A 72,089-nucleotide genomic window follows, 5' to 3' on the forward strand; every position below is an offset into this window, starting at 1 on the left:
GTTCCCTTTAGTACCACTTTACTAAGGACATATATGTACATTAAATGTGCCAATTGGATGTAAGCCAATTTGACTGTGTTTAAAGAAGAGAGCACAACCACATTAGCACTGGTTAGCAGTGGTAAAGTGTGCAGAGTCCTAAAGGCAACACAAATGAGTTCATCAAAACAGGAGGGGTGAAGGCAAAAAGTCTGAAAAGTTTGGGGGTGACCCCTCAGAGAGGGCCAGGCCCAAAATCTGGTCACAGTCTTGTCTCTGGTAGATGGGCCCTCGGCTATGGGTTCAGCCACTCTGGTCCAATCTGGGAGTCAGCTCCTCCTACAGGGTTGGTTTGCTTCTTCCCACTTCTCTCAGGTGAGCCACTTCCTGGTGCACCAGGACAGGGAAAAAGTGTTCCCTTCAGAACAGACACCATGTGGTGTCCCCTCACCTTTGAGAAGCTGACTGTCAGCAGACTGCAGCTCAATTTGCATTGCAGTACTCTGGGTATTCTGTGGAGCACCCACCCCTTGGTCAGTGAAAACTTGGTAATGGAATAATAAATGGATCAACAGCTTCCTCTTGTATACAGGTCTGGGAAAGTGACCTCTCATTCATCTTGTGCACATGAACAGGCCATGAGTGCCCAAAATAGAACTCACGGGCCTCTTTCCTCCGGTTCACTCAGATACGCGCACTGAAAGTATCACATCAACTATACGTACATATGTAGTCATGCATGAACTGGGAGGTTAGTGCAAGGATCTGGGAGCAGCTTATAGCAGCAGACCTTTACATCAGTGGGGCAGGAGGCCTCCACAACTGTGACACAGATAAACACTCTTTTAACAACTGTATGATAACTTAAACATGGCATGCTAACACCACTGCTCTACAGGCCTAAAACATGTGTCAGGGGGAGTAGTGCCTCTCCATGTCCAGAACAGGTCCAGGACCACTTTAATGTCAAGGGGCATTCCTAGCCATTTGTGCACATGCACAATTAGTGTGAGACTGGCACCAAAAATCCAAATAATAGTTCACCAGATACTCACAGCTGGGAATTCCTGGCAGAGAACACAACTGTGCACCAAGCAGAGAATATTCTAATCCCAATAGCCATCAAATAGAAAAACATTTGTCATATCACTATCATGTTTTAGGTAGTTGGCTTACATCCAGCTAGCAACCCCTGACTTGCAAGATCTAAAGCACCCTTGTGTCAGGCCAGGTTATCAGAAAAAGACACTACAATTTGTGTATCATATATCTAGGATGTAACCTCGAATCCGAAAGACTTATGGGCATATTTACTAATCTTTCACACAGCGTAGAGCAGCAAGCATATTTGCTGTGATGCGTTGCATGCAAGGGAGAGAGCAGAAATGCTCTATATTTAAAATATGAAGCATATTTGCTTTCTCCTAGCCCTGGCACACTGTATGCTACCTAGTATCAATGCAGGCACCCTGCAAAGGTGCCTTTCATACGGGTAGAATTGTTTTTGTACAGGAAGGGACAACATTCTGCTCAAAAAATTCTTAGACAGTTTCCTCTTTCTATGTGTGATGGGTAATGCATCACACATATAAAGAGGAAGTAAAAAGGAGAAATAAAGATATTTCTCCTTATTACCTCTCACTAGCGAAGGCATAGCATTTTGACACATCCCAGGTATACTAGCTCTAAGAAATCTGGGAGTGCTTCAGAATCTGAAATAAATGCTTGGGAATGCCCATGCTCTATCATTGTACGCCTCCCAGCTTGAGATGTAACGTAACGCAAGCCACTGCACTGTGTTACATTTCTTTACAAAGACTAGCAAGGTGGCAGAACTTGGCCCTTGTGTGGCTTTGTAACTGTTACTGAAGCCTTTGCGTTGTCCATACATCGCCTTGCACAATGCAAAGACAGTGCAAAGGCTTTATAAATCTAGGCCCTAATCAGGGCAGAATGGGACAATGTATATAATGAATAATATGGGGCTTAATGAGGATTCTTGCAGTTGGCTGTTGCAGGAGAGCAAAGGGGTTGAACAGAACAGATTGTTTATGATTGGATAGAAAAGAGCCTAGCCTTGCCTGAAGATAAATGTAGAGGGATTGAGGGGTTTCCACTAGAGCTAAGGTAACATTTTGCCTATAAGCCCTGAACCAGGTGCATTAAGTAGTTTGGATCAACAAGGTAATTCGACACAGAACTAAATGAAATAAAAAAGGGACCACATGGTCATAAGTCCATAAAAGCAAAATAGGACTGTCAATGTAAACTGATTTATAACTGGAAAAGATAGGGTCCATTAGATGCTCAGGAGTGTGTAGGAAATGTGACTAGCTGTGCCAGGCCTAACACTTTGCGATAGTCGAGCAATGATAAAATTGGCAGCCATCAGAATGTATGGCAGGAAAAACTCTGAAAGCTGTGTGTAAAATGCTGGTCTCAGGCCAGGTGGCCGGAAGATAAGAGCTCCTTAAAAGGAGGCAGAATAGCTTATTTTAGAGTGAAAGAAAAGACATTGACCACTACTGAAAGTGCTAGCCTCCAAGAGTTGTATTGTGACCTATAAGTGATGTCATCTACCATACTTGGGTGGTCAGGTGGTCCTGCTTCAGACTAGAGTAGCCCACTGAGATGGATGTGGCTAATCTGGTTGCAGAGTGTCACAGAGCCAAGTCTCAGATAAACATTAAGGCCCAAATTTAAGAAGTGACTAGCGCCACCTACCATCACATAAGCATAATTTCTTTCTGCTAATGTAGTGTTAGGTTAGCAAAGTTTCTGCACCAAATTTATGAAGTGGTGTGATGCATGCATTGTGCCACTTTGTAAACCTTATGCCACATTATGCCTGCTACAGGCATAATGTATGCAAGGGGGGCATTCCCTGTTAGGAGGCCTGGAAAACTGGCACAGTAGAATCTATGAGATTCCATTTTGCCATTTTTCTTTTCATTTTTAACGGGCCTCTCTGTATTTTGCAGGATTACCACCAAACTTTTTGGTGCTAATCCTGCAAAGTAACACAACAGCGTCAGAAATTATGATGCTATTGATCCTAACACGCACCATGGTGTGTCATATAATTAATTCACCGCACATATGGTGGCGTTAGAGGGGCGCAGTGGGGCGTAAGAAAATTGGCACTTAATATAATGAAGCACTAATTTTCTTAAATCTGGCCCTAAATATCCAGCTAATGGTGCTTTGGGAGAGATCCCATAATAATAATAAAGTTTTGTAAGGTGTGCATAGGTGAGAAGTAGCCCTCAGTATATTGTATTGTGGTGGTGAAGAGGCCCACTTTAATCATTGAAAATCCGTATGCAGTTTAAGAAAACTCTCTTTGTAAAGTGTGAGGTGGAAGGGGGTTATTGTTACAACATTGTTTGTTGTTGAGAGACGTAATTTTAAGTACCCAGCACATCAACAGTGAGAAAACAAGGATTCCTGGTGCTAGATGGGTACAAACTGACTTGGTTTGATGTTTTTCTACTATTGCTAACCAGAGCCATTCAAGGTCTTTATTATGAACTGTGCTGTTAGTCTGCAATTGATATATCCATTTTGCCAGATGACCCTCATATAGTCCATCCTCACAGATCCCTACCACCATATTGTCCTCAACCAATCTTAAACATTTCATAGCCACAAAGGATCTCTACTCCTTTCACTCCAACCTAAAAGCTCACAAAATTTGACAGAGTGGTCAACCAAACTGTTGCAGTCAGCATTAGAAATTAATTTAAATTATAAAGAAACCATGAACATGGCATAGGACCTTCTGAGTACATTACAATCCTCCAACAAATCTCAATTATGATCTGCTTGCTTATCGCTGACACTTCCTACATCGCACTGCTAGCCACTGAGTCGCAAGATGTGTTAAGAGCCCTCTCTGGTCACTTGCGCAAAACAATTCCCACACAGAAACACAAAAACCAGGATTCACCAAACAATGCACTCTTCTCACAGTGTAGCATGCTACTCATCCCATATTGCACTGCAGCGCCACGCAACGGGGTATGAATCACAGTAAAAATACTATGATTCAATAACATACAATATCTTGTAAGTAAATTCTCAGCTGACTTGGTTACATCACAGTGGCATCTTTTTAAAGTCCTGCTGGAAATACTGGCAATGGAGTTCAGCACCAGGTAAGAAAAGTCTAAAAACAGCCATGTTTCACTCTAATCTCCTGTGCACATTTATCAAGAAGTGCTGGTTTAACTTAAATTTTTCCTCTGTGATTTCCATGCTGAGTTGTTTTCGCCATGTTTTGGGTAAGACCACTTTAATGGGCTTTGAATACATCCCCATAATAATGTTTCAGGGCTCCCTATCACGGACTCCTGAAATTTAACAAAATTCATCCTTGCCTCAGGGGAGCAATCTTTAAACACAATAAAGCATTACAAGTTGCTAGATTAAACAAATGAATAGCCAACTTTTTATACCACACGTAAGACTTTTTTTTTTTTTTATATATTTATTTCTGCGTTTTGAAAGTACAACAATAATAACAGTCCCCTCTTCTATAACATCATTATCACCCAAGGACCCCGACTCTAGTGTGACAAAAGTCGGCAATGTTACAATGTTAACTCATAATAATACTAAAACTGTACTCCTTATTAAATTATACTAATCCATCACTAATTCTTGTTGGGTACCGGAGTAGCGTGCTACTCATCGAAAAGCGCTTTGACGCCTCGTCAGGGGTAGTAAGCGCTATATAAATACGATTACAATACAATTACAATACAATACAATACAAACAAATAAACCGCAATGAGCAAATTTTAGGGGTCATGAACAATAACTGTCGGCATTCGGGGAGCAAAGAACAAGTACAATCAACTTAAATATAGCAAGGCGGCCGGAACGGGCAAGTCGGCACTGGCAAACATCCCACAGCTCGCATCTTCTTACAGGCAGGGCGACACAAAGCATTCCATAAATGTGTGTCAATTGAATTTAGCGCATGTCACTCAATAAGCAATCTCTAGATAGGCACGCAAAGGTGCCCAAATATCTCGCAGCCTAGAACCCTCAGGTGCCAACTCCCAGAAGGTCTCCAACTGTTCTTGACAAAAAGCAGCATCACGCAGCCAATCAGTGACCCGAGGAGGCCAACCGCGTCCCCAACAAATCGCAACTCTGCACTTCGCCAAAAGCAGCAACATGCCCACCAGTTTCCGCTGAGCCAGCAGAACTGTATCCACACTACCCAGCAGCGCCAGCACAGGAGAGGGAGCCAGCTCGAGCCCAGTAATCTCCCCAATCACATGCGTAACCTCCAGCCAGAAATCATGCACTTCTCCACATTGCCATGCCAAGTGGAAAAAGTCGGCATCCGGAGCGTGGCATCGTTCATAAGAAGCATCCGCCCGCAACCACATGACACACAGGCCGCGAGGAGTGTAATAAAGATGCTGCAGAAACTTAAAGTGAATTAGCCGCAGCCGATAGTTTGCCGATAGTGCCCTCATATGCGCACAACACTTCTTCCATGTCTCATCACAGATTGCCACTCCCATATCCGCCTCCCATTTTACCTTAGCAGACATTGCAAGCCCATCCCTTTGATCCTACATGCATCCATATAACTTGGTGACTAGCTTCCTTGGCGCCTGTGCACTCCATACTACCTCCAGTGCTCGACACGTCTCCGGAGATGCCGGAAGACCAGAGTATCGCACTTGGAGCATCGCACACACACGCAGCACATATAGCAGGTGCAGCGCACCATCAGAACCATCTCTCAGCGCCACCTGCGGGGAGATCAGCCGCCCATCCACAAACCAGTCCCCCAAAAGGGACAAGTCCGAATCACGAAGATAGGTCCGCAGCTGACAGTCGTGAAACAGCCGCTCATCAGCCACAGCAGCCACCGCCATTGACGGCGCAAAAGGCTCACACACACCAGATCACTTCAAAAGTGCTTGCCATGCTCCAACAATGCACGCCACCGTATCCACCCCCGAGGTCGAGGCCGAGAAAGGCCCCCGAACACTCGCATCCGGTCGTCCGGCCCAGACCAGACGAATCATGGCAGAGCGGAGACTCCTCAAAAAGCACCTTGTGAGGACCAGGGGGAGATTTACAAACAAGTACAAGATTTTGGGTAGCACTATCATTTTGGCAATGGCAATTCGTCCTATCAGCGTCAGTGGCAAGGAGCGCCACATCTCGATCCTATCTTCCAGCCAGGACATAACTGTACCATAATTAGCCATCCAAAGTGTTTCAACGTCACAGTTCAGCCAGACTCCCAAGTACCTCACCAGGTCATCAGCCCAGGCAATAGGATATTGTGACAAGAAGCCTGCCGTCCCCGGCGACAGAGGCAGCACCACAGATTTAGACCAGTTAATCGCTATACCCGAAAATTCACCGAACCGTACAATTTCATCCAGCAAAACATCCAAATTTTTCCCGGGCTCTCGCACATACAATGCAATGTCATCAGCATACATGGAGATCAAGATGGGCTGCTGCCGGAACTGCAGCCCCCTGTCACTATAGCGCTGACGCAAACAGGCAGCAAGCGGCTCCATCGCTATTGCGAAGAGCAGATGGGACAAAGGGCACCCCGGCCTGGTCCCCCGAGCCACTCGAAGGGGGGCGGATATGCCTCCATTCAGACAGAATCGAGCAACAGGCTCTGTGTACAACAAGCAAATCCAGCCCACAAAACGCAAGCTCAAACCCACCCTTCCCAAGAGTGCAAACAGATATTCCCACGCCAACAAATCAAAGGCCTTTGTGGAGTCTAAAAACACAGCCGCAGCATCATCATCAGCAGTAATCGAGCCAGCAGCCGCAAAAAACGTCTGCAAATTGTGTGCCGTGGACGGCCCCGGAACAAACCCAGACTGATCAGGAAGCACCAGCTTCATCATCAGCGTCTGCAACCGCGCCGCAATCATCTTGGCCAAGATCTTGTTATCGACATTAATCATAGAGAGTGGGCGATAGGAGTCCCAGCTTAGGGGGTCCTTACCTGGCTTAAGGATCGTAACGATCATTGCCTCTCAAAGAAAGGCAGGAAGAATCCCATTCTCCATTGCCTCTGCATATACCTCCATCAGATGAGGTGCAAGTATATCAGAGTATTCCTTATAAAACGCTGGGGTCAAGCCATCAAGGCCAGAGGACTTATCTCCAGGCAGGGCTCGAATTGCAGTCTTAACCTCCTACAGTGAGAAAGGTGCATCAAAATATGCCCTATGGGCAAACTCAAAACAGAGTAAGCTAATCTCCGAGAAATAGGCCTGTACAATCTCAGCTTGCAGCAATTCGGGCGCAGAATACAAGTCTGAAAAAAACTTGGTAAACATTTCCATGACTCCATCCGTCCCTATCACACGCTCACCCTCTGAATTGTCTATTTCAGTAACATAACTACTCAGCCAACTCCTGGCACAACCTTCGCAGCATGCCGTGTTGCTTCGAAATACAGCTCCCACGAATGACCACCTTAAAGGCCTCCCACAGCATTCCCGCCAAGCTCACAGAGCCACCATTCACCTCGAAATAGAGGTCAATATCCCGACAAATCTCCTCTTGGAACGCCTCATCCCTTGAACGCACGTCCCGGTCCGCCCGGCACCGCCAGCTCCAACTTAACCGGAGAGTAGTCCGACAACGTGCGCGCCATGTGCTCCACCGATCGCGTCCACATCGCCACGTCCCGCGAGCCAAGCCAGAGATCAATGCGAAACCAACTGTTATGCACATAGTTGACACACGTACCCTCTCTCGCGTCTTCATGCTTCATCCGCCAGATATCTACCAATACGCCATCATCCATGACTGAGGTCAGAGCTTGAGCCGCTGCCACATGCTATATCCTGGCCAAACTCTCCCTGGATCTAGGATTACGTTAAAGTCACCCCCCCAAATCACAGCACCTCCTCCCAATGACTCAACCAGCCGCCAGACCTCGCCAAAGAAATCCGGGTCGTCCGTGTTAGGACCGTAAACAGCCACTATTCTACAAGGCTTGTCCAGCAACACACCACTCATCAGCACATATCGTCCGTTAGGATCGACTATAGTTCGCTGAGTGCGCCATTGCAGTCCCTTGCGCAGCAGAATTGCCACTCCTCTGGCACATCTCGAATATACCGCACGTGACATTCCCCAATCCATCCAGCCTTCAAGCGATGCATCAAATCCGCCACCAAGTGAGTTTCTTGCAACATACAGATATCTACATTCTGACGCTTAACAAACGCAGACATGAGCCGCACCTTGCGTCCATCATTCAGGCCACGCACATTCCAAGTAAGGCAACGGACCAATGTCACCCCGTCCTGCTTCATCCGAACACTCCTACCAGAACACCAGAGCGCGCCGCCACCCCAACCAGCCAGCCCAGCAAACACAGACACAACGGGAAAGAAGAAAACATCAGATATACAAGAACCAACGGAGTACATAAACCCACCCTCCTCCCACGCAGACCCCCTAATCGGGTCGAGGCAAATAGCTCCCCCCTTAACCCAAAAAATAAAGGCAGTGCACCATGTCATTTTAATGAGACTCATCCAAGGGGCAAACAGCTAGCCACCCAACCCAAACCCAACAATGGACCGGGAAGGGGAGGCGTGGGGCCAAAAGGTGAATGAGCATCAGGACGGCGAACAGTTCTATATCGCTGTAACTGTGCGGTCAGTTTATGCACCAGCAGCAGGACCATCAGTCATTATCGCTGAGCGTCTCACGCTCCGCACCCGGCCAACCCAAATCCACAGCCGCAGATCGTCGAGGGAGAGCCTTAACAAACTTTGCCGCCAGCTTCGGATCCGTAAAGAAGTGAAGTTTCCCTCCATGCAGCACCTTTAATTTTGCAGGGTAGATAAGGGAAAACCCGGCGTCCGTCTGTCTGAGCGAGCGTTAGATCAGTAGGAAGGCCTCACATGCGGCCTGCACTCCTGGGGTATAGTCCGGAAAAAAGTGCAGCTCAGTATTTTTATACAGCACCGGGCGCCACTCCAGAGCCAGCCGGAGGATCGAGTCTCGATCACAATAATTCAATAGCCGAATAATGATGGGGCGAGGCGTGGTGCCAGGCGGAGGCCGAGGGCCCAGAGACCGGTGCGCCCTCTCCACCACCAGCAAACGGGAGAGCTGACCAGGAAAGAGTTCAGAGAGCATACTTTCAATAAAATCTTCCTTTCTGCCCATGTCAGTGGATTCAGGAAGGCCAATCAGTCTAACATTGTTGCAACGTGAGCAAGCTTCCAAATCTTCATTTTTCTTACATAATACCTCTAACACCTTCTCCATTTGCAACAATTGTGCTCGCTCGCCCTGACATTGGTCCTCCATATCAGAAGTATGCGCCTCCAACCAATCCACTCTGGAGTCATGGTCATCCACCCTTGTCTTGATGTGATCAAGCTGCTCCGTTAAATGGTCGAGCTTGGCGTCGATGCCTGTCAGACTGGACTTCAAATTCAGAAACATGGCCTTGACCGACACAGCCTCCAATGCTTCTTCTCCCATCTGTCCCCCCCCCTCCTCCGTCCCCCATCAAAGGAGATCTTCGCCTACTGCTGCTCGGCCTTTCCCATCCTGCAGCAGCAGAGCATCCCGGCCAGAGTCTCAAGCCCGGGCAGCAAAGGCCGCAATCAAACCTCCAAGGTCAGCCAGCTATGTCTCCTCCGATGCAGGCCTCCTCCGGCCTGCGGGGCTCCTCCAGCCTCGGCCCGACAGTCCCCGACCCCAGCCCAGCACCAACCGGGAGGTGGGAGGCCGGGCCCAGCGATGTCACAGATCTTCTCAGACCAACCCGCCAGGCCGGCAACGTCCACAGCCAGATCCCAGACTACACCTCCAGGGGGCCTCCAGGCCCGACCCAGCCAGCACAGCTCCTCGCAATAAGGCCGCTGGGGTCTCCGCTAGCACTGGGTGAAAGGAGCTGCCAAACAATCAGCAGATCCACCAGCCCTGCTCCAAAAGCGGCGCCGCCCCAGCTCACCGCAGGGTCCAATCGGCAACGTCCGCAAAGGGCTGCCAAATCCAGCAGGCCGCGTCAGGTCTGCTGTCGGGGAGGGCCCCTGGCGCCCAGCGCCGCAACCGGTTCGCCTCGGCCCCAGGAGCCACTCGGCCGCAGGCAACCAAAGATCGCGGGGGCCGCGGTACGATTTTACTGCCGATCTGGCCCCCACAGTCAGCCGCCAGATGCCTGCCGGCATATCTCCACCTCAAGCAGTGCCTCTCCTCACCCCCGGCCCCCCAACCAGGCGAGGAGGGCCCACGGACGAGCGCCGCGCGTCTCTCGGCCCCGTCCGGCCAGGCCTTTCACCTCCGCCGCTAGTTCTTCACGGCAAAGGCAGGGGCACAATCTTCACTGCCGCAGCCGGCAGCACCTGCGTCTCCGCAGTGCCGCCAGCACCTGCGTCTCCGCAGTGCCGCCCGGCCAGAAAGACAAAAAAATTCCCCGTCCTGCCAGGAGAAATGCTGAAACTGGGCCCCAGGCCGAGCAGAGCCTCACTTGGTGCTGGCCATCTTGCTGGCAGGCTAGCTCCGCCCCCGAATACCACATGTAAGACTTACGAACAGCAGTGTAGGGTTCCAACCTCAGATCTACTCTATCAACACCACCCATGTGCTTATTGTAATCTAAAATGCACACAAGTTTGCGCACTTCAGCAACTTGACCCCAAACAGCCACAGGTGAAGTACCCTTATCATGGATGATAGCTAGCATGTATACATCCCTCTTGTCCACAAATTTCACAGCTAGCAGGTCATCATTCCACAAGGCACTGCACTGTTTCCTCTCAAGTTTTTTTACAGACAAGCTCCCTTAGATAGCCTTTCTGGTTAGAGCGGATCGTGCCACAAGCAACAGTGTCCACCCTGAACAATTCCTTGAACAACTGAACTCCAGTGTAGAAGATATCTACATACAAATGGTGACCATTGTTGAACAGTCGTCTACCAAGTTGCCACACAATTTTCTCACTAACTCCAAAAGTGGGCGGACAACCAGAGAGTTCAATACTGGAATCCCTACCAGTGTAGACCCAGAAATTATAATCATATACTGTACTACTTTCAGCATATACAATTTAGTTCCATATTGTGCCTTCTTGCTAGAAATTTACTGCCCAAAAACTAAATGACCCATGAACAGGACCAAAGACTCGTCCACACTTATTTCGTTGCCTGGAACATAGACCTCTGAAAACCGATCTACAAAATGATCAAGGACAGGCCTAATCTTAAAAAGACAGCCACAATCAGAATGATCTTGTGGCAAGGTTAAAGCGTTGTCAACAAAATGCAGCACCTGAAGAAGAAGCAAATACTGATTACAAGTCATGGTTGCAGGAAATATAGCCTTTGCCGTCAAGGGACTAGTAGACCAATAAGAAGTCTGTGACGGCTTCCTTATCAACTCCATCAAAAAAGTCAAACCCAATAACTTTTTCATCTCTTCCAGATTTGTGGGAATCCATTGGGTAGCTCTAGACTGGGGCCTAAGTCTGGCAGTGTATTTGGGGCAACCCAGGTGTCAGGTCTTCCAATGGGAAGCCTTTCAGCCGCTGGCTGCTGCACCATTCGCACATCAGTGTCCTCCTCTAAAACAGGCCCTTCATCTGCATTGAGAGTAGCTTCCTCATCAGAAGACTCCTTTCAGACAGAAAACTTACTGCCAGAATCTCTCTCTTCCTCCTCTGCCTCAGATGCAGAGTCCGTCTCATAATCATGGTCAGAAGATGGCTCAAAAAGCATGCCAACAACCTGTTGAGCAGTCACACTGCGGCTAGCCATGATCCTTTCTAAGAAGTGTAGCTTGACAAATGTGCCAACAACAACCAGAACTGTCTAAAATAAATAATAAAGAAAGTGTGGCTTTATCAAAAGAGTTATGTACTCAAAAACTTAACCACTTACTTGCCTGAAAAATCTAGACTCAACAGCAACTACTCTGCACAGACACAGCAATCACCAATGATATCCCACTAAAAAGAAAACAGAAAAGCAAATTAGACATAAGATGACACAAATATCATTGTGCACAAATCTAAGGACAATTTAACACACAATACTGCATTTAGTGCACCACCTACAAACATGTCATTCATGCATGGCAACATTACTCCTTTGGAGTAAATTGTTTTTACTTACCTAAAACATGCAACTACGTAAACTGCAGGTCAACCACTGCCAAACCCCCAAAGAGCCACAGCAAAGGAAGCAAACGCTTTGAACTAGAACAAAAAAGAGAAAACAACTGTTATAATCACAAATGCAAAACAGTTGACACACAACTCACCACCAAACATTTAGAAATTTTCCCTGGTGTCTAGTGGTCTCCGGGGACAGATGGGCCTAAAAAAACTAGGCCAATCTGCCCCCAAGGTGGCAGGTATGGCCACCAGTACTGTGCTGAATCCCTTGCCCACGGGGCCACCCCCCTACTCAAGGCACACACACAAGATCCCTGGTGCAAAGTGGATTCTACCCCCCCATGGGAGCAGATGGGCCAAAAAAAAACAAAAAAAAGCCGATCTGCCCCCAAGGGGGAGGGAGGGGAGACCTGCCCAACAGTGTTTTTTCCCCCATTGGGGAGGGCAACCCTTGCCCAAGGGGCCACTACCCCACACAAAAAAACAAAGCACATAACATCCCTGGCGTCATTGTGGCTTCTGCCCCTCCCGGGGGGGGGCAGATTGGCTTAAAAATAATCCAACAATCTGCCCCCAAGGGGGGCAGCAATGGCGAAAAACATTATACTGCTTTAGGGAGGCGACTCTTGCCCAAGGGCCCTCCTCCACAAAAAACACACACGCAAACAAAATCACTGGTGCCTGTTGGATTCTACCCCCGTTTGGGGGCAGATGGGCCAAAAAACAAAAATAGGTAGATCTGCCCCCAAAGGGGGCAGAACTGCCCAACAGTGTTATCCCCCCTTTAGGGGGTGACCCTTGCCCAAGAGGCCTACAACATCCCTGGCATCATTGTGGCTTCTACCCCCCTTGGGGGCAGAACGGCTTTAAAATAATGAGCAGCGTAAAACATTATGCCCCCTTGGGGGGGTGACGCTTGCCCAAGGGGCCGCCCCACACAAAAAACACACATACACACACAAATAAAGTCCCGGGTGCCTAGTGGATTCTGCCCCCCTTAGGGGCAGATGAGCCTAAAACAAATAAGCCATGCCCAACAGTGTTTTTTCCCCTTTGGGGTGCGACCCTTGGCCAACGGGCCGCCCCCCAACACAACTAAAACAAACCGCACAACATCCCTGGCATTGTCGTAGCTTCTTCCCCACCCAGGGTCCATCTCGGCTTAAAAACAATGAGCCGATCTGCCCCCAAGGGGAGCAGAAATGGTGTAAAACATTATGCCCCCTTGGGTTAGCGGCCCTTGCCCAAGGGGTCACGTCCCCACACAAAAAACACACAGACGCACACAAACAAAATCCCTGGTGCCTAGTGGGCAAAACTGCTGCCCGATCATGATCGGGCAGCAGGAATGCTAAAAGAGGCATTGATAGAAAGAAAAACCCTCTCTTTTCCTCCGATGCCTCTTTTGAAGCAATCCCCTCCCCCCCTCCGGCCAGAAGAGAAACTCATCTCTTCCTCCTGAGATGCGCTGGAAGGCAATGGCCCCTTTTAATGATCATGTGCAGATGTCATTAGATGGGGCTGAGGGGGCGGGGGTGGAAGGGGAAGCAATTCCCCTTCCAGCCCTAACCTGGGGGGTAAGGTGAGGCCCTCAGGGGTAGTACTAACGCTTCCCCCGTGGGCTGGATGCAGTACGTAAGGGTTACGGCATTGGCACCCGAGCGGTGCTGCCGAGGATGTGCCCGTTACGTCCAAGGCACCCAACGGGTTCATCATTCCTCAAAGTCCAAGTCATACATCACTGTTACATCAGATATTGATAAGGCTTGCTCATTAGGTTGTTGCAGCTGCCTGTATTTCAAAAGTTATGAGGCACCCATATGGAACGTGTTTTTATTTCATAAAAGGTGAACATGAAAAACTGTATTCCTTTGTTCTCTGACCCCTGCCAGAACACAAGTTAGCTTTCAAATATATATATATATATATATATATATATATATATATATATATTTATTTTTGCGTCGGGCCTGATTTGCAAATTCATGTTTTTGGTGTACCATGTATTCAATAAATAATACTGAATTATCTTTTGCTGGCATTCCTTTTCCAGTTCAATATAAAGAACCATACCAGATTTTCCTACTGCTGCTTGTTCTCCAAGCATGATAGACCTTACTCCTTCAGCAGTGATGTTAGTCTACAGCTTTGTTGCTTGTGTTTTTATGTCCTCATTTAGTAAGAAATGGTGCAGCGTGGTGCTGCCAGCAATATTGTTGCACTGAGCTGCATCACTCCCAAAACACAGGTATGCTCCATATTTACAAGAATAGGGCCCATCCCTGTCTATTCCCCTGCACTGGCGCAAAAACAGCTGCCTAGCACCAACGCAGCTACCCTTGTGCCATAGTGCAAGGATTCCTGAGTTGCGGGGGTGATTGTTAATGTGTAGGAAGGGACACCTTCCTGCACATAAACAATCATTAATAGTTATTTGCTCCTTCTATGTGTGCTGTCGAATGCTGCACACATAGAAAGAGCAAAAAACAAGAAGAAATAAAAGTATTTCTCCTTGTTGAGCCACTCTAATGCCACCCCTGGGGTGGTGTTAGTTTTTGGTGCCGCCTAAGGTTTACAATTTCTTCTAAATCTGTGCAGCATCAAAAAGCAATGGGTGTTGTGTGGGTACGCCCACATCAACACCCTTTGCACACCCTTTTGCTGCTGAAAACTACATCAGAGCGGCCCACATTTACAAGGTCACGTTTAGCCAGGCAAAGTCCAATGCCTCCTTGTAGATATGCAGCAGGGCACAATGTCACCGGAGTGTCGCTAGAAGCGACGCTCTGGTGATGCAAAGGCCTTGTAAATGAAGCCCTTAGTTTCCTCAATAAAGACTTTGGCCCTCATTACAACTTTGGCAGGTGGCAACCGCCGCCTGCCAAGTTGTAACCGCTGTGCGGCCGCCAATGCGGTCACACTCCCGCTGTGGCCATTATGACATCCCCGCTGGGCCGGCGGCCGGAAACCGAGTTTGCACCCGCCGGCCCAGCGGGGATGTTGGTGCAACATGGGAGCCGGCTCTAAATGGAGCCGGCGGTGTTGCAGCCGTGCAGTTGCACCCATCGCGCTTTTCACTGTCTGCTGTGCAGACAGTGAAAAGCTTTATGGGGCTGTTCCAGGGGGCCACTGCACTGCCCATGCCAAAGGCGACTCTCCTTTCCACCAGCCTTTCCATGGCGGTTCCTACCACCATGAAAAGGCTGGCGGGAAGGGGACTCGTAACCCCCTGGGTAGCGTTGCAAGCAGCGCTGCCCTGGAGGATTGAATCCACCGGGACCAACATGGCGGAAAACCGCCGGTCCCGGCAGTGCGACAGCGGCGCTTCCGCCGCTGTCGTAATATGCGAGTTTGCATCGCCAGCCTGTTGGCGGTGCAACCTCCAAAACAGCCCTGACGGTCTTTGACCGCCAGGGATGTAATGAGGGCCTTTATTCTTGCAACCAAACAATATTATTGTTCATAACAGAAGAAGTAACATCCTGAAAATATAATTCAGTCTGAGTGCTTGTGCCAGACATTTATACTCTGATCTCACAGTGGTACCTGCAATTGAGCATCCATTAGGACATCACAGTAATTGTCTTGTCCAGTAGTGCTTTCAGGTTGTCTAGGGCAACAATTTCCACTCTCTTGGTCATAGGGAAGTTTGTATGTTTGAGACTTTTTTTGTTACCCATAAAGATTACATGGTAGCCCTCGAAATTTGTAAAACCATGCTCTTGTTCCACTTTGTTTTGTGTCCCAAGAGCTTCAAGCTGAGCATGAACTGTCTTTTGTGACAGATGAATCAGATTATGGATCACAGGTCTGAATCAATCTGCTAACTGCTTTCCGAGAATTATCACTTGTGTTTCATAACTGAAATGATTGCTATTTCTTCCACCACAGGTAGCCTCTTTCATATTTGGGAATCTACCATTGGAATGGACCCGGTCTACCCTTGCTCCCTGATCCCATTAGACCATTCAGCCGTCTTTCATACCATTGACCACCAGGTGCTAAATGATAGATTGTCTTCTTTATCAACGGCATCTAATGGATCTTCCCTACCATTGACTTTATTCAAAACTTACATAGCTGGCTGGCTGACATCTATACCTCCAGTAAGCTTGAAAAATAACATGTATGAAAATTATACACCTTTCAACCTTAAACCTGAACACAAAACAATTAACCTGCTCAACCCATTCTCAGGTTCATAAAAGAATGCAAAATTATTGCCTTTGGATAAACAGCAGTAAAACTGAAATCATCCTCATGGTCCCTCTCAATTGACCGTTGGATGTCATAAATAGCTTTTTATCATGCACCACTGTATTCTCATTTGCAGACTTCAAGTTTCTTCCTCTTTTATATTCTTAGAAGGTGCCACTGGTGGTTGATCGGAATTCGTTTTCAACAAATTCTGCCTCTGATTGGCCAGATGTTTACCTGTACTCAGCGTGACATTAAACCACTGAAGATACAGTGCACATATGTCAAAGTGTCTGATGAAGGTCCTCATGCCCCATTGCTTCCAGGCCTCACTACTTCACTCCAACTGCTGCTGTTCTCCAGTCTTCTCTTGCCGAGTCTATGAGTGCTTCAGTTATGTTTAATTACTTCTGATGCTGCTTCTGTGTACAATTGACTATTGGCCTTTACTGTGCTGGCATTTTGCTTGCAAGACTGAGTGGAGGTGAAGTCCTGGAACTGGTGGTATCAATTAAGACCTCTATTTAGTTAGGCTGGCTTGCCATTGCCTATTTCTGCATATTGGGCTAGTGGGCCAGGCCTTTATTTTTCCAGATTAGTCTATTTCCAATCGATCTTAGGCAATAGGCGACCTATTCACAAACTGCATTTTATAGTACATTTAATAGTACTACAGTATTATTATTATTGTACTAAAAATGCTATTCAAATATTTAAAAGATTTATAACTATAAAAAACTTTAATTTATTGTTTAAAAAAAACTAAAAAATAAAACACTATTATTATATTTTAACATATTTTAGTAACTTTTTTTAACCCTTTAGCTGCTGGACCTTTGAATAGTTTTAACTACCTCAAGACTGGCTTTAAGCAGAAGCGGTATCCCAAGTTGTTTTGCAAATGCATTATTCATTAAATGTCCGGTGGCCCCTGAATCCACTAGGACGTTGAATAGAACTGGGCGGTCTGAAGATAGCCATTCCATCTGTGCAGATATATGTATGTGGTGGAATTCTTTCTAGGAGCTAATTTGAGCCAAAAAATTGAAGACTTCTGGTCTTTTCAAACTTGAATAACGTCCCCACAGTAGTCGGGTGTTCTAGTTTCCCTCTAACTTTTCACTTTCAGAACTTTCGGCCCCTATCGACCGTTTCTTAGGCTTACCAGTACAATCCTTTAAAAAGTTACCCTTTTTTCCTCAATACAGGCACAACTTTTGTTTGCGTCTGTGCTGTCGCTCTTCTTTAGTAAGTGGGCCCCTAACGGTACCGACTTGCATCAGTTCACCTTCATTAGTGCCTTTGTTGGTGTCTTGTTTCTTATCTTATCACCAACAGTCTGGGTCAGTGCGACCCTCAAACCAGCAAGTATCAAGTTTTAGCAATAAATGTTCTTAAATTGTGCGCAGCGTGTTACCCCCTTTTTAAGTGTTAATTCCCTCGGTCTCTTCTTCTAGAAGCGGCTTCCAAGATGCTGGACAGACCATATCATGAAGGTCAAAAGCGGAGGAGCAGAGATTCCTTCTCTGCAGTCGGTGCCCTTTACAGCAAGCAATTCACTCAGTCTGGATGTGGTTTTTAAATACCTGCTGCCTTCAGCCACACCCGGTCTGAGTCATAGGGAGCCACACCCAGTCAGAGTCATAGGGATGCTGGAGGCTTGTGCAACACAGGTTCCCAAACAAGCATGTCTCTAAGAAACATTAGTTTCAACAAGCATTGGTCTCTGCAAACAAGCATTGGTCCCTGCAAAGGCAAATGATCAACTCAGAAGTTTTTTACTGGGGCATATCCGGGTTTGCAGGCCCGACACAAAGTGAAAGAAAGCCTTTCATTGTTGTTATAAAAGTTAAGAATATATATTTTTTCCTAATCACAAATTATCATGTCCTCCATATAGCAGTTTGTTTAGCTCACTGCCAGGTTACACTTCCATTTTCTTTCACAGCAGTACATAAGGAAGATAGCATGCAAAGAAAAATGATGTAGATTAAGATGTATTCTATGTATTTGTTTATAGGTTTCCATTAGCATGTGACCACAAATGAGCCTTTCATTTGTTCATGTAGTAAATCTGAAACTTTACATATGCCTTCTCGTTAATTTTTTTGCTACTTTGAGTAGTATTGTGCTACAAGATATTACTAAGATGAAAAACCTTATAACTTAACATTAGCTTACTCTCTTTACCTGTAGTGCACAACTGAATCATCAGTGCCCCCTACTATGTCATGCTACCAAATTTCATAGAAATCCAGCTAACATTTTTTGCACAATGCGAAATACAAAAGTCTATGGAAAATGCATTGAATGTGAAACCCGTTTTGGTACCCCCCTTTTTGTTTTCCACCGCTTGACCAAACACCACAAAACTTTCAGTCCTCTCAAAATGAAACAGGGGCAATAGGTCTGCAAAGTTTCACGCATATTCTTCAAATGGGTGAAGAGTTATAAAGGGAAAAAAATCTGAAGAATCCCTATCTCTGCTACCCCAGCCAACACTAGAGAGTGGCTACTACAATTCTCTGAAATACATAGTTGAAGGCGTAAGCTGAAAAGCGTTGGTATCCTGTTGTTGTTTGATGATCGCACATGCCTGAATAAAGAAGATGTTCACACCATACTGTGTCTTGCATATATATATATTACAGTGACGTTAGAGTTAGGAAATAGAATAGAATTTAAATTCACTTTTAAAAAATCAACGGTTACAGGGACGTTATAGTTAGGTTCTAAATGTAGTCGCATAAAACTATAGAAATTCAGCAGTTAGAGTTATGGTTATGTCAAGTAATTATAACTCATGCCCTTGCACAGTAATTTGACTGCTAATGTTACATCAGTATTTTTAATGAAGTTATAAAAGATGTCATGAGTGCTGTACTATTTGGGGTAATTAGCAGTGCATGGCGAGGGCACAACTTATAGTTACCTTAGGGCCCTGCGGTCAACCCCCTATAACCACTCAAACCCACGCCATGCATTGCCTTTGGCTGTGTGAGTTGGAGACTGTCCACAGAGCCTGCCCTTTGGGCAAGCCCTGCAGCCTACCCCTATAACTACCCAACCCCATGCCACGCACGACCTTCAGTAGTGCGCAGCAGGGATTGGCCGCAGAGCATGGCCTGTGGTCAGGCCCTGTATGGCCTACCACCTAAGCCCAGTCAACCCCACACCACTCATGAAGTATTTCTTGATGGATATGTAAATATATTCCTGTGCATCGAGAATGTGTCTCCAAAATCAGTGGGAAATGTGCTTGGGGGTCTTTTTAGTAAGCTGTCCATAATCCTGGGAAAATGGCAGGAAGATGTTGCATACCACTAATGTATATGGGGGTGGGTCCAAAAGAGCAGGGCTTCTTGACCATTTTTCATATTTGTAGTTTTTAAAAGGGAGAACATGATCTCTGGTCCCAGCAGTAGGTGACAAGAAAGAACCCACTTGTCAAAGTCACTACATGAGATATTGCGCTTGAAAAAAGCAGGGATGCAAACACCTCCATCAAGGTTTACAGATAACATTTTAAGGTGAAAAGGCAGAGAAAAAAACATTTTGCCTTGACCATGCACTAGAAATGTGAATGATTAGTACTTTACAGAAGTGAAGCTTCAACTTGAGCACCTGCTTTGTTTATGTCTGTGAGTTCTTCCTGTTGCGGTTTAATTTCTGTGAAATGAGCATCATATATATTCACTGAAAAAACAAAAGTTAGAAGGACTTTATAGTTTGGAAATAGAACTGGAAAAAGCATAGAAATTCACTTTAAAAAAACAAAGGTTACAGAGACGCTAGAGTTAGGCTCACATTTTAAACCTACAAAACCATAGAAATTCAGCAGCTATAGTTAGAGTTATTTCAAGTAACTATAACTTGTGCCCTAAGGTAACTATAATTCGCACCACCCGCAATTTCCCCATCAGGGAAAGAGATGAAAACTCCACTTTCGGCAAGTGGAAGCATTTTGAAAGCTCTTCTTGCTGAAAGCTGACTGTTTGCTTTTGCTTGGTGTGAGCTGCCAGCTCCCACCAAGCAAATGCAAACAGCTACATTGTGAAGGTAGGCACCTTGGGAGGTAGCAGGAGCTGGCCCTGGTGGTTGGCAGTATAGCTGCAAGAGGGCGACTGTGCAGCCCCCCTACACGTTTGAATTTTGCCCTGGGGAGGTGGTGGTCCCCGGAGCCGGAAGTCTGCAATGGATTCCCTCTCTAATTCATTATGTAGCCCTGGGGAGGTGGCAGTCCCTGGGGCATGGGGGGGTCCATATGATCCCCCTTATATTTGCTTAGCATGTTGCCCCAGGGAGGTGGTGGTCCCCAGGACATCCCTAATCATGTTAGTTTCTAGCCCTCGGGAGATGGTGGTCTCTGGAGCCTAGGGGTGTGGGGTGTGAGGCCCCACACATTTCTGTTTATTCTTGCCTTAGGGTGGTAGCGATCCACAGGGTGTGAGGGGGTTGCACACCTCCGCATATTTATGAGATAAAGCCCAGTGAGGTGGTGGTCTCCAGGACTCCCTTAATCATTTTATTTTCTAGCCCTGAGGAGGTGGCGCTCCCCAGGGCCTGGAGGGGTCAGCGCAGCCTTTCCACATTTTTCTGTAAGCCCACATGCCCTGGGACCTAGGCCGACCAGGAAACCGTGCTGGCATTTTGTTTAGAAAGAATTCACAGCACAATTCACAAATATTCGCAAATATCGCCATGAATTTGTTTTTTTTATCTTTGCCCAGGTGGGGTCGCAGGGGCCCCCCTGTACCAAGGCTAGGGTCTTATATTAAGCTTTTCTTTCTTTTTTACATTTGTTTTTGAGACTCGACTGAAGCAAAGCCTCAAAATGGCTTCCAACACTTCCTAGTTGAATCCATTCAGACCTCTGCACGAGATCAAGAGTATTTTCAATTTGGATTTTCTTTAATTTCTCTTAAACTACTGAACGGATTTACCGCAAGTAAGAAAAAAGGGTGATCTGTTGACCAAAAGCTACCTTTCTGCCAAAGTTGGTGTAATTATATCCAGCAGTTTGGGCTGCAGCGTGTCTAAAGAGTCTATAGGAATTTACATGGGAAAATAACTTTTTTTACCCCTCCTCCTTTTTCTCAGCACCTGCACAATACGACACACCATGACACTTGTTTTATAAACTTTCATGAAGATTCGTCAAACAGCGGCAAAAATATAGACAAGTCAAAAAACTATTTTCCTATGGAAACTATGTCCTAACATTATTTAAATAAGAGGGTATCCCTCTGCAAGTTTTCTTGTCTGCTTTGCTCATCTTCCCAAAAGTTGCCATTTATTCTGTGCATCTGCCATACAATAAAGGGGGGAGCTCCTTCTCTTAACTGGCTTTATATAACCGGAACCCCTTTCCTTTGCCACTTCTTCTGACTACCAACTTTCAGGTAATCAAAAAGAAGTCGAAAAACTGGCTTGTCTAACTGCTTGCCATCACCTTGCAACCCACATTCGTCAGCACAGTGAAGTAATTCTTTATTGCAAGGACATCATCTTCAGGGTGGGAGGGTGTCCTACAAATTAACCTAATATTACAATGTCTATGCAAAAGGAGCAGAGCCGACACTAGAGTGTTGACATGGCCAGTCCTCCACACTCTAGTGCTGACTCCCTTTGCATTCCTTCTGCAGGGTGCTGATCCTCACCAAAGTTCTTGCAGAGATCACATCACTTGAGATATTCACCATTCTCATGACACCTGTTGGTAGGAGACTTGTATGATGAATGTCCCAATAATTATTCCCCTTTGAGAGTTTTGGAAAAGAGCTCTCTCCCAACATTTGGTTGGGGTTCTACAGTCACTCTCTTATGTTTGGCCTGCTTAATATGGTATATTATATGTAGTTGTTTTAGCTGTTGAAAGTTTAAAGTCCTTTTCTATCTTTCAGCAATTAGGTCTTGAAGTTGGTGAACTAGATTGAGATGCTTTCTGAACACTTGTCCTCACAGTCAGAAGAAGGCAAACTAGAAACAGGATGAACCCCCACACAAATGCTTGCAGTCAACACCCTTGCAATAACTATGGTGCAGCCCTGAGAAATACATCCAAGATCCACAGGGAAACCAAGAAGCCTTCTCAGTTCCAGTAGAAAAAAAGAACTCAGGGCTGCCCATCAATGGCGAGCAGTCCTCCAGAAAAGAAGTACAGAATTGTGACAGGACCACCTCTAGAATACCCTCCAGAGAAAAATAATTACTACCTCAACTGATCATTTGCTACTTCCCTTGCTGATTCCAGACAATATAGGTTTTCTTTGGTCAGATAAAGTTGTTCCTGTACAGGATGAGCTCAAAAGAGAAGGCAACCTCTCGAAACACTACTTTTATGGATAACAATTCTAAATACATAAGTTGTTTTTCTAGGTTGTGCTAAATTGAAAGAAAAGCATTTAACATGTTGAATCTGTCTCAATAGCTTCAGACCTTGAGATAAAAAGGACCCAAGAATCTGTATGGAAGAGAAAAGTAGCAGAGTTAAACGTGTTTTTCTCAAATGTAAAGTTATTGTTGCACTTGCAGTCAATTCAAGTATTGCTCCTTTTCCTAGGTGAGTAATTTGGGTCACTTTCTGTAAAAGGGCTCCGATGGACCGTCAGTGAAAAGTAGGTACTGTCTAGTCCAGTAGTGCTTGTAACTTTCATGAAACATGTCTTACCCCATCATGCTCTGTGGGCACGTAGGTCTTTGAGTGCTCTTGTGTAAGCTCAAGTCAAAGGAAGGAAAGGCTGGAGATGGACAAGGAACATTGAAGCCATTTGGTGAAGGCTTCACATCTTTGAATGACGCACTACATCAGTACTTAGCATGAACTACATTTCCCATGATTCCAGGACTCTCACGTCATTTAGGAATAGCAGTGGCAATCTTTGGTGTTGAATATAATTTTCTTCATGGTCCACTGTGTCTTTGATAGATGAGCATGATGTTTAGTTGCTGCAGCCAGGATCTTGCCATCTAAAACCACATCAACTTGAGGTAAGTTGTTTCCACAGATGCTTTTCATCCTGAAATTTGTCACCATGCTACGAAAAACATGCAGTCACATTACAAAAGTGACTTTGAACATTTATATTCAGAGACTTCCATTTGATAAGTCATAAATTAGAAACAAATCATTGACTATAATTTGAAAGAATGTCTGAATTTGTTTCTCTTTGTACTTTTGGATCTGCATTACATAAAGTTAAGGGATAGGATCCCTATGGCTCCAGACATTCATAATGATTGTGATGTTCATACTGTGTAATCAACATTATAACCACAATATTGATTCATGTGGTATCCTTCAGTTCAGAGAAGCCCTAAGATGGAATTTATATAACATACATTCACACTTGGAAGAGTAACTACAGTTAATATAGTCATTGTTACAGTAGAAGTGCTAAAGGAACAGTATGCAGCATACGTAGGGCATTAGAATCTTATCTATGTTTTCAGTTTTCAAAAATATAAAATATACCAAATAATCTGAAGGTATGTTGTTCCCTATAAATATATCTGGAATTAGATGCAGTTTAACTCATGGGCATCAATAATGTTATCTATTTTAGATAGCATCAAAGAAAACTGGAAATACATTTAGGGAGCTTATAGCTTGGAGATTTGTACTACTCAAAATTGTCAGGAGAATAGACATTTTAGGCAGCCTTATGCCACTGGCCCAGATGAGCCTAAACATTAGAAAGGCTTAATGCCGGCTTCACTCAAGACTGCCAAAAGTAACAGTACTGTTAGTACACCTATTGAGGTGGAATTTACTATCATAAGAAAAAAGTCAGATAATCCTCCCCACACCCAAGCACTGACACTGACCCAGTTAATTTAAGCCAAGCCGAAACTGGACACCAGTTCTTTATATTTTTTAATGCTGTATTAGTAACTGGTGTTACCCCAGACATATCATATCGCTCAACTATGATTGTTCTGCTATTCAAGAAAGGTACTCGAACTAAACATTCCTGCTACCAACCTATATTACTGGTGGATGGGACAGGTAAGCTCTATTCCTGAGTCCTTCTGGATCAGATGCAGGATTAGTCTGATTTAGAATCCATCCTCTCTGAAAAATCATGTGAGGTTTAGGCAGGGAATCACAATGATAGACCATGAGATGCATATATGCCTGATTACTATGATGTATGTTCAATTTAAAATAGCCAAGAGTATATAAAGTTTATGGATTTAAAACAAAACTGGCCTTTGATTGGGTTAACAGAAGTCAATTATGGCTTGCATTGAATTCCAGGGTCTATGTAGAATGCTGATATCAGCCTTACCGAGTCTCCACTTATATACTACATACTCTGGGCCATGTGGGGAACCTTAGTATGGGCCAAGTGTGGAGTGCAGTGAAAGCTTCTCAATTGTGACAGGCTTTCAGTAGGAAAAGTGTTTAATTTTGGAGGGGGTAGATTGCTATTTTCCACTCCAGTCTAAGCAACTGTAAGGAAAGTGTTGTACCTTGGATTGCTTTGATGTACTAATTCCACTCCAGTCTAAGCAATAATAGAGAAAGCATTGAACTTCAGAGGGGTAAGATTTACTATTTCCACTCCAATCTAAACAACAGGTCCGGTCTAATTCACCATTTGTCAGGCCAAGTTCCTCGGACGTGATGCTCTCAAGATGCCCTCATACTGGCAGCACTGACTATGAGTTTTATATTCCACCAAAGTATCAATGTAGCCAAACAGGGGAAGGGAAGTTAGAGTGGTTACCTCAGGGAGGAGACCTGGAAGGGAAAAGGTTAGTCAACAATTCTTAGGTCCTGATTTATACTTTTTTGCACTGCATTACCATCATTTTTTTACGTAAAAGTGGCGCAGACTTACAAAATACAATTGTAAATACACCTTTCACAAATAATTTTCTTAACATTTCACATAAGAAAACATTGGTTGCTTCCAATAAGAGAGCCAACTCACCATTTACAGTTACTTATGTTAAATAACGCATAGTTCTTGATATTCCTAAATCAAGAGCTGTAACAGTTTTTTACAAGTTCCATTGCAAGTTCACAAAGCAAGCCTATATATTCATAGACAAATCTTTACTAAGTGAAAACTAGGAGTTGGTCCCCAAAGTGTCTCTTATGTTATGGTGGATTGATCTTCCTTCACAAACTACTAGTGCAGACTTAAATATGCTCCCAACTTGCCACCTTACTGGAGTGCTGTTTTTTTCCCAATTCGCCAGAAGAATTTCTGCTCGAGCGCCAAAGGGCAGTACTTCATTCGAACATCTGAAGAAGGTGAGCAGGGACTGAAAGCATGCAATTAAAGAGCCCGGTGTCGGGAAATACGTGCAATCTTGATCTACCGCTCTCAGAAATTGGGAAAACCTCTTTGATGTTTGGCTCCTTGATGCAGCAGCTACTTTCAAAACCAAACAAAATAGCAGGCACACGTGAAAGTACATAACCTTTTTGAATAGAGGTGCATAGTCAGAACGCAGTGCCCTAAAGTATGTTCCAGAACTTACACCTGCTGCCAAAAGGCAACAACAATGAAGTCGTGAGTGTTGCTCGAATTAGATTTTTACCTTAAAAAACAAGAGACAAGGGGCGTTTGGCAAGACAGGAAATGATTTGTTTAATTAAACATTACAGTCAGGAGAGCAATTGCAGCACTGGGGTGTGAGTACTGTCTCTCATAGCACACTGAAATTATCCACACTTTATATATTTCTCTGGAAGCAATAAACATATAAAACATTATTTCCCTGGTGAATTATGCAAACAGTTGAAAAGGAGTCATAGATAAAATTTCCAGATAAGCAATGCTGGTGGGCTTCAACCTTTGTGGACACTACGCGGGCCAGTGAGTATGTGTCCAGATGTCCAGCCTGGGGGGTGTGTGGTCACTGCGTGTGCTGGTCCTGATTGGATAAGTGTACCTAATTACATGCTGCATCTAACTTTATGGTGTTTTGAGAATGCATGCACCCCTCTGGCCATTTGTGCTTTATTGGGGCCAATCTCCGGGGACCATTGTAGTGTTGCTGCCTATCTGTGGAATCTGATCTAAGCTTGTGTGTTTGGCTGCTAGCTAAATGTTACCTCACCTGTGAACTGTCAGACATTCACCTTCAGGCTTGGGCTGCAGAGCCTGCCTGACCATGTTACTACGTGCTGTGTTTGACGGAGAGTTCATGATCGGTGTTAGAAATGGGGACTTTGGTTGGCAGTCAGGTTACCCCCTGTCCAAGCAAGACCCTCAGTCTAGTCAGGGTAAAAGAGAATCACCCTGAGATAACCCCTGCTTACCCGCTTGGTAGCTTAGCACGAGCAGGTAGGCTTAACCTCAGAGTTCTAGGTATAAAGTATTTCTACCAACAGACATAGTAATTCAATGAAAACATTACGAAATGATACAACACAGGTTTAGAAAAATAGAACATATTTATCCAAACAAAACAAGACCAAAACAACAAAAATCCACAATACACAAGTCAAGTTATCAACTAAAAACCAAAAAGAGTTTTCATGTAATTTTTAACACAACGCTAAAGCTGTTAGTGTGAAATGTACCTGGGTGCGTCCAAAATAACCTGGCAAGGATGCGTCAAAAAGGGCTTGCAATTCGTCGATATCACTCACGAGTGAGACCGTGCGTCGTTTCTCCTTCAGTCGAGTCGGCGTGCGTCATTTATTCTATTCTCAGGAGAGTGATGTGTTGATTTGAACCGCACTCTAGGGTCCGGGCAGGCATTGCATAGTTTTTACATGCCCAGCGATGTTTGCATTGGAAATCCTGCTGCACAATGATCTGAAAACCACGCAGCCTGGGTTGCGATCTCACCAGCCTCCATCAGCGATGCTTCATGCCATTTCTCCAGCCACATGTGTCGATCTTTCAATTACGCTGCAGGTGAGTGTCGATTTTCAGCCGCGAAGCCAGCAGCTCGTTGATTTTTTCAGCCGCAGATCAGAGTTCCGTCAATCTATTCCCCACACGGCAGTCGGTGCGTGGACTTCCCACTCTTGGTCTGTCAGGTTCTCCTTTCAGGGTCCCAGGAATTGGATGGGCACCACTGGACAGAGTAGGAGTCTCAGCAGAGGCTCCAGGTGCTGGCAGAGAGAAGTCTTTGCTGTCCCTGAGACTTCAAACAACACACGGCAAGCTCTAATTTAAGCGCTTGGAGAGTTCTTCACAAGAAGGAAAGCACACAAAGTCCAGTGTTTGTCCCCTACCACAGGCAGAAGCAGCAACTGCAGGATAGCTCCACAAAGCACAGTCACAGGCAGGGCAGCTCTTCTTCTTCAGCTCTTCTCCAGGCAAAGGTTCCTCTCGGTTTCCAGAAGTGTTCTGAAGTCTGTGGTTTTGGATGCCCTTCTTATACCCATTTTGTCCATTGAAGTAGGCTTACTTCAAAGAAAAGTCTCTCTTGTTTGTGAAATCCAGGCTTGCCCTGGCCAGGCCCCAGAAACACACCAGGGGGTTGGAGACTGCATTGTGTGAGGGCAGGCACAGCCCTTTCAGGTGTGAGTGACCACTCCTCCCCTCCCTCCTAGCACAGATGGCTCATTAGGAAATGCAGACTCCACCTGAGCTCCCTATGTGTCACTGTCTAGTGAGAGGTGCAACCAGCCCAACTGTCAAACTGACCCAGACAGGGAATCCACAAACAGGCAGAGTCACAGAAATGGTTAAAGTGAGAAAATGCCCACTTTCTAAAAGTGGCATTTTCAAACACACAATCTCAAAATCACCTTTACTAAAAGATGTATTTTTAAATTGTGAGCTCAGAGACCCCAAACTCCAGATGTCTATCCGCTCCCAAAGGGTATCTACACTTTAATCAGATTTAAAGGTAGCCCCCATGTTAACCTATGAGAGTGAAAAAATGTATCAGTATTTCGATGTCAGGACATATAAAACACATTACTATGGGGGTCATTGCGACCCTGGCGGTCGGTGGTAAAGAGACGGTAAGACCGCAAACATGCCGGCGGGAAAAAAAATTGAATTATGACCCCGGCGATTCCGACCGCCATGGCGGTGAAGACCGCTGGGCTGGAGATTGCAGTCTCCAGCCCGGCGGTCGTCACTAGACCGCTGACGGTATCAGGACCCTGCATACCGTCATGGATCTCGGGTGGTTGGGAACCACCAGGAGATCCATGGCAGTAGGCACTATAAGTGCCAGGGAATTCCTTCCCTGGCACTGAAAGGGGTCTCCCCCACCTCCCGCTACCCACCACGAATCCTCCCCCCACCCCCCCACCCCCATGCCACCCCCCAAAGGTGGCACAACCCCCCTCCCCACCCGGACCCCGAACGTGCACATATACACACCCCTACACGCACACACCCCCAACATGCACATATACACACCTCTACATTCACACATACACCCCGACAACACATACCTGCACACATACAAACAGACATGCACACCGTCCAACCCGCACACATTTCACATACAGCACCCCGCACACATACACTCACTCACTCACCCCCTCTACACTCTCACACGCACACCCCCATGCACGCACACAACACCCCCCCATCCCCTTCCCTAACGGACGATCAACTTACCTTGTCCGTTGATCCTCCGGGAGGGGACAGGATCCATGGGGGCAGCTCTGCCACCAGAACACCGTCACCAGAACACCGCCACACCGAATCATGGGACGTGATTCAGTGGGGGGTGTTCTGTTGACGTGGCGGTGGAGATTGAGCAACCTCCACTTTCCCGCTGTCCGCTAGTGTGGCTGCTGGCGGCTTTCTGTACGAAAAAGGACGGCGGCCTGCCAGCGGTCATAATACGTGGCGCGGAAGACCACCACCACTGGTGGTCTTCAGCACGGCGGTACCTCGGCAGTCTTGCGAAAAGACCACTGAGGTCGTAATGATCCCCATAATGTCCTACCTTAACAACACATTGCACCCTGCCCTTGGGGCTACCTAGGGCCTACCTTAGAGGTGTTTTCCATGTAAGAAAAGGGAAGGTTTAGGCCTGGCAAGTGGGTACAATTGCTAAGTCGAATTTACAGTTTAAAACTGCACACAAATGCACTGCAGTGGCAGGCCTGAGACATGACTACAGGGCTACTAATAAAGGGTGGCACAACCAGTGCTGCAGGCCCATTGGTAGCATTTGATTTACAGCACCTGGGCACCTCTAGTGCACTCTACTAGGGACTTACTAGTAAATCAAATATGCCAAGCATGCAAAAACCAATCAACCATAAAATTTACACAGAGAGCATATGCACTTTAGCACTGGTTGGCAGTAGTAAAGTGCTCAGAGCTCTAAAGCCAACAAAAACAGGTCAGAAAAAAATAGGAGGAAGTTGGCAAAAAGATTGGGGATGACCCTGCTAAAAGGCAAATTCCAACACAAACCCCTACCAGCCTAAATCCCGGGGAGAACAATAAATACATTGATGTACTTCTAGGTATTGATTGATGTACTTCCCTGATTGGGGCGATAGAACAAGGACCCAGGCCCACAACAGCAGGGGCATGTTCCAGTTCTACACCTTCCTGACACCAGTTAGATCCCTCTGTCCATACTCTCAGGGACCACTAAGTCAATCCATGGGGAACCCTTCTCGTCATATGCAGATACCATCTGTGCAGCACCTAACCTAACTTTGCTCACAGATGTATCCCTGGGGGCAGATAGTACCACCAGGGCCAACACAGTGGTGTTGCCCACTCTACCCCGGGGCGTGACTCTCGTTCACCCCTCAGTGGCAACTCTCTCCACCAGAACAGCAAGCCACAGTGGCCACTGACAGCTGTCAGGGATGAGATCCAGACAGCAAAGAAAAGGATGATGGACGGAGTGCTGAACAATGCAAACACTCACAGATCTGGGTTTACTCCATCGTTCTTTTGCTCACCATGCCACCCCAGTTTGGACCCAGCCATATGTATGCAAATCAGTCTTGACCCTGTTCCTCATGGGAACAGTCCAGCCCAAACTACCAAGCCAGGTCCTCCCTGGACCGGAAACAAGCATCCTGGGACCGGTTTCAGGGTTTCAGGGTTTCACCCTTCATCAGCCAGGCTAGCTTGAATCCAGTGACACAGTGAGCAAGGGACCCACGTCTGGGCATACCCTTCCCACTTAGGGCAACTTTAGCCAAACAAAAGCATGATGGACAGAGTGCTGAACAATGCAAACACTCACCCCCAGTCACAGATCTGGGTTTAATCCATTGTTCTTTTGCTCACCATGCCACCCCAGTTTGGACCCAGCCATATGCAAATCAGTCTTGACCCTGTTCTTCATGGGAACAGTCCAGCCCGAACTGCCAAGCCAGGTCCTCCCTGGACCGGAAACAAGCATCATTGGACTGGTTTCAGGGTATCACCCTTCATCAGCCAGGCTAGCTTGAATCCAGTGGCACAGTGAGCAAGGGACCCACGTCTGGGCATACCCTTCCCACTTAGGGCAACTTTAGCAACACAAAAGTATGATGGACGGAGTGCTGAACAATACAAACACTCACCCCCAGTCACAGATCTGGGTTTACTCCATCGTTCTTTGTGAGTGCATAGATTTCCCACTCTTGGTCTGTCAGCTCCTCCTTTCAGGGTCCCAGGAACTGGATGGGTGCCACTGGACGGAGTAGAAGTACTAGCAGAGGTTCCAGGTGCTGGCAGAGAGAAGTCTTTACTGTCCCTGAGACTTCAAACAACAGCAGGCAAGCTCTAATTCAAGCGCTTTAAGAGTTCTTCAAAAGAAGGAAGGCATACAAAGTCCAGTCTCTGTCCTCTAGCACAGGCAGAAGCAGCAATTGCAGGATAGCTCCACAAAGCACAGTCACAGGCAGGGCAGCTCTTCTTCTTCAGCTCTTCAGCAATTCTCCAGGCAGAGGTTCCTCTCAGCTTCCCAGAAGTGTTCTAAAGTCTGTGGTTTTGGGTGCCCTTCTTATACTCATTTTGCCCTTTGAAGTAGGCTTACTTCAAAGAAAAGTCTCCCTTGTTTGCGAAATCCTGCCTTGCCCAGGCCCCAGACACATACCAGGGGATTGGAGACTGCATTGTGTGAGGGCAGGCACTGCCCTTTCAAGTGTGAGTGACCACTCCTCCCCTCCCTCCTAGCACAGATGGCTCATATTTAAAGGTAGCCCTCATGTAAACCTATGAGAGGGATAGGCCTTGTAACAGTTAAAAACGAATTTAGCAGTATTTCACTGTCAGGACATATAAAACACATTACTATGGCCTTCATTACAACTCTGGTGGTAAAAGCCGCTCACCACTGTGCTGACGGCCGCCAACATACCATGACCGCGGCGGTAATCTGCCACGGGTATTATGACCCACACATAGAAATCCGCACTATACAGACACCCACACAAGTCCGCCAGAATAAAGGTCAGTGATAAACTGGCGATAGTAAAACCCACACCATTACGCCAACAGGAATACGCCCACAGTATCACGATCCACGAATCAAAGCAGCGGTCTTTCAACCACAGTAAACCATTGGCGGTACACACCGCCGCGCTCAAAATACACACACACTTACAAAACTACACCACCTTGGACAATTCAAAATACACACACCTGACACACATACACACACCACACACCCACACCAGTATAAAACACACACCCAAAATACCCACAACCTTTTACGACCAAAAGAAAATTGCTAACAGAGAGTGACACAAGCCAGGGGCACCCACTCAATCTGAGCCACAGAACACCAGCACCCATACACCATCCACGCAACTCACAGCACACACCACAACACAGCAACCCACACCTCACCCCACACATCCTCACACATGTCACTCACACCACATCCATGGCACCACAAAGACACCCCAGGTTCTCAGAGGAGGAGCTAAGGGTCATGGTGGAGGAAATCATCCGGGTAGAGCCACAGCTATTCGGATCACAGGTGCAGCAGACATCCATTGCAAGGAAGATGGAGCTATGGCGGAGAATCGTGGACAGAGTCAATGCCGTGGGACAGCATCCAAGAACAAGGGATGTCATCAGGAAGAGGTGGAACGACCTACGGGGGAAGGTGTGTTCCGTGGTCTCAAGACACCAGATTGCTGTACAGAGGACTGGCGGTGGACCCCCACCTCCTCCCCCACAACTAACAACATGGGAGGAGCAAGTCTTGGCGATCATGCATCCTGAGGGCCTTGCAGGAGTAGCAGAAGGACTAGAATCTGGTAAATCAAATCTTTATAACTTTATCCCCCCACCTGCATGCCATCACAAACTCCTACCCCCAGCCCCATCACTCCACCAACTCACATATACTCCACTAACACAACCCCCATCCTAATACCAAGCACTGCATGTACCCCCAATGCATGGACACCCATCACAGACCTGCATGGACACCCATCACCCCAGCATGCCCAATAGAGAGACTCACCCAGCCCACACAATCACTACTCACACAAGTCCAAGATGACAGGGAAATCGCATTCATAGAGGGAAACACAGCCATGCACAAGATGGCACACGCAGATACATTGGCAATGGATTTTCCTCCCAACAGGACCCCTACCCAACGTCACCGGAGAGGAGGTGCCAGCCACATCCAGCCCCCCCTCAGAAGAGGCCCACAGTGATGACAGCAGCTCTGCACGCCTGGATCACAATGACCAACCTGGCCCATCTGGGACCTCTGGACAGTCGGTTACCCTGCCACAGTCCCAAACCACCAATGAGCCTCCCCCCTCAAGAAACACCACCACAGCACCCACCCAGCAGTCTCATCCCTCTGTACCAGGACATGTCAATCAGCAGTGTGTCCACCACTACAGGGACCCCAGGCAACCCAACAAACACAGGACGATCAGGGACCTGGGGTCAGTGGCAGTGGGCACATGGTTCAGGGGACAGAGGCACTGAACAACAGGGAAGCTGGGAGGACTGCTGTGCGACAAGGGGGGACAAGCCCAGGGAACCAACCCTCCACAAGGCAATCTCAAACATCATGGGAGCGTACCACCATTCCTAGCAGACCATGGGCCAGGAACTGGCCAAGTTACAGGAGACCCAGCGGCTGCAGGAGGGGACAGTACCTGGGGATCAGGGAGGACCTAACAAAAATATACACCATCCTTGTTCTATGCAGGTGGCTGGTTCACCTGTTCGGTATAAGTCAATAAGGACGCTCAATGAAGGACCACACGCAAATTATGAATACATTTGGCTTTACTATAATTTCATATAAATGCAGGCATTTAGCACATTAACAATAGTGAAATAAGCATGGCAATCAAAAGCACCTATTCATATATATGTACACTACAGATAGTATCTATGTATATGAATGAGCAAAGAGTTCATTGACAGAGTAAGAATAGTAAATAAAAAAAAACAATATCTACATGAGTGATTATATATAAGTACACTACAGAGAGCATCTATGCATACGTCTGGGTAAAGAGTTCATTGACAGATATAAACTTGGAATAACTGCATACAAACATGTGATACACTACAATGTTCAGGGAGCAGAATATTAACGAGTTCAACACTTCAGATAAGCTTTGATTTACTGCACACTAAAATGCACATTTCAATTACTGTGGCAGATTTACACTACGATGTTCAGTGAAGCAGGAAAAAAACTATAAATGAGGTGAATTTCTCAGATTATAAACACAGTGCAAATATAATAATCAATCATAATAATAGAGCAGAGAAACGAAAAGCCTTTTATCCCTGGGTGGAACTTAACTTAGTCACTTAGTCCACGAGTGCTGGGAAGCCCTCTACCGCCCGCTTGGACCTCTCTCCCCCTCGAGCGTCACGGTCTTGGAACAGCAAAACAGGGAGGCAGCACTGGGTCTGAAGATGACAGTTTCATAACTCCATCTGTGAGCTTCAAAATTCCCTCACCCACCTTCCAGTGTTTAAATAACCTGAAGCTTGGATTCTACCCCCTTACAGTATTTTCTAGCTATGTATGTTATAAGTACATGTCTCTTGGCTGCCTTGCCATTCCCTGGCCATTGTTTTCATTCCATCTTTTACCGTGGTCTCGTTCTCAAGGCTGAGGCTGACTCTCCTTTACAGCCTGTTTCTCACACATGAAGCTGCGAATGAGTTTATCTACGGAATGTCAAAAGAAAACAAGCTTGAAAGCGAACATCGTGAATTTCTTTCACGTTGTTCTGGTTTCGGCAGGCATCACGCTCATCTACACTGTTCAAGCTAATTAACCCTTCGCGTTACAATGTCTTCCGCATCTTTCCCTACTGCTACACTGAACAATCCTGGTCACCATTGCAGGGGTGTTGGTTGACATAGGCAAGACCATGAGGACGGCAGTGGCACAACAACGGGCGCCTGACACTAGCCAAACCGAGGAACAGCCTTCCACCTCCGTCGGCGCTAGTGGACAGGAGGCCCCTCCACAGGACCAATAGGCTACCAGCACCCCACCCCGTGCAGGAGATCCACCCCGCAAACGGTCCCTGCGATTCAGGCACAGACAGAGAACATTGCCAAGACCCCCGCCAGGAAATAAGACCCTCCTGATTGTCACCCTTCTGTCCCAACATGTCACCCTGTTCACCTTTAACTGACATTGCTCCACTTCCTATGCACCTGAGATACCAATTGACTGGACTCTAACTGGACATTCCTCCACCATCACCCCAGCTCCCTTGCCCATACCCCCATACTTATTGGCACAAAAATAAACAACTTTGAAACAAATACCATATTAGAGTCAGTGTCATGAATAGATAAATGTATTAGTACTACATTATCAAAGCATTGCACTGTATATGTACAGTGAAATGTACTACAGGGTGACCTTTGGTGGGCAGCAGTACATATAGCAGGAGCTAGAATGGGGCACACAGATCTGAGAATAGAGAATCCAAAGGGTACAGTCAGTGTCCATAGACAGAGGGTAAGAGGCTGCCAATGTACAATGTCCAAAAGATTACTAAAAAGTAAAGTTGAGTTAGTCTCATACCTGTGTGCCACTGGAAGTACTGCTGTATAATGTTAGTTCTGTTGTCCACATCTTCTTCATCTGCCTTTTCTTCCTCACTGTCCAGAGGCTCCACCGCTACCACAAGACCATCTCCAGGCTCATCCTCCTGCAGAAAAGGCACCTGACGTCTCAAGGACAGGTTGTGCAACATACAGCATACCACAATGATCCGGCACACCTTCTTGGGTGACAAGTATAGGGATCCACCTGTCAGATGGAGGCACCCGAACCTGGTCTTCTGGAAGCCGGAGGTTCTCTCAATAATCCTCCTTGTACGCCCATGTGCCTCACTGTAACGTTCCTCTGCCCTTGTCCTGGCATTCCTCACTGGTGTCAGTAGCCATGACAGGTTGGGGTAACCAGAGTCACCTGTAAATATCGAGGGACAACTGTTAGACACACACTAACCCTTAGGGACAACCCCATACACTGACACCTACTTATAGTGGGTTGGGACCTTGGGCTCACCTATTAGCCACACCCGGTGCCTCTGGAGTTGGCCCATCACATAAGAGATGCTGCTATTCCTCAAGATATAGGCGTCATGCACAGAGCCAGGATATTTGCCATTCACATGGGAGATGTACTGGTCCGCCAAACACACCATCTGCACATTCATCGAGTGATAGCTTTTCCTATTCCTGTAAACCTGTTCATTTCTTCCGGGGAGAACAAATGCCACATGTGTACTATCAAGGGCACCAATGATGTTGGGGATATGTCCCAGGGCATAGAAGTCAGCTTTCACTGTGGCCAAATCCTCCACCTGGGGAAATACAATGTAGTTGTGCATGTGTTTCAGCAGGGCAGACAGCACTCTGGACAATACATTGGAGAAAATTGGCTGAGACATTCCTGATGCCATGGCCACTGTTGTTTGAAATGAACCACTTGCCAGGAAATGCAGCACTGACAGAACCTGCACTAGAGGGGGTATTTCTGTGGGCTGGCGGATAGCTGACATCAGGTCTGGCTCCAACTGGGCACACAGCTCTTGAATTGTGGCACGATCAAGTCTGTATGTGATGATAATGTGTCTGTCCTCCATTGTCGACAGCTCCACCAGGGGTCTGTACACCGGAGGATGCCGCCATCTCATCATCTGCCTCAGCGGTTGTAGCCTATGGAGGAGAACGGTGAGCAGAAGGTCATGTTTCCACATAGAATGCACAACTGTTGCTGAAGTTAGGTCACAGAAGCAGTATGTGAAGTCGAGAGTCAGTTGATGGACCGATGTCTGCTGTGACGCAGTTAGGTGCCATGCCATGTGCCCCCCTGAAATGGCGACTGCCTGACCTGTGAGGAAGGTCAAGTGGAAATGAGGTAAGTGCGCTGGCTTTGTGCGCCGTCGCAGTAGGCGGTCGATGACCGCCGTGCAACTTCACATTGGTTATCTTTGGGCCCTATGGTTTCCAGGAGCCAATGGTAATGTACGCCGGCGGTGACGGTATGCACCGCCGCGGACGTGACTGCCATTTTCTAACTACTCACTCACTTGCTACCTGACCGTCAACAGGAGAGGGCCTACACTGCAAGTGCTGCTGTGACCTGAGTCTGGAAGCGACAATGGCTACAGTGTCTGTGGAAAGGGCCCCTGCATTCACTGCGGAGGAGTTGGAGAAACTGGTGGATGGGGTCCTATCCCAGTACACGTTACTCTACGGTCCTCCAGACAAACAGGTGAGTACCATGAGAGCATGATGTGTGGGCAATGCATATTTTGGAGTGGTGTGGATGTCAGCAACATGTTGGGGGGTGATGAGGCGTCCTGACCTAAGTGCTGCATGAGAGGTGGTCAGTGTATGTGCGTCAGGGCATGGGTGGAAACTGGGGGGCAATGAGTGTGCCGGTCCGGATGGGTGAGTAATTTCCTTTCCTCCTGTCTGTTCCCTCTAGGTCAGCACCCACCACAAAAAGGGTCTTTGGCGTGCCATCGCCAGGGAGATGCGGACCCTGGGGGTCTATCACAGGTGGAGCACCCACTGCTGCAAGAGATGAGAGGACCTGCGCAGCCGGACAAAGAAAACGGCAGAGGCCCAGCTGGGGATGGCCTCCCAACGTGGAAGGGGTGCCCATCGCACCATGACCCCCCTGATGTTCCGCATCCTGGCGGTGGTCTATCTGGAGTTGGATGGGTGCTTGAGGGCATCACAGCAGCCACAAGGGGGTGAGTACAGATGCTGAATCCTGACTTTGCGCGCTTTAGGAAATAGCTGGGTGGGCTATGTGGGTGATCCTAGGCCAGGGCGAGCATGGCAGGGTAGGTCCCATGTGTGCAGGCTCTGAAGCACTCCAAACCCAATGGTATAAGTGGGCATATACTACTGGCAGGGTCCTGTGGGTGTCAGGTGTGCAGATACTGGCGTTAGCCATTGTACCCCATGGGATTGTGACTACCTTAGTGACTGGTTGGGCATGGCCTAGTGCATAGGGCAGGTCCCTGTGTGCTGTGTACGTCAACTGTAGTGTTGTTGCTGGCATTGACCAAGGGTATCCTCTGTCTCTCCCCCCCTTTTTGTTTTGTCACCCTGTCCTTGTGTGCATTAGCATCATCTGGCGGAGGAGCAGAGGCACTGGCGACGGAGGGAGCTGCATCCCACATGGCCCCTGAGAGTGAATCCACTGAGGGTGAAGGCACCAGTGGGATGGAGAGACAAGAGGGGAGACCAGTGACAGTGACTCCTCCTCCGATGAAAGCTCCCTGGCGGTGGCGGACACCTCTGTGCCCACCCCAACAACAGGTACAGCAGCCACCTCCCACACCAGCACCCTGCATCCCCTCAGCATGTTTCCCATGCCTGCTCACCCAGGAGGGTGGGCATCTCCTCCACCCCAGGCACCTCAGGACCTGCCCCAGCCAGCCCTGCTGCCCTCAGTGAAGAGGCTATTGACCTCCTGAGATTCCTCACTATTGGGCAGTCAACCATTCTGAATGCCATCCAGGGTGTCAAGAGGCATTTGCAACAAACAAATGGGTACCTGGAGGGCATTCACTCTGGCATGGCGGCCCAACAGAGAGCATTTCAGGCTCTTGCCTCAGCACTGATGGCAGCCATTGTCCCTGTGTCTAGCCTCCCCCCTCCAACTTCCTCTACCCAGTCCCAATCCCCTCAACCCCAGCCTATCCCAGGCACACCTTCAGACCAACAATCACCCAAATCAACACACAGACGTGGCTCAGGCAAATACAAGCATCACACTTCATCCCACAGGCACTCACACAAGCACCATCCCCATGCAGACACACCAACATCCACTGGCTCCACTGTGTCCCTCTCCTCCTCCTCGTCCACTACCTCCCAGTATCGTCTCCACTCACAACTGCATACACTACATCCTCATCCACAACGTCCATCACCAGCATGCCCATCACAACACACCACTCACGAGCAGTCACCACCCCCACAACCATGCACACGTCCCCTGTGTCCTCTCCCAGTGTGTCTGTGACCCCTCCTCCCAAAGTACACAAACGCAAGCACCCACCCACCCAACAGCCCTCCACCTCACAACAGCATCCAGCCCATGCCCCTTCACCCAAACTCATCAGAAAGACACCGCCTACAACCACAATGTTGGGTGGTAGGAATTTTGTGGATTCCTGCATGTTCCGGAAGGTTCCATCACAAAAATGTGGGAATAAACGTGTGATTTCCAGCAAAGTTGGAGGTTTGCATGCCATTGTGGGTAAGAAAGTGGTGCAGGGTGCATGTGGAGCACACCACCCTGGAATCAACCAGATGTTTAGTTATCAGATGTGTCTGGGTCTTATGGATTTTTCTACATGGCAGCGTCCCAAAGTCAAAAAAGTGCAGCCCTCACCATTCCAAGTGGGACGATTTTGAGAGGTACCAAGCTCTCATGGCCCAAATGTAAAACCAAAACCCAAAGTAATCAAATGTCTTCTTGCATGCAGTGGGATAAGATGTTTAAGTGTGCGGGGGAGAGCTGAAAGACTGTTACCCCCTTCAGTTGGAGTGGGGGAATAACAAGGCCCATACTGGTTGGTAGCCACCACCCCACTATTTTTTTTTTTTTTTTATTCCATGCCATCTAGTAGACGTTCTGCGCCCCCGGGTGTGGATCAGGGGTAATTGCCCAATCTGCCCACTGGTGGGCAGAACAACTTTGGCCCCATTTATTTGGGGTGGGGGTATAGCCATACCACCACCCTCCTATTTTGAAAAAAAATCTTCCCTGGTCTCTGGTGGGCTTTCTGCCCCCCTTGGGGGCAGATGGGCCTTCCAAAAATAGGCCAACCTGCCCCCAAGGGGAGCAGATATGGCCAACAGTAATGTGCCCCCATGGGGAGCGACCCTTGCCCAAGGGGCAGCCTCCCAAACAAAACACACACATACACACACACCAATCCCTGGTGTCTAGTGGTTTCTGCCCCCCAAGGGGGGCAGAAATGGCCTAAATGCAATTTGACCCCCTCCCGGGGGAGTGACCCTTGTCTAGGGGGTCAGTCCCCATATCTAAAAAGGTTGTAAATGGTAGGAATCGTGCATCCGAATGGTGTCCACAGTGTTGAGTTGTATTAAGAACAATACTGGTGCACATGGACAAGTGCCCTACTACCTAAAGGCACAGTATAGTGTATAAAATACACAACATAAAATGGACAGAAAATGACCACAGCCCTCGAGCAGTGTACAAATTGTAAGCGTATAGGTCTTTAATTCGGATTAATAGTCGCGAAGTACAGTCAAACAGGCACAGGCTGTGCCTGTTTGACTGTACTTCAAGACTATTAATCCGAATTAAAGACCTACTGGAACATCAAGAAGAACTTTGAATGATTTATTTGCTTACCTGCTACATAAAAATTGTACCTATACACTTACAATTTGTACACTGTTTGAGTGCTCTGGTCGCTTTCTGTCCCCCATATATAAAAACATAAAGTAAATTAAAATATACATATATCCCTGGTGTATAGAGGTTTCTGCCCAATGGAGGCAGATCGCCCTATTATATTAGGCCGATCTGCCTCCAGGGGGCGGGGGGAGCAGAAAAGGCCTAAAAATATTTTGTCCCCCCTTGGGAGCCGCCCTTGCTCATAGGGCTACTCCCCTCATGCGTTAGTATAAAAAAAAAAAAGAATCCCTGGTGTCTAGTGGTTTCTGCCCCCAGGAGGGGCAGAAATGGCCTAAAAACAATTTGGTCCCCCAGGGAGTGACCCTTGCCTAAGGGGTCACTCCTTACACATAAAACAAAAAAATAATTTTCAAAAAAATATTTAAATACTTAACAAACATAAATGTTTAAATCATATTTTGTAGAAAGAAATGCAAACTATATAAACTTCCATCAAACATGTAAGTTGTATAATACAACATACATTCCCTTGGCTGTTGTTTAATTTGTTTATATGTTGTTTCCAGTCCTGTATAATACAACTTACACACTTGATGGTGGCCTAAGGCTTTGATCGTTCTCAGTGGCTGACTGACTATTGAACCATTTGAAGCGTGGATTATGCTTCCCATTGATTGGTAGAAATGGTGCAAGTGGTCGAAGCCCCATGTTGTGGATATGTATGCGCCACCTTAATGACTATACAGACTACTGGCAGGTGTGGCCCACTTACATTCGTGTGTGTCTCCTACAAAGGTTATTGTCCTGATGATGACCCTGATCTAAATTATCGTAGGTGTCAAAACATCAACACTTTTGAAGAGGGCTGGCTGTTCTCTAAAGTTTTTTAAGGACTTCAACATTCATCCCTTTGGATGTTGTTGGATGTGTTTAAATGTTGTTTCCAGTCATGTATGTATCCTGTATATCACCTGTGCACTTTTTCACTTATCTTCTTACACAGCGCCGCTACACATTTTGGAGCACCTATGTTTTTTCTATATCATTTTAACTCAATTGAGTATGTATTTCAAAGAAAATGTTCGATGCTAATAAATTTGTTCAAAAGTTGTAAGCTATCATATGTGGGATAATGCATAATTATTACAGTGGATGTTTAGGGTTATACTTTCTCCTTCAGGACCGTTTGTGATCTATATAATAAAAGCTCTAAATCAGGCCCAAGTCTGAATGAAAAATCTTTGACCTAGTCAAAGCTAGCTGGTGAATCCGACCTGCACTTCACTACAGCTTCAAATTGCACCTAGTTCCCAGTTTATTGCAACCAGTTGACCCACATTGGCAATCAGTTGTCCCACATTGATGCTTAAGGCTTTTTAGCACTATTTTAATTCAGATATTTTAAATTTATGTCTCAGGTTCCCCTTATTGAATTTTTGTCATTTTGCTGTCACTTTGTTCATAAAATGATTCTCTGTTTGTAAAAATTGGAGTGGTATTTTATTGTGTTGTGTTTTTTTAATTTCTAGCTATTTTGGTACTTTTAAATGCTTTGCACATTTTCTTAAGTTAAGCCTGCCAGCTCCGTGACATGTCTATCAGGGGCTGAACTCATGGTTAAATTACTGAAACTTTTCCTGGACCTAACAAGAGGGACATTATGACTAATAATCTAACATGCAGTTGCATCCTACATTCAATCAATCAATCAATCAGGGATTTGTAAAGCGCACTAGTCACCCTTGAGGGTCTCACGGCCCTGAGGAGGGGAGGGGGGAGAAGGCAGGGGGGAAGTGCTGCTACTGCTTGAACAGCCAGGTCTTGAGAAGTTTCCTGAAGGTACGGAGGTCTTTGGTCTGGAGCAGGTGGGTGGGAAGGGAGTCCACATTTTGGCGGCGAGGTGCGAGAATGATCTACCACCGGTTGTAGTTCTGTAGACGTATGGAACGGTTGTGAGGGCGAGGTCGGTAGAGCGGAGATGCTGGATCGGGGTGTAGAAGGAGAGTCGTCTGTTGAGGCATTATGGTCTGGTGTTGTGCAATGCTTTGTGAGCGTAGGTGAGGAGTCAGAAAGTGATTCTCTTGTTGACTGGGAGCCAGTGAAGGTTTTTCAGGTGGTCTGTGATGTGGCGTGCGGAGGCGTTCTGCATGTGTTGCAGCCTCTTCTGAAGTTTGGCCGTGGTTCCTGCTTAGAGGGCATTGCGGTAGTCCAGCTTGCTGCTTACGATGGCTTGGGTGACTGTTCTTATGGTTTCGGTGGGTATCCATTTGTAGATCCTTCAGAGCATGAGGATGGTGTTGAAGCAGGAGGAGGGGATGGTGTTGACTTGCTGGGTCATGGATAGTGAGTGGTCCAAGATGAATCTTAGGTTGCGTGCGTGGTCGGTGGGAGTCGGAGGGGTTCCGAGAGTGGCAGGTCACCAGGAGTCATCCCATGCGGAGGGGGTGGAACCGAAGATGAGGACTTCCGTCTTGTCAGAATTGAGTTTGAGGCAGATGCTCTTCATCCATTCGGGGTTGGCCTTCATTCCTTCGTGGACGTAGGTCTTGGCGGAGTCCTTGGTGAAGGAGAGGATCAGCTGGGTGTTCTCGGCGTATGAGATGATGTTGAGGTTGTGGGATCGGGCGATGTTAGCGAGCGGGGCCATGTAGACGTTGAAGAGGGTCTGGATAAGGGATGGCTCCACTTGGATGGTTACTGGTAGACACAAGTAGAAGTATTTTCCTATCCTATGTGCGGAGAATCCTACTGCTTCCTATTTTTGATAAAGTTTTATTGTATTGCAATTAGTCTTTGCTTTTATTTCTTATTTTGATTATTTATTTTAGGAAGCAGTTAATTTTGAAATATATTTCTATTATATAATTTGAAATAATTGATGGTTTTATTCTTGTAAAGTGTTATAATTGAAATGTTTTAATGCATATATCGTTATGGCTTGTGCAGACAACAATACATTTTGATGAAGTAACCACTATGACCAGTTGAAGCCCATGCCTTGCAGAACTGAGTCAGAGTGGCCACTCTATTATTTCTGTTTTCTCCCTCTTATCATATTCCTCTCCCCATGTCTACCGTCAACTAGCGTATTGCAACTGTCCTGGGTTGTTAATTGATATAGTGCAGTGTGGTAGCAAACATCGCTCCTATTTGATCTGTACTACACAGTTGGTACTTTCTGACAGTAACCCCCAAATTGCCCTTTCTCAGTCCCCAGTGCATGAATTACACATCTAGGGAATTTTAGTTTTGTCAAGTCCAATTCCTCTGTTTCAATTTGGTAAACAGTTTGTTTTGTCTTAAGTACAAAATCTGTTTGTTTTTTTCTCTTTTCTTCTTACCTCTCATCCGAATGCTAACAGCTGCTTTCCTCCACTCAAACGATGTGAGCAGTGCAAAGCAGCAACCTGAGTGCTGGGTGAGTTGAGGCAGAAGTGGATGTCTAACCAATTATAACTATATCAGCAGTATAGATTAGATTCAATTCCTACACCATCAAAAATAGGATATGGCAGCAAGCCACATAGTTGGCTGCCACTCATCAGCACATCCATATCAAGTTATGTTTATAAATCACTTTATAATAACAGTATTAGTTACAACCCTTGGCACCATCATGTGCATCATATTGCTCCAAACCTTATACATAGTTAAACATTTGCAGACTGAACAACATATTTGTATCTCCTCGCCAGGCTACATATCAACTATCAAGAGCACCAGAAAAAGTTAAATTGAGGAGTGAGCAACTTTCCTTGTTTTCTAGGGCAAATCCAGATTGCCAGGCCATGAGATCCATAACCAAGCACTTTACCTGAAACCTGAAAAGTGACTGCAGTAGCCAAAGTCCCACTTCATAAGTGCTAAGCTACTGAAATCAAGCAACAAATAAAGACAGGGAACCACGCCAGGCAAATAAGTTCTAGCAACAAGCATCAAAACAAGCAGCTACTTTGACCAGAAAAGCCGCCATGAAAGGAATAGGAATTTAGAACATAAAAGTATTTCAATTTATGTGGCAAGTTCTTGTTGGGATTCAAACCAAGGTCCAGTTTTTCTTTTTGATTATGTGGCATTTAGGCCCTAATTACAAGTTTGGCGGATGGGAACACCCAACACTGTAGTGGCGACCACCCGGCCAGACCTATTATGGCTTTTCTGCTGGGCCGGGGGGGAAGAAACCAAGGTTTCCACCCATCAGCCCAGCGGGAAACTGGTGGCAGCATTGTTGCTGGCTCATAGTCAAGCCGAGGTAATGCTGCATTGTCTACACAGCTGACAGTACGCACTACGAGAGTGCTGGGCAAGGGGGCCCCTGCACTGCCCACGCCATGAGTATGGGCAATGCAGGCACCACCCCCCCCTGCGCAGCCCCGTGCACCTGTTCTCTTCCAGCCTTTTCATGGCAGTGAAACCACCATGCAAAGGCTGGTTGAGAACCAGGTTGTTATCAGCAAGGCAGCGCTGCGTGTATCGCCGCCCTGGATGATTGCAACTTGCACCGACAGTCAGCCCATCAGGATCACCAATCCCAGTGGAGACTGCGTTACCCTGGCGGTCGGACTGCCAGGGTCTTAATGTGGCAGTTGGACTGCCACAGCAGCAGCGGTTCAGACCGTCACCAAGAGTTTGGCTGTCTAGTGACTGCCAGACTCGTAATTAGGCACTAATTCTCTTGAGTGTGTGGAAGGTATTTCACTACATACATCATGAATAAAAATAACCATAATTACAATATATAATTAAAACTCATGAGGCAGATGAACAGAACTACACTTTTCATAGTGTAGCAATGTAAAAAACATTGCAAATAGAATGACATCAATGTTCACTTCACTTGTTGGTAGGAAAGTTCTATGTTGAATGCCACAACAGTGTTGCCACCTCTGTGATTTTTGGAAAATAACTTTTCTGCAACATTTGGGTGAGGTACTTCAGTTATTCTCCTTTTTTTTGTCCTCATACCTCTGAAATATAATATTTAGTGGTTGTGGCTGTTGAGGCTTTACTCTCCCAATGTATCCTCCAGCATTTAGATCCTGAAATTGATAAATCCACAGAGCAGTGGAATTCAGAAGTACATCTTTCAGTTTAAGCCTCCTTTCAACCCATGTTGCCTGTCACTATGACTCAGTCAGGATCATACAAAGTTGTACGTCTCTCCGTTTTAGGGAAATTAAACGTGTTCTACCAAGTAGAATAATGTTTTGTGGGTATTACGTATTTACACTTCCAACCCCTTCCTCAGCAAGCATTGGCCAAACCAATTGATCAGGCTTTAGTTTCCCCAGTACGCTGGTCGGTTTCAAAAGCCCTGAGCCACTCCGGATGCCTTTGTAACTTTCCGCTGCTTCCTGAGGTTAACTGCAGGTGCCACAGGAGTAGCTGGTAGGGGCTTCAGAGAGATGGGGATGGGGGAGGTGAAATGAGAGAGATTAGACAGGGAGAATCTTGGAGAGATGGAGAGAGAGAATGGATGGAAAGAGACAGCCAGAGCTAGGAGAGGGGATATTTTGAGCATTTTGCCATGACTGTTTGTGGTTCCCTGGTCCGGCCCTGTGGAAACCCCACTGCTGACTCCAGTGCCTTTTTTCCTCTGACGCCCTCCCATCTTGTCTTCCATACTGTGGAAGCTCGGGTACTATGGACAGGAGTTGGATGTTGACTTATGTGGCCACAGCAGCCGTATTACTTTATTACGACATCTTTTAACTCAGGGTGGAAATGCCTTTCTGTTTCCGCTTTATTATTAATCAGATCAACATAATTAGAACTGTAGTAAGTGTAACAACCCTTGCCCTGTTTAACTAATTACATTTTTAGGCGTTACCGATTTTGATTTTGATACAACCCACTTCGGCGGTCACCTGCGTCAGAGTTACTTTTCTGTCATTATTAGACCATTATTCGCAAATTAATGACCATAACAAACACAAAATTAAGGAAGGAAACACTGCGAAAATGACGTAAAAGCACTACGTTTCCTCCGAGACTTTTTTTCCGCCTTTAGGTCCGTTTTAGGTTTTCAAGTCACGGTAAAAATACATGCTCCAAATTAGGTGCAGCTGAATCCAGAATAATGAAATCTTGTAATTTTTAATTATGAAAATAGCCCTTTGGCAATCTCAGGAACGCTGCTGCCAACATGTAGCTATTTCCGACTCTTGTTGTTACTTAAAATAGTCTTTGCCATTTTCGTTGTGTGTGGGGGGCTGCCAATACTTCAGTACTCTAAGGTCAAATAAGACTGATGGATTAGAAGACCATTCCCGAATGAAACTCCAAATATCACAACTCATTTAAATCCAGCCTGGGCCACAGCAACCCTCTCATTGTTATTTTGTACCAGCGAGAGAATTTAATTGGGAAAATCAATGGCCAACACTTGCTCCACCTCTACTGAGAACGGCTTGAATGGCAAAATACTTGGCCTCTTCTTCATATGTGGAGCCAGAAGTTAGGGCCAGATGTACAATTTTACTGATTGCAAAAAATGGTCGCAAAATGAGAGTCACGTTTTCGCGATCAGTAAATATGTTGGTTCATAAAATAAGAAATCACAGGAGCTCTGATTAATATTCATTAGGCAGATCCAATTTGCGACTGTCAGTGTCTGGCTGCAATCACAGGTGCCGTGGCCTGCAAATAACAGCAGACCACAATCCCTGTGATTGCATTTCAAAACTAATATATATGTATATATATATATTTAAACAGCCGTCTCTGAAGCTGCCACCCTGATTTACAAAGGGAACAGGATTCAAAAGGGACCCATTTTCCTTTGTGAATCAGTTACAACCCCAACCTGGTAGTCAATAACCGATCACTGGGTTGGACCAACATTATGGTGGCAAACTTTTGTTTTGAAGGAATTCCCATAAAAGCCCCTTCGACATTTCAAATCAGTATTTCTTACTCTGAATTTAGGGTTAGAAAATAGGTAAAAGGGTTTCTGGAGTTGCAAACCCTGTAATTAACCGAATCAGAGGGTTTGCAACTGCAAAAACCCTTTGTACATCTGGCTCCTAATGTGTCTGTTTGATGCTGTCATATGGTTGTGTGAAATATCACGAGCACCACCTTTTTTTTATCTTCCACACCACAGACGTTAGGAGAGACTGTGAGTACAGTTGCATCTTTATGTTTCTTCTAAATGACACATACTGGCCAACCCATCAGAACAAGGTGATGGGTATATATATTTGGTATGATGTAAATGTGAGAATTATCATTTTTTCTATGTTGATACCAGTGTGTTGTCGCTGGATAGGTGTACTGAAGAACATCCTGGGCACAGCCAAAGCCAGGTGACTGTTGTGTCCCTCTGCAGCACCCTATGGATAGACTTTCCTTGCTGGTATTCCAAGGATGGCCATGCTTGCATGAGAACATAGATACCTTCAGATGGAAGTCCACTTTGCTTCACTGAGGCAGACTACCTTGGAAGCTGGGTCCAGGGCTGTCTTCAACTAGCCTCCCTCTCTGTTTTCCTATGGGTGCTTTGCTTGGGCTGTGGAGATTTTCTGCTTCTGAAGTCCTGTTTACATCCCAAAAGCAAATTGATTGCCAGGCGTCCATTCGTTTTTTCCTTCCGCTCCCTTCTCAGTCTTCTCCACGGAAATAGAAATTATCATTTTCCTGTGACCTTGGGCGATACGAGCTGTCAGCCAAAAGCTTTCAACAGTTTCTGTTGTGTTTCTGTTTTGAACAAATAAACCTACTGTGTAGATTGAATTCCACATCCCACTTCCCTCCTACCTTCTTTGTAGTGCACCTTTTTCGGGTTTTGAGTGGGAGCCTCATGTGGAATCCCCCAGGTTTGTGCTGGGAAATAGGAAGCTTGGTGTGCAGCCTGAGCCTTCCCCCATTTCATCAGGAGCTGGGGATGCTGCAGTTGCTTGTATCAAAGCTTTGGGGTTGTTTGATGGAAGTTGGATGATAAAAGGTCTCCCCATCGTTCTCAGGGTTAAAGACTCTTTAGAGAACGATAAGAGCTTCCCTCACGTGCCCTTAACAGAGGGGTGTTTCCATGAAACTGAACATGGCCCAAATCAGGCTCTAGATGGCTTTGACTCGCCACATATTGGTCATTCTGTGAAGTTTTCTTGCTGCTCTGGTGATGATGGATATTTCAGAGCAACGGGATCCTCAGATATTTTTTTTTATATTTCTTACTATAGGACTTGCACAGCTGTTCTGTCTTGTAATAAACACGAAGGACCAGATTCACAATAGCAACTCCGCACTCGTGGTGAAACCTGCGCACTCGGGGTGGACTCTGCAGTGCACCGTGCCGAGATTGTGTACCGAGTGGGGAGATTCTTTGTGACTGTGGAGTCTCCGCACTCGTAACTTTACTGCACATGAGTTACATTTGTGAATACACACTAAGCAACCTTTCCGATTTCAATGTAAAATGAGACTATTGGTTTGCTAAACATCTGTGACAGCTAGAGTGCGATGCCTTGAGTGCATAGGACACTCGTTTTGTTATGGCACAGGCCGCATGTGGCCAATTGGATGAAGAGTTTCACTGCACTTCAGAAGGGTAAGTGATCAACTCTCTGTTGTTGTCGTGTATTGTTAGGTCATTTATACATCTGTTTATTCTGAAGGTGACATTTTGTAAACAATTACATTACTAGTCCTAATGTACAATTCCTTCTAGATTTCCAACTGCATCATCTCCCTTCCAGGGAGGCACTTATTCTATAGAAATTGTAGTTTTATTCCTTTAGCCACAGGGCTCATGGGGGACAGGAACGGCTTGATTTATCCAGGGTATGTGCTCTTCACTGTTTTATCTGTGATACTGTGTCTTCCTGGAACTCGTGGATTAGCTCATCTTGTTGAGAACCTTCTGTTTAAGATTGTTTGAGACCTGCTTATCAAGGGACCTCGTTTCGGCTTATTCCTGACTAACTTTCATTTTTGTTCCTGTTAATCTGTCTCGAATGTTTCGCTACCTATTTTAATGACTGTTGTTTTTAGCTGCGATTCATGTAATGGAACTTTTCTCACATTTTCAAAGACATTAATACCACATACGTTTGAATATAGTTAGAACCTGGAAAAGTATGAGACTTGTACTTGTCTCTTAATGTAAAACATGTTCACGTTCTAAATTCATATTCTTTTCTTGGCGGTTTTTAATGTCAATGTTTGTTTTGATGCCTCATTCCTGTCTCACATTGTTACTTTTGTTCAGTAGTTTAGTGTTTATGAAGTTGGGCTGTTTTCTCTGATCTTTGGCTCATGCAATTTCGTTTTGGGATTTCAGGTAAAGTAATTGGCCATGGACCTCCTGTGTTGGACGATTTGATTTTGCATTAGAAAACATGGCACGCTTTCTCACTCATCAATTGAAGTTACCTTCTTCTGATCGTCTTGATGGCTGATGTATGAAATTGGGTTATTATTAGAGGGGGGTAGAAGCCCCAGTCAGATAACAACCACAATCCTTGTCATGGTGAACCACAAAAGTCACTAAAATAACCTGTGCATAACCCTCTGGTAGCTTGCACAAAAGCAATCAGGCTTAATTTAGAGGAAATGTGTAAAATATTTATGCAGCATACCTACAGTGATAAAGTGGAAACATGACACAAGAAAAATCCCCAGCCCACTTAGTTAAGTAGGATACATTTTATTGAATAGAGTGAGACCAAAACAACAAAAATCCAATCGGTACAACCAGAGATATGTAATTTCAAATTTTTAGATAAGAATGTTTGTGTGTGTGTGGATTTGTTGTGTGGCTGTGTGTGTGTGTGTTGGTGTTGGGTGTCTGTATGTGTGAGTGTTGGATGTATGGGAGTTTGTGTGCATGTGTGTGGATGCTGGGTGTATATGTGTGTGAATGTTTGGTGTCTGCTGGGTATATGTGCACAGGTGAGGGGATGTCTGTAAAGAGCTGTGCATAGTGTGAGCACTGTACATATTATGGATTTGGCCACCTAAAGGAGATTAGTTGTATAGAGAGACTGTCCTCTCTTAGAACAGCTGTAGGTCAAGTGCAAACTTTGTATAGTGGGGCTTGGCTACCTAATGGGGCTTAAGTGTCTCAATGGAGTGGGCTCTGTAAAAGCTGTACACAGGACAAAGACTGTATGTAGAAGAAGCTTGGCCATAAAATAGGGCTAGGGCATCTCAACAGACTTGCTTCTTGATGGCAGACTGTAAACAGGCTGAAGGTTGTGTGTAGTAGGTGCTTGGCCAACTAATGGGACTTGGAATATTGGGACTGATAATGGAACTAATAGTGAGAAAAGGCCTCTTTTTGACATGGTTAGCCCCCATTTTCTGCCTGGTGTATGATGTAGCCTAGAAGTTGTTAGTGCCCAGTGCCCCTGCTAACCAGGTTGCCTGGGTCAGAGCTCTTTCCCTAAACTCTTGTGATGGATTAGCACAATTGAAGACACCTTTAGCTTCCCCCTAAAATCCCTAGTAAATTGTACTTAGGTGCCTAGGCAAGGAGGTACTAAGTGTAGGCCCCTGAGGGCAGAAGCACTGATTGTGCCTCCCTCTAGGACCCTGCATTCAGGTGTACCCAGTGCTGCCATTGCCGGCTGAGTGCCCTGATGCAAACCTGGAATGCAAACTTGATATGGCACACTGCCCTAAGGCAGTGAATAGCTGCATGAACAATATTCGCCCACTGTGTCCTTGCAAACCTGGGACATAGTGAATGAACAAAGCAACCGTTTTAATTCATGTGCTGGACACTGGTCAATATGAGTTTCACAGCTACACGATGGCCACTCTGAACCCTGGGTTGTTTGTTATCAAACAACTCAGAATGGTAAATCCAAACTTGCACCAGTGTTGGGTTTATTATAAAATGTAACCAAGGCTCACATTAGAGGTACCCCTGCAAAAGTTAACTTACCTGCAAGGTTGCTGGCCGGTCACATCCAGTCTGCCCCCTCTAGACACAAATCTGCACCCCTGTAGTGAGGGCCTCTACCCTCTGGGATGTAGAACAAAGTAATTCCTGGGTGGAGGTGCTAACACCCCCATCCCTTAGGAATGTGAACTGACCTGGCAGGAAGTTTCAAAGGGCTTACTGTCTTTGGAACTCGACCTCCAGGCCCGCTGCTAGCAGCAGATGGCCGCCTCTGTTGCAAACTCCCAACTTTGGCAAGAGCAACAGCTGGAAACTCAAACAAAGGAAAGGAGGAATGGCCCTACTTGGCATGCACCACCCCTAAGGTGTTGCGTGCGAGATGGACTCTCCATTTCAATGTCCTCCATCTTGGATGGAAGGAAAATAGCCAATCAGGTGTAGGGAAGTGACCACTGCCCAAAAGAAGTGGTCACTTAGTGGGTGTAGCAACCATAAGGTAGATTACACATTGGTCACTACTAGGTTACCCCTAAAACACCCACTGTATACAGTATTTAGTTGGCATCCCTAGACCAAGAAATCAGATTCAATGGACAGAAGAAGACCAGCACCAAGAAGATCCAAGGCAAAAGAACTTTGGACATGCTGCACCAAAGAAAAGGTGCCAAACCCTGCCTGCCGCGCCCAGGACCTGACAATCGCCACTGAGGAGAGTCTGAACAACTGGAAAACCTCTGAGGAACCCCAGATGACATCCAGGCTTTGCAAAGTGCCAGAGAACTCCCTCCAGAGTGGTGGTACCATTCTAAATCCAAAAGGACCCAACAAGCTAGTGAGGTCCACTTCACTGACTGGATGCTAACTCCACAACCAGATGCCGCAGCCAGATCAAACTTCACGATGATGACCATTAGGACAAGTCCTGTCACTGTGCTAAGTTTGGTGGCACTGAAACCTCTTACGGCTGTACCCTGGGTACTGGTCCACCGACTTTGGGACTGAAAAAGGACCAGGAGGAAGCCCAAATGAGAAACCTGGACCTCCTACCAGAATACCCCCGTTGTCCTGCAAACAACTCTTGAACCAACTTACGTCTTGCTTTTGAGGGCATCCTTGCGCACAGCTCCTGGATCACCTATTCGCCCTGCACCCGGCTGCGCTGTGCCCTGCACCAAAGAACCTGCTGTGCCCTAATGGCCCGCATCCCTTGCAACCTCGACACTCCAAAGGGACCCCCAGGATTTACCTTTAAACTTACCTGTGCAGTGTTTTTCCAAGTGGCCCCCCACAGTCGCCCTGCACCAGCTCCAGAGACATTTTCCTGCTGACCCCACTGGAACCGGGAGCTGCCTGAACATTTCCAGCTGGCATAGTGTGCCCTCCGATGAAGTGAACCAACCTGCAAAAGAAGAACTTGGTAAAACTACTGTGTGATTTTATATGTATTTTTAAAGGTTATCCTCCATTGATTCCTATCGTGCGTAATTAATGCACAAAAATACTATTTTTATTAACGTTCAAAAATCCATATCTCAAAAAGTACTTGACCAATTCTGATGATCTTGGTCTGAAGTATTTTTATGAATTAGTCTCGAGTTATTCCTTTGAATGTGTGAGTTGCAAGATTGAGGCTGTGAGTACAACAAATGCTTTGCACTTCTCAAAGATTGGCATAACTGCTCGACTAATCTACTATAAAAAATAAAGCATTAGATGGTCTAGTTTTTACCCCTGTAAATCAACATGTGGTTAACTGGACTCCCTGCACAGTGTTCCCAGATTTGCACACTACATAGAGCCAGCCTCCTACACTAATGGGACTGAAAAGAGTACAGTCTGCAGATCTAAAGACATAGTGAAGGCTGTGTGTAATAGGAGCTTTCTCACTAAATGGTGCTTGGGTGTTCAGACACAGCAACCTCTTTGTGAACACTTTCGGACATGGTAAAGGCTGTGTGTAATAGGGCCTTATCCACCAAACTGAACTGTACTTTGCAGAGAGACAGTGCTCTCAATGAAGAGCTCTGTAGACAAATAATGGGGGATGGGTGTCTGAAAAGAGTGGGCTCCACATAAAGTCCCCTGTACAGGGCCAACACTGTGCGTAGTAAGCACTTAACCACCTTAGTGAGGGTCTGTGTATAAGTATCATTTACACCTGTGGGGATATGGGTGTCAGAAAGAAGTGGGCTCTGCTTAAAGACGTCTGCAAAGGGCATAGGCTGTGTGTTGTGGGTGCTGTGCAATGACATCTCATTGATTGTGCCCAATAGATAGCCTACCTGAAACTAGCCTGGATCTGAGCAAATGATGTGCATAGTAAATGTATGAACATCGAATGGGCCATGAATGTCTGAAGGAATGGCTTCGCCATGAGGTCTTCTGCATAGGGCTTAGGGTGTGCTTAGAAAGCACTTTCCTGCCTGGGTGAGGGAGTGCATGATATGGTCTCTGCCACCTATTAGGGAATGGATGTCTGAAAGGAGTGGGCTTTCTGTGAGCTCTTCTGTACAGGGTGCTCCTGGATGAGCTAGTGCGATCCCCATAAGCTCTTGTGGGAGTCTTGCGGAACAACAGTTAAAACGTTTTTTACATTAAAAAAAAAAAACTTTTAGTCTCTCTAGGGTGCCCACATAAGTACAAGAGGGTCTGAGTAGCCCTACCTTGCCCCCTAGTGTACTATATATAATTTAGTTGCAGGACAAGGGGACAGAGTCCCTGTGTCCTGTAATGGCAGTCACAACATTTTTCTTAATGTTGCAGTCGCCAATAACATTGCTTGGTATTGTGGCACTCCAGTGGGTTCAGCCAGTCAGACCGCTTTGTTTTGCCATGCAGTCCCACTGGGTTCTTGTGAGAGTCTGGCACAGCAAATATCTATAAATTTGTAAATTTAATTTCTCTGAAACAACTGAACAGAATTATAGCTGGCTGTGTCACTCTCTAAATTTCCCTGTGGAAAATGCATGGCGCAAAAGCATTTTGGGATCCCCCTGCCCTGTTTTTCTCAGCCCCCACTTGATGGACGGTCCCCAAACTTTCCAGGGGGCTAAGAAAAAGAAAGGGTCTCAAAACTCATTTTCCGCACGCAATTTTCCATATGACAATTGAGAAGCAATCCTAAAATAATGCCTGAAAAGGAATTAAACCAAATTTGCCAGAAAGCTAGATCCTGAATGAGAAACCATGCTTTTGCGATTTGATGTAAATCATTCAGTAGTTTTTGAAAAATGGAGGTTCAAAATCTATATATATTGTATGCAACTGGTCAATTGCGGATTTATGGCAGAGGATCCACAGACTCAACCATGCATTGTGATAGGCTGGCCACAACTTGAAGTAAAAGTTGCGGGTGCCAACTTAGGACTTGGGCACTCAGTCCCTGAGTCCTATCAAATGAAATAAGAAAATATGTCAGGGGAGGGGTATCCTGTGCTCCTGGGCCATGTTGGGGGTGGGGGAAAGGGCATCACAAAGGGACCCCTTCTGCTGCCAAATAAAAATATTTGGGGGTTCAGTGAATCTGTGGATCCATCGCAGGCCACACCACAGCCCCTTGGAGAATCACTTTGGAACCGCAGAATAACCAATAAAAAAAGAGGACCTGTGGGGGCGTTATTTGCAGGGCTTGGCCAAGGAATATGCCTGCGCCCAACTGCATACCACACACAGCCGAAGCATCATGGGGTGCAGGGGCCGGGAGGGCTGCATGGGGGTAGGTGGAGGACCTTGTAGCTGATTTTTAACAGGGAGATACAAAACAGAGGATGAATCGTCATAGACTATGGTAACATCTAATGGAAAGTCACAGGATTCACAAAGTATTCAATGGTATTTGGTCCTGCAAACTTAGGTTGCAGCTTAAAAATGTTCTTTAAATACTAATTCTTAATGAGTAACCAAACTGTATCTCCCACTACATATTCTGCTGTTGGGATTCTTTTCAGCATAGAGCATATAACTAGTTGTGGTCTTTGTGCTACCTTTTGACATTCATAGAGTATAATTAAATATTCTCGTACTGAATCCACTGATGTAGTAATAGGCTAAACTTCAAGTTGGTATCCTCACATATAAAAGAAGGATGACACTCTTGTAGCAGAATGCTTAGTGTTGCTTTATATTAATCTTGATAGCACTAACGTCTTAATCCAATCATCTTCCTGCACCAATTCCCCAAAGCTCAAATATTTTTCAATACAATGTTTCTAACAGACTATGGGGGTCATTAAGAGTCTGGCGGTTTACTGACCACCAGACTCATGGTGGCATAGAGACCACTGTGAAATACGGTGGTCCTAACGCCACATTATGACCGCGGTGGTTGTGCTGGGGTTGGACCGCCAGCACTGCCAGGATTAGTTGTCCCGGCAGTCGTGGTGGTCTTAATCCGCCAGGGCAGCACTGCAAGTAGTGCTGCCATGGGGATTACGAATCCATTCTCCACCAACAATTTCATGGTGGTTTCACTGCCATGAAAAGGCTGGCGGAGAATGGGTGCAGGGGTCCCCAAGGGGGCCCATGCACTACCCATGCACTTTGAATGGGCAGTGCAGGGGCCTCCCTGGCCAGCACCATCGCAGTGTTCACTGTCTGCTTTGAAGCCTGTGAACATTGCAAAGGTTCTGGTGCACCCTGCGCACTACAGCATTGCCGCCAGCTCCATTACGAGCTGGAGACAATGCTGTAGGCCATTTCCCACTGGGTCAGCTGGCGTAAACTGAGGCTTCCATCCGCTGACCCAGCAGGAAACTCATAATGGGCCCACCCAGGAGGCTGCCACAATGGCGGCAACCTACCAGACGGAATTTGGGTGGATGGGCTTTTCTGTACGTCGAAATCGTAATCAGGCCCTATTTGTCCGTCTGTCCATCTGTATGTGAATTACAACTACTCTACATATGAATTTCCACATCCAATTGCTTACACAAGGCAGACCAGAACTTTATTGTAAATTGAGAAGCTGTCAGTTATCAAAACCTGTGTCATTCTATGCACAAACATAATAACCTATCTCAACTCCTCAGGAAAAGGCAGCCCAGATAATGAGATGAAATGCCCCATTTTTTATTAAATGAAGTGCTTTAACATGTAGCATATGTGTCTCCAAGCAACGAAAGTAAATCAAATGTCATCTAAATACAGTGTTCAGTACATTTCCAAAACCCTATTAGAACCTCATCATTAAAATATTAAAAGGTAGCCCGGCCTTAACAGAGTCGAAAGGCATGACGTTGAGCTCAAATAAACCAAACTTGGGGTCTGATTTCTTTGTTAGCAGATGAAGTATTGTCCACCAGATTGGACATTACACCAGCCATCCCAAGGATTATATGGCAGTCAAATTTAGTGATAACTGCTGGTCCATCAGTCATTTCTGTACAATGAAATTAACTGCCATCATGGCAGTTCCCTTCAGGGTACGAAACGTTTGGTGAATGGGCTACATTTGTCTGGCAAAAGTTTATCAACCTTTTAAATTTAAATGTTTTTGTTTTAAGAAGATTGTTTCTGAGAAACAAAAAACGAATCAGGCTCACACCCAAGGAGCTCTCTTCCATAGTGGGGCCATTATATGTTTTCAGTCACTCAACACAAGACTTTACCAGTTGTTGAGGGACAGAAAAAAGGAAATTACACAATCAATCAATCAATCAGGATTTATAAAGCACTGCTAATCACTCTAAAAGGTATCCAGGTGTTTGCAGGTCCAGGAAAAGGCTCAATCAAACAGCCAGGTCTTGACTGGCCTTTGAAATTCTGGAAGTAAGGTGATGGTCAGCAGCTGTGTGGGGAGGCTGTTCCAGTTCTTTGCTGCAATGTAGAAGGACCGTCCTCCACTTCGGCTACGTTAGATGCAGGAAATGTGGACAAGTGTCAAAAGTTGGTGGAAGTTCAGGCGGTGGTTAATTTAGGCAGGTCCTAGGTTATGTAGAGCCTTCCACCATAAATACGTCAGGCAGAGTAATACTCTTTCTCCAATCATCTCTACTCCATTGGGCCATAGGAGGAAGCTTTCTGTTGACTGTTCCAATTGATGCTCTGTTGACAGAAAGCTTACAGTCCGCCCATCTCTGAATAATGCAGGCGCATCAGAGTTGGCAGACATGGGACATTTTTGGATTTGCAACAGACTACCCTGTCTGAAAAACTTTAAATCGGGCCCGTAGTATGGAATGCAGTCTTCCACTCATCGCTGTCACAGACTGACTAAATAATAGGCACATTTAAGGTTGAGCTTAGTTAAAACTTTTGCATGTTTGATGTGATCTAAAGGGACAGATATCAAAACTAATGGATATCTATTTTTTTCAGTAACTCTGTTGATTGCTCTGCAATCAATTCATGCTCTCAATTCAGCTCTTTTCTGTGGTACACAGAAAAAGAGGTAAAGAAGCTGGGCCTGATAAACCCATTGGCTAGATTGTCACCTATATACTTCCTATGATGTTCTTTTTTTTTTACTCATATACTCAACTACATGGTATTGCTGACCCAGGTTCTAAATCGATCTTGCAATCACAGTTCCAAAATGAAGGTAATATATTTACTTTCTTTAAATCGAACAGATGTTTGTAAAAGTGAAATAAAGAGCTTATACAACTAATGACTTGAGATGTTACAATGCCTAATAGTGCCATACTAGGACAATTAATTGGCCCTCATTACGACTTTGGCAGTCTTCCATGAAGACCGCCAAAGCCGCGGGCTCCAGGAGACCACCAGTGCTGGTGGTCTCCCGCCCACCATATTACGGCTACTCCCGGATTTCTGCCACACTTTGGGTGGAAATCCGGCACGACTAGTGCTGGCGGGCTGAGGTGCTCTGGTAGTTCCAACACCTGCCCTGCCAGTAGGACACCGCACACCATATTATGGGCTATAATACAGCCTGGCGGTGTCCTGCTGGTGGGGCGCTGCCGGTGGTGGAAGTGCCCTTACCCATTCCCTGCAAGACCAGACGACCTTCTCCCCACAGCAGGTAAGGTGATTGTTCGACAGGGGAGGTGGGTGGGGGTGTTGTGTGTGTGTGTGTGGTGTCTGCGTGTGTACTTGAATATGTGTATGCATGCTTGTATGCGTATGTGAACGTGTTGACATGAGTTCGTGTGTGCATGTAAGTGTCTATGCGTGTGAGTATCCATGCTTGAATGGGTGTAAGTATGCGTGCTTGAATGTTTGTATTGTATGAATGCTGTGGTGAATGCATGTTTGTCTTCGTGTGAGTATGCATGTTTGGATGGGTGTTTGGATGCGGGTGAGTGAATTCGTGTATGAATGTTGTTGTGAATGTGTGTTTGTATGCATGTGAGTGGATGCGTGTATGTAAGTGTAGGTGAATGGGTGAATGTGTGGTGCGTGTGGGTGTCTGTGTGCATGTATGCAGGGAAGGGGGTGCTGTGGCTGAAGGGAGGGTGGTGGAGGAGGTTGCTGTGGCTGAAAGTGGGGTGGGGGTGCTGTGGCTGAAGGGTGGTGAAGGTAGGGGGGGTTTAGTGCTTGCTGGGAAGGGAGATGTGGGGGTCTAGTGCTTGTTGAGGGGGCTGAGGGAGCCCTCTACCGGTGACAGGGAAGTAATTCCGCTATGGTTTTCATCTTCTGTGGACCACTGGGTCGGAGATGATCATCCCCAGCCCAGCGGTTCTGACCGACATGGCGGTATGAATGGAGATGTGGTGGGTTGGCAGATGCCAACCTGCCACACTCAGAATGTGGCGGTCTTCACCGCCAGCCTGTTGGTGATGGGACCGCTGTATCTACCCACGGTCATAATGACCCCCATTGTGAGGTACACAATGCTACAATAAGCAGAATTCAACTGTAAATCGAGATGAGGATAATGCAGGGTCATCCTTAACATTTCTAAGATCAATTTAAAATATGGTGCATCAATCAAATCAAAATACATTTTTTCATGATGATCACTAAATCAGACTAAAGGATTCATGTGTATATGAAAATGGACAGGCCAGAAAGACAACATTGAAACATCTGCTGGGTTTTTTCAGGAGATTTTTTCTTAATTACCTGCAATTGTAAGGCTATTAGAAAAAATAATTTCCATGTAACTTCCTAGGGATTCTGGATCTAAAAGTCCTCAAACAATATTTTCTTGTCTATCAGACATGGTCCTTTTCATAGGATCTATCATATGAGCAAATGAGTACAGCATAGTATTCAACACTTAAGCTGGAACAGACTCAAATTCTTCACTCGATAAGGCATTGCCTACATTGTCAAGGATCCCAATTTTGTCCTGACCATGTTACTATTTCTCTCTTAGAGGGTTTGGGCTTACAACCTTTAACAACTTTTCCAGATGGACCACAATGCATACAATTTTTGAACATTTATTCTTGTTATTTCTTCTTTAGAAAGTGGACCTTTGATGTTACCGAATTGCATGTACTCTGGGACCTCAGTGTTTCTATTCTCTTCAATTCTTGAATGTATTATAAACATTTTTGTATCATTCTTTTTATTCTTACGACTGAACAAAACAATGCTCTAACTGCTCTACCACATATATAACCTTTATAGAAGGATTGACTACTTGTGTCAGTGCATCTGTTAATACACTTTATAGCTCCAAGTAAGACAAAGGGGACCTCTTCTTTTCAGGCCAAGCATCCAAACAGTTAGAGCTAACTATATAAATTACCTAAGGTGTGATTTAGGGTTTGGTAGCTGGGTTAGTCTATCCTAAATACAATTGATATCCCATCCACCTTATTACAAGTGTCATAGGATACAATGCACTTGTAAAAAGGTGGATAGGATATCTGCCACGTCTGTATCAAAGTAACCCATATACCAAACTCTGAAACAGGCTCTAAGTCTTGAAAATCTTGCTTAAAAACCAGCCTTTTTGTCTACTGAAGGAACATGTGATTTCCTAGCAAACAGCTTCTGCATTTGCTCACAGAAAGCAGAGAAATTACCGTATATCAAGGGATCATTATATTCTGTTAATGAAATGCTACAGTTAGCAGCATTCCCAATTAAGTAGGACAAGAGAGAGACTACCTTAGATTGATCAACTGATTAATGCAAAATTCTTAGGGTTTCCACTAAACTCATTAGATGGTGCTAAGAATATGCTCGGTAACACTGGAGCATACAACTGCACATTAGCATTACAGCTTTTCACAGGAAGCAGAAAGGCCCAGGGATTAGTAACTTTAGATTCTAATGGTAACGGTATCTGAATAGGATCTTTTTTTATCATATTTCGACAGATATCTGAAATGTTTCTTTTATCTGTAATAATTCATTTTGTAGACCTTGTTTCTCAGCATCCTGATATTGTGTTCATAAATGCCAAAACAACATCCCATGTGAGCCCTTCACACCCTAGAAGGCTTGAGCTGGGGGCAAAATAAGAGGACTGCATCCTAATATTAGTGTTGTCACACAGTTTTGCAAATGGTAGGAAGAAGAATGTATGACATAATTTGCCTGAGTGAACAATGGAAGCATGACTATAAATTGATGCTGCCGATGTGAACTAAAGAACTACTGAGGGTCCAGCACATGTACTTATCTCTAGCCTACTTGTTGCTGTGCCCCATTCTGCTCTCATTTTAATCGCCTTCTCACTCGTCAATGTTTCCCTCTCCGACCTCTCCCCACCCCGATTTACTTTTCGAAGGTCCGACAGTTACAAATGGCTACACACATTGTTTTGCTTTTAATTTGCCATCTCCCATGCTAGAATAGAAACTCATAAATGGTGACCACACATCACTATGCATGCTCATGCACCCCAAAGTACTCATATGTCTATATCTCAACACATATCCAGCATCGCCAGATACTTTGGAGTGGGTTTTCTTGAAATGAAAAGCCACTGCAAAATGTACTTCAATGCATGTAAATGTGCCATAATGCATGCATTCCATGTGATCCGCAACACAAAAACACTGGCAAAGTCAATGGCTCAGCCTAATAGAGCTGAGACCTATTGTCTCTGTCAAAGATTGTTTAATGGCCATGCCATTCCTAGTCTTACTTACGTATTTAGGAAGTAAATGAACCTTTATTTCAAAAGCTTTCTAAAGAAACTAGCAAAAGCACTTACTGATGCTCATCTCTCCTCTGTTGGCCGGACAACCTGGATTTGTCACACTTCACACAACTAACATCCCACTGAATATTGTGAAAATGACACGCTGTTCTTTTGTATGGAACTAGAAGTGCTGATAGGCAGGGAAAGAAGTCTTAGCAAGTCATTTTCTCAGGTCTAACTCTGCTGTACTTAATGTGCCCGTACAGCAGTAGCGGCTGGTGACCTTTAAAAGTGGTGGGTATAATCATTGGCTCAAAATCCAGTGAGCGAGCCTGACTTCTCAGAGGGTTTGGGGGGTTCGCTTACCCTTGCTTGCACTCAGTCTTACTCTCTCACTTATCCCCACTTAGTTTCATTAACTTACTCTCATTCACACTTGTTCTCACTTTTACTTGCTCTGTCTCACTCAGTCTTACTTGGTTTCACTGACTCACACTGTAGGAAGTTGGCTCTGTATGCACTATTTCAAAGTAAGGAATAGTATGCACAGAGTCCAAGGGTTCCCCTTAGAGGTAAGATAGTGGCAAAAAGAGATGATACTAATGCTCTATTTTGTGGTAGTGTGGTCGAGCAGTAGGCTTATCTAAGGAGTAGTGTTAAGCATTTGTTGTACATACACACAGGCAATAAATAAGGAACACACACTCAGAGACAATTCCAGGCCAATAGGTTTTTGTAGAGAAAAATATCTTTTCTTAGTTTATTTTAAGAACCACAGGTTCAAATTCTACATGTAATACTTTGCATGAAAGGTATTGCAGGTAAGTACTTTAGGAACTTTGAATAATCACAATAGCATATATACTTTTCAAATAAAACACATATAGCTATTTTAAAACTAGACACAGTGCAATTTTCAACAGTTCCTGGGGGAGGTAAGTATTTGTTAGTTTTTGTAGGTAAGTAAACCACCTACGGGGTTCAAGTTTGGGTCCAAGGTAGCCCACTGTTGGGGGTTCAGAGCAACCCCAAAGTTACCACACCAGCAGCTCAGGGCCGGTCAGGTGCAGAGTTCAAAGTGGTGCCCAAAACACATAGGCTTCAATGGAGAAGGGGGTGCCCCGGTTCCAGTCTGCCAGCAGGTAAGTACCCGCGTCTTCGGAGGGCAGACCAGGGGGGTTTTGTAGGTCACCGGGGGGGACACAAGTTAGCACAGAAAGTATACCCTCAGCAGCACGTGGGCGGCCGGGTGCAGTGTGCAAACACACGTCGGGTTTTCAATTGGAATCAATGGGAGACCAAGGGGTCTCTTCAGCGATGCAGGCAGGCAAGAGGGGGGCTCCTCGGGGTAGCCACCACCTGGGCAAGGGAGAGGGCCTCCTGGGGGTCACTCCTGCACTGGAGTTCCGATCTTTCAGGTCCTGGGGGCTGCGGGTGCAGAGTCTTTTCCAGGCGTCGGGATCTGGGAGTCAGGCAGTCGCGGTCAGGGGGAGCCTCGGGATTCCCTTTGCAGGCTTCGCTGTGGGGGCTCAGGGGGGGCAACTCTGGCTACTCACGGTCTCGTAGTCGCCGCGGAGTCCTCCCTGAAGTGTTTGCTCTCCACAAGTCGAGCCGGGGGCGTCGGGTGCAGAGTTGCAAGTCTCACGCTTCTGGCGGGAAACGCAGTTGTCTTGAAGTTGCTTCTTTGGAAACAAAGTTGCAGTCTTTGGTGAACAGGGCCGCTGTTCTCGGGAGTTTCTTGGTCCTTCTGGAGCAGGGCAGTCCTCTGAGGATTCAGAGGTCGGTGAGCCTGGGGAAAGCGTCGCTGGAGCAGTGTCTTTAGAAGGGAGGGAGACAGGCCGGTAGGGCTGGGGCCAAAGCAGTTGGTGTCTCCGTCTTCTCTGCAGGGTTTTTCAGCTCAGCAGTCCTCTTCTTCTTAGGTTGCAGGAATCTGAGTTCCTAGGTTCTGGGGAGCCCTTAAATACTAAATTTAAGGGCGTGTTTAGGTCTGGGGGGTTAGTAGCCAATGGCTACTAGCCCTGAGGGTGGGTACACCCTCTTTGTGCCTCCTCCCAAGGGGAGGGGGTCACATTCCTATCCCTATTGGGGGATTTCTAAAAGTTAGAGTCACCTCAGCTCAGGACACCTTAGGGGCTGTCCTGACTGGCCAGTGACTCCTCCTTGTTATTCTCATTATTTCCTCCGGCCTTGCCGCCAAAAGTGGGGCCGTGGCCGGAGGGGGCGGGCAACTCCACTAGCTGGAGTGCCCTTTGGTGCTGGAACAAAGGGGGTGAACCTTTGAGGCTCACCACCAGGTGTTACAGCTCCTGCCTGGGGGAGGTGATAGCATCTCCACCCAGTGCAGGCTTTGTTACTAGCCACAGAGTGAAAAAGGCACTCTCCCCATGTGGCCAGCAACATGTCTCGAGTGTGGCAGGCTGCTAAAACCAGTCAGCCTACACGGGTAGTTGGTTAAGGTTTCAGGGGGCACCTCTAAGGTGCCCTCTGGGGTGTATTTTACAATAAAATGTACACTGGCATCAGTGTGCATTTATTGTGCTGAGAAGTTTGATACCAAACTTCCCAGTTTTCAGTGTAGCCATTATGGTGCTGTGGAGTTCGTGTTTGACAGACTCCCAGACCATATACTCTTATGGCTACCCTGCACTTACAATGTCTAAGGTTTTGCTTAGACACTGTAGGGGCACAGTGCTCATGCACTGGTGCCCTCACCTATGGTATAGTGCACCCTGCCTTAGGGCTGTAAGGCCTGCTAGAGGGGTGACTTATCTATACTGCATAGGCAGTGTGAGGTTGGCATGGCACCCTGAGGGGAGTGCCATGTCAACTTACTCGTTTTGTCCTCACCAGCACACACAAGCTGGCAAGCAGTGTGTCTGTGCTGAGTGAGGGGTCTCCAGGGTGGCATAAGACATGCTGCAGCCCTTAGAGACCTTTCCTGGCATCAGGGCCCTTGGTACCAGGGGTACCAGTTACAAGGGACTTACCTGGATGCCAGGGTGTGCCAATTGTGTAAACAAAGGTACAGGTTAGGGAAAGAACACTGGTGCTGGGGCCTGGCTAGCAGGCCTCAGCACACTTTAAATTCAAAACATAGCATCAGCAAAGGCAAAAAGTCAGGGGGTAACCATGCCAAGGAGGCATTTCCTTACACACACAGTCTCTCTTATTCTCACTCTAACCCACTCATTCTCACTTAGTCTTATTCAGTCCCACTCTACTCACTCAGTCCCACGTATTCAGACTCATTCTGGCTCACTCAATCTAATTTTGGTTCACTCATTCTCACACAGTCGCACTGACTCGCTCATTCTCACTCAGTCTCCTTCTAACTCACTCATCTCTCTGATTCACTTAGTGCCACTCAGTCCAGTTCACTCTATCTCACACTGACCCACTCATACTCAGTCACACTCATTCCCACCCATTCTCACCCATTCTGGCTCACTTAGGGCCAGATGTAGCAAAGGTTTTTGCCCATTCTGTGTCTATGGGAAAAAGTGTTGGTACATATGGCCCTTAATCTCACTCTGATTTATCCAGTCTCCTTCATTCTCACTAAATTGCACTCTGACTCACTTAGTCTTACTGACTCACTCAGTCCCACTCATTCTGATGTATTCAATCTCTCCCTGACTCACTCATACTCACTCATTACCACTCACTCAATCTCACTATGACTCACTCAGGCTTACTCAGTCTCCCTCATTCTCAGTCAGTCTAACTCATTTTCACTGTCTCATTCCAAATTACTCTGACTCAATCAGTCTCACTGATTCTCAGTCTGACTCACACTGTCACACTCGTTCTCTGACTCACTCAGACTCACTCAAACTGTGCCTCAATCAGTCACACTCTGACTGACTCACTTTTACACACAGTAACTCTCAGTTACATTCTGTCATTGTCCCTCACTCAGTTTTATTCATTCTCATTTGTACTCTTCCTTTCACTCATTCTGACTCACTCCTTCACTGACTCTCAGTCACTTAAATACACACATTGACACACATACACATGCTTTCTCACAGATACACACTCTCACCCAAAAATGCCTAACATTTGAAAGCTTTGTTTACTTACCTTGCTGCCTACACAGGTACCAGTTGGACTCCTGCTTCTTTCTGCTTCCAGCGCAAAAGCATGAAACTAAAACCTCAAACTTGCACAGTTGCAAGTACCAGGCTTCAGTCTCTTCTTCTTTACCTGCTTGTATACTAACGCCGGAACGATTATGGAAAAAGGTGGGGCAACAGGGTAATTAGTGTGTAACCACAGGAGCTGCAGGGCTTAAGCGTGCAGCACCCTTGGCTACCTTTAGCTATGACACTTTAGCATATCACAGATGGAGGAGGCACTGAGGCATGCCAAGGCACTGAGGCCAAGGATGGGATTTTACCTGTCCTGGATAATCTCTGTTGGCTGGTGCAGGCAGTTTTGTCACAACAATGTCACAACAAGCTGCATCAGGCTATTGGAGGGTAGATTTGTTTTATTAGACCAAGAGTGAATAATAGAATATCATTCACTCTTGGTACTACAAAAACAGGTCAGAAAACAAGGAGGGCATAGCCCTGGAGCGCATAAGGAGGAACTGCCACAGTCCTGCAGTCAACAAACAGACATTTACCCAAGACGGCTGGAGCCACTGGGGCCTTTGCTGTCTTTAGAATGTTCCACTCTCTGTAGCTCCACTGGTTCACTGCAGCAAGAACAGTGAAGGCATAAGAGAGAGGGAAAAAGAGCGAGAAGGAAAAGATAAAGGATGAAGAGAGATCAGAAAGAGCAATAGAGGAATAAGAAAAGAAGAGAGACATAGTGTGATGGGTTGGAAAGAGAAACAGAGGGATGGAAGTTAGTATGGCAGGGTTGAACATTTTTTCTAATGTTGCTTTGGTTTCCAGTCCTACCCTTGTCGGGAGGGTATATTGCTATTGGTGAGGGTCAGGAGGAGAAAGAAGTGGCAGGAGGTAGTCTGCTGCATCTTTCAACTCTGGCTTCACCCTAGAGAACAAGAAAGGTCCTTCCTAAAAAGGGGTTCCAGAAGGGGTGATGGACTAATGTACCTTTCACCCATCACAGTGTCAACTAGGCTAATAAAGGACTGATGAAGCTAGTTAAGTTTCTACTCTCAGGTTGCAATTGCACTTGAAGGTAGGTTGAGGTCAAATTATGGTGGAAATCCATTCATCCCTTTGTATTGTGCAAGAAGTTCCTCTACCTTTGGTAATAGAAATGTATCAATCACGATATTCTTATTTAAATCTCTTAAGACAATGCATAAACGCAACCTGCCATCTGATTTCCTAGCTACTACTAAAGGGGCCAAGTATTCTGCACTTTCTACAGGTTCTATGATCCCCTTCCTGTCTAATTCATCTAGGTCTGCCATGACGCTGTCTCTCATACCTATAGTGTTCCTCCCTTTATGACATATGGGTGTAACACCATCTTTTAATACTATTTTGTGTACAAATCCACTCATCGTCCTGATTCCAACCAAAAAGAACTGTTGGAAATTGTATTTTAATTTCTTCTTCTTCAGGTTTCATATGTTCACTAAGCAACATTATTTGGTCTTTTATATTTGAGTTTAATGTAATCCCCAGGTTTACAATCCACCCCAGTGGAGATGGTCTTTTTTCCGCTACATATATTTTTCCTTGTGCTGTTCTGTCTTGAAATTCAACTTTTGTCTCAACAAATCCAACCATAGGAATTTCTTCCCCAGTAATTGTAACCTGATGTATATCTGCTGGTTTTAAGTTTTTACCAAAAACATTTTAAAACGTATTTTCCCATGCCCTGCATTGGATGATGGTGTATAGTGAACCAGAATCTGGAACAATTTGTATTTTAACACAACCTATGGTTACGTCACATTTAGTATTTTTTTTTGGGTAGACTCTCACAGTTAAAACTGATTCTTCCAAAGAAACACATTCTTCAATACATAAAACCCCCTCATTACTTGAGGTTTCATTTTCATCCTCCTCTGTACTCTTATTTTCAATTACGCACTTCACTGTTCTTTTGTCACCCTTAAATACTTTCTTCCAACATGCTTTGGCACAATGGGCCATAATACCGCAGTATGCACATTTTGATGCACATTTTGATGGCATTGCTGGGCAACACTTATCCTGAGCCATGTGCCCTTTATTTCCACATCTAAAACACGTAGGGCATTTATCATCTGTTTCCATAATATTTTTGGTTGTTTCTTTCCATCCCTTACTGTTACCTTTATACATCTTCTTTTTTCCCACTTCTCTTGAGTTAGAAATTTTTCCTACCACATCCTCCTCATTATTGCTCTTTATCGCTGCCTTTGCACATCTTTTAGACATTTCTGCTTTCTTAATGATAGACACTATCTCATTCAAAGGGGAATCACCACACCCCCCAATTTTTCCTGAATCCCTTCATTATTTGAATGCATCACAAGTTGGTCTCTAATGGGACCATTGAGTAGCAGTCCAAATTTGCAATTGACAGCACATTTCTTCAAGGCTGGTACATAATCCTCTACAGTTTGTGTCTTAGTATGTTTCCCCAGGAAAAACGTATACCAATTGCAGTACACACTGTTGGTTGGTAGTGATTACCTACATCTTCTAATGCTTCCTTGAAAACATCAACTTCCTCCATGGGTCTCACTTTCTTCTCTTATGACTGTACACAAGCCACCCTCCAGGTCCCAAAATGGGCAAAATAATTTTCTTTTTCCTTGATGGTGAAAACTCTTCATCACTCTCCTCTTCTAGTGAAGACATATAATTCAAGAAATAATCTTTCCAGTCATACCATTTTAATAAAGGATCTTGTGGTCATGGAAGAAATGATACTGGTTGCGTGAGTCCACAGTTTTGTGAACTCATGATGTGATACTAATACAGTAAATAAGAACAAGTACTCACTCTAATGTTTATCTCTCACTGGTATGCATATATATATATATATATATATATTCCACACTGCAAACTCCGTTAAAGAGGGCCTCCAATTCTGCAGGGCGGCTCCACAACACGGGAACGGAGAATCCCGTGAAATTGATCCAAAAAACAAACAAAGTGCAGGAGCCCCGATTCCATGTAAGCCACACGTTTATTTCTCAATAATACTGGCAGCAGAGATCACTTTCCTGACGCGTTTCGGCATTGTTGCCTTGTTCACAGGTGATTGCAAGTTACCATAGGTGCTTTAATATCATTCAGTCACGTGCCAATTAGCGTATAATACTTCAATGTCCATAATGCATCCTTATAGTCTTTAAAACAATGGTGTAGTCTTCAGTATTGCTTAATAGCGTTATTTCACCACAGTTTCTAATTGCATATTTAAAGGTGCCAAATATTCCTGTTCATAAAGTGGCCACGTGCACTCCATTATATATGATTTTTAGCAACTCGCATTTCTTTATACTCACTGCCATGAATAGTCTCTTTAACAAGTGGAGAACAGGAATGTGAAAACGAGATGAATCCCTCTTACTTCGCCCTTTCTCACCTCTGTAAACATTATAATAGGTTAAATCCTTTTCTTTCTTTAACAGAGGCGAGAGAGTCATGCCCCCTAAGTAAATAGTCCAACTGCAAACTCCGTTAAAGAGGGCCTCCAACTCTGCAGGGCGGCTCCACAACACGGGAACGGAGAATCCCGTGAAATTTATCCAAAAAACAAACAAAGTGCAGGAGCCCCGATTCCATGTAAGCCACACGTTTATTTCTCAATAATACTGGCAGCAGAGATCACTTTCCTGACGCGTTTCGGCATTGTTGCTTTGTTCACAGGTGATTGCAAGTTACCATAGGTGCTTAAATATCATTCAGTCACGTGCCAATTAGCGAATAATACTTCAATGTCCATAATGCATCCTTATAGTCTTTAAAACAATGGTGTAGTCTTCACTATTGCTTAATAGCGTTATTTCACCACAGTTTCTTATTGCATATTTAAGGGTGCCAAATATTCCTGTTCATAAAGTGGCCACGTGCACTCCATTATATATGATTTTTAGCAACTCGCATTTCTTTATACTCACTGCCATGAATAGTCTCTTTAACAAGTGGAGAACAGGAACGTGAAAACGAGGTGAATCCCTCTTACTTCACCCTTTCTCACCTCTGTAAACATTATAATAGGTTAAATCCTTTTCTTTCTTTAACAGAGGCGAGCGAGTCATGCCCCCTAAGTAAATAGTCCACACTGCAAACTCCGTTAAAGAGGGCCTCCAACTCTGCAGGGCGGCTCCACAACACGGGAATGGAGAATCCAGTGAAATTGATCCAAAAAACAAACAAAGTGCAGGAGCCCCGATTCCATGTAAGCCACATGTTTATTTCTCAATAATACTGGCAGCAGAGATCACTTTCCTGACGCGTTTCGGCATTGTTGCCTTGTTCACAGGTGATTGCAAGTTACCATAGGTGCTTAAATATCATTCAGTCACGTGCCAATTAGCGTATAATACTTCAATGTCCATAATGCATCCTTATAGTCTTTAAAACAATGGTGTAGTCTTCAGTATTGCTTAATAGCGTTATTTCACCACAGTTTCTAATTGCATATTTAAAGGTGCCAAATATTCCTGTTCACAGAGGTGAGAAAGGGTGAAGTAAGAGGGATTCACCTCGTTTTCACGTTCCTGTTCTCCACTTGTTAAAGAGACTATTCATGGCAGTGAGTATAAAGAAATGCGAGTTGCTAAAAATCATATATAATGGAGTGCACGTGGCCACTTTATGAACAGGAATATTTGGCACCTTTAAATATGCAATTAGAAACTGTGGTGAAATAACGGTATTAAGCAATACTGAAGACTACACCATTGTTTTAAAGACTATAAGGATGCATTATGGACATTGAAGTATTATACGCTAATTGGCACGTGACTGAATGATATTTTTTGGTACAATATTTCTTTTGATAAAGTGTTTTTTCGAAATAAAGTGCTTATCATAGGTTTGACTCATTTATATCATAATTATTTACATTCACTGCAGCAAATGATTTGCTATCTTCCACTATTGCCATCCCATCGGAAAATATAAAATATAAGAACTGCAAAGAAATCTGACCTGGTAAAGTACCTCATGAATCATCCTTGTCTAAAAAAAACAGTCAGCCCATGGGAACAAACCATATAACAAATAAATAATCCATCAAATATTTGCATAAGGTGAAACTATCTCCCAGTTTTTTTATCAAGGATTCCTTATGCAGGCCTCATATAAGCTAACTATTTAATGACTGTCACATTCTCATATATTCCCCTATGTGAACACTTATATCTCAAAAGAAAGAGAAGATTATATAACGGACAACCTAAATGTAAATTATATGAAAAAACATCTGTGCAAAGATGGAGCAGGTGATAGGCATAGGGATGGCATCATCTTCTTTCTTTGAATATCCGCCTGTTCTAAATATCAGAGATTTCCTAACCACATTTATCATTTTCATATTGTTTATAAATGAACATGAAGTTCTGTATCCGTATTCAAACCCCAAGGTATTTCTGTTTTTATCGTTATGATCGATCTGTATTCTGCTCTGCTAAGGGTCAGCTCTCGATCTCCCCCCCTTATGTTGGTTTTCACATGATGGATACCATAATACCGAATGTCCTTATAATCTCCAGCATTGTGATCCCAAATGTGTTTGGCGATAACTTAGGAGTAGTCTCTATTTGCTATTGCTCTTAAATGTTGCAATATGCGTAGTGTCAGTTTATTTACAGTGCTACCTATGTACTTTGTGCCACATTGACATTCTAAGATTTAAACAACAAACGAGGTTTCACATGATATCTGGTTCATGATCCTTCTCACGGATCCATCAAAACATTTGAACTCAGTCATACTCTTACTATACCGGCAGGCTTTGCACTTTGTGCACTTGACAAAACCTTCAGTTTGGAGCCAGCTTCTTGTTCCACTTCCTTGCGAGGGTAGATAGCTTTTGACTAGCAAGTCGTTCAAAGATGGTGTTTTTCTATAGGTGATTTTGATCTTTCCTAATGATCCTCCAGTTCTTTCCAAGGGCTGTTCTGATTTCTTCATCTGAGCAGTTATAATCCATGATATATCTAATGATTTGATCCTGATTGTTTTTCTTTTTTTTATTACTTTTAGGAACTAATAAGTCCTCCCTTTTCTTTTCCATAGCTCTTTTCATAGAGTCTTTCAGTATGGATGCTGAGTATCCCCTCTTTATAAATCTCTGAAATATTTCCTCATCCTGTATTTTGAAGTCGCTCAATTCAGAGCAAGTTCTTCTAGCTCTTAAAAATTCTCCATAGGGCACACTCCATTTAAGTGTTTTTGGATGTGAGCTATTGGCGAATAAAATGCTATTATAGCTGGTAGGTTTGCGGTACAGTTTTGTACAGATCTTCTCAGATTCAATTTACGCTTCAGTATCCAAGAAGGTTATTCTTTCTTTGCTTATTTCAGATGTAAATTCTAATCCAAGCGGGTTGTTTTTAAATGAATTTAGGAACAACTCCAGTACATTCTGCTCTCCTTCTCAAATTAGAAAGAGATCGTCAATAAACAAACCCAAAGGACCACCTTGTCCAAAATCTCAGTATTTTCTTTGGTCCAGATACACTCCGCTTCCCAGTGGCCCATCGTGAGGTTCGCATAAGTGGGAGTAAAGGATGTTCCCATGGCTGTTCCATTTCTTTTGGATAGTTACCATAAAAGATGAAGATGTTATTAGTAAGGCAGAACTCCATCATTTGCAACCACATCTGTGTGTGCTACAATAAGCTTAATGATCTGCTGCGTAGAAAGTATGCACAGGCTTTCAAGCCATCCTCATGTTTGATTGAGGTATATAAAGACACAACATCAACTGTCGACATTATTTACTCACATTTCCATGGTATGCCATTGATCCGATTCAAAAAGATCCATGGAATCTCTAATGTAAGAGGAAAGTGCTGCGACATACGGGAGTAAGAAAATGTCTAGAAATCTTGATGCATTTTCCAGTAATGAGTCACAGGAACTGATTATAGGATATCACAGAGGATTTTTCATGCTTTTGTGTACTTTCGGTAGCACATATATTGTTGGTGTTATGGGATGTTGTTTTTTAATATATATCAGTTCCTCATCTT

This window comes from Pleurodeles waltl, chromosome 2_2 (genome assembly GCF_031143425.1).
Source record: "Pleurodeles waltl isolate 20211129_DDA chromosome 2_2, aPleWal1.hap1.20221129, whole genome shotgun sequence".
In the NCBI taxonomy this organism is placed as follows: Eukaryota; Metazoa; Chordata; class Amphibia; order Caudata; family Salamandridae; genus Pleurodeles; species Pleurodeles waltl.